Source organism: Tiliqua scincoides, chromosome 1 (genome assembly GCF_035046505.1).
Source record: "Tiliqua scincoides isolate rTilSci1 chromosome 1, rTilSci1.hap2, whole genome shotgun sequence".
NCBI lineage: Eukaryota > Metazoa > Chordata > Lepidosauria > Squamata > Scincidae > Tiliqua > Tiliqua scincoides.
Window position 1 is genome coordinate 17,582,165 of NC_089821.1, and position 64,726 is coordinate 17,646,890.

The 64,726-nt window shown below is 44.1% G+C and overlaps 1 protein-coding gene across 1 annotated transcript; it reads right to left on the minus strand.

The window, feature by feature from the left end:
• Positions 1–4,730: 4,730 nt before the first annotated feature.
• On the minus strand, positions 4,731–53,558 carry PAPLN (papilin, proteoglycan like sulfated glycoprotein). The gene is made up of 27 exons (XM_066622980.1): positions 53,463–53,558; positions 49,851–49,966; positions 47,862–47,922; positions 44,436–44,538; positions 42,913–43,043; positions 40,595–40,718; positions 40,082–40,162; positions 38,295–38,467; positions 36,661–36,784; positions 32,009–32,135; positions 30,923–30,982; positions 26,597–26,804; positions 23,912–24,088; positions 22,553–22,709; positions 21,213–21,299; positions 20,606–20,876; positions 20,370–20,487; positions 18,156–18,285; positions 15,921–16,614; positions 14,329–14,466; positions 12,989–13,113; positions 11,792–11,924; positions 9,113–9,250; positions 7,347–7,474; positions 6,369–6,477; positions 5,979–6,154; positions 4,731–4,900 (listed from the first exon to the last, which is right to left on the minus strand). The coding sequence occupies exons 1-27, from the start codon at positions 53,556–53,558 to the stop codon at positions 4,752–4,754; spliced, it is 4,134 nt and encodes a 1,377-aa protein (XP_066479077.1). The 3' UTR covers positions 4,731–4,751.
• Between the last annotated feature and the right edge of the window lie 11,168 nt (positions 53,559–64,726).

A 64,726-nucleotide genomic window follows, 5' to 3' on the forward strand; every position in this document is an offset into this window, starting at 1 on the left:
CAAAAGTTGGGGCAAGACCTCTGCAAGATATAATCTAATTACTGCGGGAATATAATGACCACCTTTAACATGAAAGAACTTGGTTATTGCACTTGCAGACTTCTGGCCAACCGCAGCCACAGATTTGTGATGAGCAGTTCTAGCTCCAGTGGAGTGCAGCATTACACCCAGATATTTATAGGAACTCACCTGCTCTATCTTATGGCCATTAATACTCCAGAGCCTGCACTTAGGTCTCTTGCCAAAGGATATAATCTTGGTTTTCTGGTAATTAATGACCAGCTGGTTTTCTTCACAGAAAAAACAAAAACTATTAAGGGCCCTTCTAAGTCCCACTGGGGTCCTTGAAAGGATAACTGTATCATCTGTGTACAGTAGGATAGATATCTTATGGGAGACTGAAGGTTGCCAACAACAACATGGTTATCTAAAGCTGGAGGATGGAAGTTGGGAGAGCTCAGGTGATCCACCAAGCCATTTATATAGATGTTAAATAAAAGGGGGGCAAGAACACAACCCTGCTTTACACCCTTATAAGTTGGAATAGCATTTGAGAGATGTCCATACCTGGAACATCTCACTTTAAGTGATGTGTTGGAATATAAAGCACAGGTTAGAAATAATAATCTGCGATCAATGGGCAAACCCTCCAGCTTCTCCCACAGTTTGACTCTAGAAGTAGGGTCAAAAGCAGATTTTAAATCAATAAATGCTGTATTTCTCCAGAGTATTTCTCCATCAGATGCTGCATGATGAGTGTGTCCATTTGTGACCCTGCCCTCCCTGAAACCAACCTGTTCCCCTGCAATTAGGTTTTCTTGATCAGCCCAACATTTAAGCTTCTCTAGAAGATGGCCAGTGTAAAGCTTGCTAATAATACTCAGCAAGCTTATTGGATGGTAGCTAGCAGGTTCCTCCTTCTTACCCTTTTTGAAAATCAGGACTATGACAGCCATCTGGAATGCATCCTGTGGAGTCAATTATGGTAAAGAGGCTAAAAATGGAGCCCACCAATCCACATAGTTTTTAATCAGTTTAGGAGGGATGTTATCAATGCCAAGGGCTTTGCCTCTTTTGAGTTGATTGATTAATGAAATAATTTCATCTATGGGAACTGGAGGCCATTCTGGTATGTCATTAAACTCATACGAAGTGGCTTTACAATAAGAATCAGCATACAGCTCATAAAAATAATGCTTCCAAGCACTAGCTGGAATAAGGAATCCAGAGGAGAGAATTCTTTGAAGGAAAAATTGGAAATCAATTTCCAGAAATGGGCTTGATTTTTCTCCTTAGCTGCATGAATGAGCTGCTCCCATGATGCCTGAACATCTGCTTCCCTCTTCTTGGTCACTATATTCTTATAGGATTTCTTAAGGGTCAAAATATGTTGGCGAAAAGGAGTATCAAAACCAGGGACAGTGCGATAAGTCTGGTAGGCAGAAGTAAATACCTGCTCAGCTTGAATACATTCTTCATCCAACCATCTTTTAGACTGCCTACGTGATTGGTAAACCTGTGAACCAATCACTGGCACAGTTATAGAATTCCATCCCTGTATGATTTGTTTACAAGGGAAGAGGAAATCATTACCCTCAAAGCTATTCATAACAGAACTCCAACATGTTATTGTACTCTTGTCAGCCAAAAAGGCACTTGCCTTATGTTCCAGTTGGGTAGACAATTTAATGCGACAGGTGTCCCTTTTCAGTGTCTTAATGGCTGTTCTATACTGACCATGAAAGTGTACTGACTGAGATGGTAGGGCCACTCAAAGGAGAAGAGGGAAATGATCGCTATCAAGCTCAGGAAGAACCTGCACCCTTTCAACCCAGGAAAGTAAACTGTTGCAGACCAAAAAATAATCAATGGTACTGCACCTTGCTCCTGCCATAAAAGTAAATTCCCTGGGATAGTCTCCTATCATGGCCCCATTTAAGATATGAAGGTTGAGATTTTGAGCCATAGCAAGCAATTGAGTATCAGCAAAATTTACCTTGCTAGCTTTTGAAAGACATGAAAGATATAAATAAGTGTGTTCATTGCCCTGGATTGCCAAGGGCATAGGCAATAGATGACTGTTCAATATCTTTTATTTTATTGCAAATTAACTTGCAACTATTTTAAGGTTGACAAAATGGAGACCTAACTTTCTTACAGCAGCCAACGGTTTTTCAGTAGTTGGCATTATGTATAAACTTGGTGGTTATGTTTTTCCACTGAATAAGCAGGTGATGATAAAGAGAGGGTATGAACTCTGAAAAAAATGCACTAAGCTTTATTCTGGGGATCCATGTTCTACTTTAGCTGGTTAAATTTCACAAATTAGCTAACTTTGATACCTACCCTGGAAGGACCTAATTTCCTGAGCTGTTCAGAAATCCAAGAATAGCCATGCCAGATCTGCAATCAATATGTTGCTGGTGTATATTTTCACAGTTGTTAATTACAGTGTTTCTGAAATGACATGTCTAGGTATTTTGAGAACTATTTGCGTAGTTCTGCCATACTTAAATGAGAAACACCCACACCCTGTTTCTGTGGAACAAGTGTCAGTTGTGGCATTAAATATCATTGCCAATATCAACTTAGGGGTTACTTAATTGGTTTTCAGTTACAGGCACCTGTGATTTAACTCACAGTGGATACTGGGGCAGCCAATTAAATGCTTTTATAATAGGAAAGAATGCACCAAAATCATATTTCTTACCTTTGTGCAGTGAAACTGGTTTCCTACTGGCTCAGGACTAAAAACACAAAAGATGCACTTCCAGGTCTTCCACAGTATAAAGGTACTGAATGGAGTAATTTCATTGCATTGCATTATATTCAGCACATCTAGTGGCTGACTGCAGTATATACCCCTGCTGGGAGGCCCAGAAGTGTGTCTTTTTGAGCTATTTTTAGCCCTGAGACACTAGGAAACCACCCAAAGATAAGAAATGTGATTTTGGTGCATTTTTTTTTATTTTTAAAAGATTTAATGGGTGACCCCAGGATCTGCAGAGGTTCCAAAATGTAACCACTGCAGATTCTGCAGTACCTGTAGTAATACCTCACATAAGGCACTCCACTGAATAAAATCACAGCAGAGGGGGTTTCTATTTTACCTCAACACTAGCTAGAGTGGGGTGTTCTAGAATCTGGCAAGACTCAGTTACCCTTCAGCTTTTGTTATGTGCATGTTTTCCAACCTATGTATTTTAGGCCAATGAGAATCTTAAGATTATTGTAGTATGTAGTATCACAGTGCCATCGAAGCCATTTCTGCTCAATGCTGCATATATGCAACATGGAGCAAATACACCTATGGGCTGGGCAAAAATGGGTTAAATGTAGACATTTCACTCCACTAATGCCTGAGTATAGAAGGCATATCTCCTTGATCTGTATGATCCTACTGCAAACATGGAAATACAATTTCTTTTGTAGGCTAATGAACTTGTAGTAAAAGCAGGATGGTCTTTTGTGGAAGAGAGTAGTTAAAGGTATAAGCAGTGGCATAGCTACATCATCTGGCACCTGGGGCCACAAGTTTTAACAACCCCCCCCCCCCCAAGGCATTAGAAAGGCACTTCTAGTTTTTGGCAAAAAGTGCCTTTGTAAGGCTTCTGGCAGTCCTGAACACTAGGAAGGCTCCACATGCCTTCCCTAGCCTCAGAAAGGCAGCCCCCGACATCTCAACCAGACATGGCAGCTGGGGCCATTGATCCTCCCAGCCAATCCCTTAGCTACACTACTGGGTATAAGGGCTGCACTTCTCTTGCTCCATTATCCCTGTTCTTTCCACACTCTTGGTCTGTAACTGTCTTACTTCAAAGCTTCTAGTGGTTACTTGCCTCAACACAGGATTCAACCATAGTTACTATGGGACATGGGTTGTGACCATTCTGTCTGCAGTTTTCCTTGGTTTGGAACTGTACTCTCCCCTAGTGCAAAAATGACATTATGGTAGTAAAGTATGTGCATTGTGGCCTATGATACAGAGCTGTCTTAACAAGCCTAAACTTTGACATCAATGGTTAGCTGTAGATGCCACCACATTCAAGTTAGAAGTCCAGGTCCAATGGTGCCAAACTGGGAATAAACATGAAGAAGCAGGCTTTGAGATTGAAAAATCCACATATACCCTATACAGTGGTCCTTGTTTATAAAAGAGTTAATAAACTGCAAAAGAGGTCCTATTAAGTCCTCAACATATCTGATGTAAAAGACCCAGCCAAGGTTTTGATGTAGTCTTCGAAGTTCCCTGTGGATTCAACAACTTCTAAACACTGTTGTCTTTATCTGCTGGGAAACAAATCTGCTTATAATTCCTGAAAAGCATTGTGTGGTTATAAAATACAAGGAGCCATTGGCAAGAGAGTTTCCAAAAACTGTGGCCAGCAATTTCCTTGACGCAAAGACTGTCGGGTTCTGTAGCTTTTCTTTAATCTAGTTTTGTTTGGTTCTACAGTTCAGTATGGTTTTGTGCACTGGTTTTAAGGGCTCACTCACTTCTAGCTTGTCCACTGTTGATTTTTTTTTTTAAGGAAGCAGATTAGGCAACTGGTAGAAGTGTGTGTTGCAGAACCCAAAAAACATCTTAAGGTGTAAATTGGTGCCATGTGTTTAATCCATTATCATTGGCTTCCCTCTGTGTCTGGTTGGAATAAACAATTCTGAGCTTGCTTCTTGAGAAATTGCCACTGTAAGTCATTGGTGTCCTCATTCTTCTAGAATAGGTCACATGGAGGGAAGAGAAGAGAGTTTTAGCCCCGGTAGCGAGCACAGCTGGCGCAGCAGAAACTGGAGTAATACTCATTATTGCAGAGCTGGGCCTGTAAGATCAGGTCACAGTTGGCAAGGTGTGGCTGGTCAACACACTCCCTGCTTGGGTCCACAGGGAGGGGTGCAGGTGCTGTGGAGCAGGAGATGGGATGAAGTGGTTAGAGAACACAGTTCATGAACAGGCCATTTCACCAAACATCATAAGAACACGTCTGAAGGGTCATAAATTATAATATAGCCAGTTAGCTGAAGCTAGGCAGTTGTAGGTTTGGTTTGTGCATAGATAGCAGCCAGGGAACCCCATGAAAGCTGCCTTGTTCCAAGATGGAAGAAAGAAAGGATATAAATTATCCTTTATCCAGTAATTAACTAGGACCCTCCTGGATAAGGCCCATCTTGGATAGCATCCTGTTTTCCACCTGTTGCCTCTACAGTTCTTGAAAAGTTGAAGGCTACTGAATAGAGCACATGTCTGATGCATGCTTCCTCAAAAGTAAGTAGTTTATTCTGAGGCAGCTCAGATCCTGTGGTCCCTCCTTTCTTATGTCATCAGGACCACAGTAGGGTTTGAGCCCTTCCCCAATCCCCTGTAAATTTCCAAACTTCCTCTTGCCTGTCTGCTTGCCTCTTGCATGGCACCAGCATGCAGCTTTGACAGGAGGAAGGTCTCTTCTCACCAGGAAACCTTCATTTATGGGCATGTCTGCTTTGCAGCTGGAGCAGCTTAGGGGGGGGGCACAGAAGAGATCTTCCTCCATTCTACTGCTTCCAGAGCAGTAAAGAATAAACATATGAAGTAGCAGACAGGAGAAGGGCAGCAAGAACTTTACTTCGGCAGCTCAGGTTAAAGTCCAAGCATAAGAACTTATCTGGTCCTAGTGCTTGCCTTGTACTTAGGATAAGGTTGTTTTCTGGCTCAGCACTATGAATTTCAGCATAAGACATTTTGGAGATATTTCTAGTTCCATATAAGCCATAACGGCTTCACCCCAGACTTCGCAGTGTGTGCTGGGGTCTTCAGAGATCACAAATATGTAAAAAAATAAGCTATCAATCTTAATGTTTGGTAAGTTTCATGCTGAACATTTTGTTACAGCTTTTCTTTTTGTTACTTTGGAGAGAAGACATATTTGTAGTTTGCAAGATGAAATCCTGAACCACTAGAGGCCAAGTGCTTGATGGAGAATGATGACCAAACACACACCCACCTTCTGGCCTCTTCCTGATCACTTTCAGTTCTGTATTGGCACTGACAGAGTTAGTGCCACTGTAGGCATTGCAGGTGTAGGATCCTTCATCACTTGGCTGCACACTGTTTATGAGCAGGCTTCCATCCTGAGTTGTCCTCATGTGATGGCCATCAGTTGTCACTGGAACCCCATTCCTGAGCAGAAAGAAAGTACTTTGGGGGAGGACTGTAACCATGTTAAGAAAACCACAACTTCTAAGCAACATTCGCAAACTGGCCATAGAGAAGAAAGGTAGCCCAATTTGCCAGTCTACTGGACAAGATTTGTGATCACTTGTTGTTAATGCTTCAGGGGCACTGACGATGCTTATTCTAGTAGAGAAAAGTAAATACAGTGACTTGATTTTACCTTGACCACCTTATATTCACGTTGTCACCTATCACAATGCACCAGAGCTGGGCATTCTCCCCCTCTGACACAGAATGGCTGGACAGGAGGCCAGTGATTCTTAGTTCCCCTGATACAAAAAGAGGGAAAAAGATCAGTACCAGGAAGGCCCTGCTGGAACAAGATGCTGAAAGGATTTCCTCAGAAATGATGCCCAAGGTTGGCCTCTCTTGTTGCACACTGCAGTATTGTGGAGTGCGGGAAAGGGCTCTCAAAGCCACTTCCACAGTAGGACCCTTTATCCAGTGATGTTATGATATAACCATCAACCTATAGTGAATGATTCTCTTTTCATAGACTTCCTCTAGCAACAAAAATATCAACTCTGTTGAGTCTTGCTGCGAAAGGGTCACACAGTTAATTCAGTAACAGGAGTAGCTCTCGTCAAAACCACCTTCTGCTGCTCATCTGAATCCATCTCTACTACAACCACACAGTCATACCCTCCCCCCACCCCCAAAAAAAGGTCTGGGAATTTTGTGCTGAGTGGTCCTTCCCTGTAAGAGCTACAGTCCCATGATCTTTGAAAGGAGGGTGAGAAGTCTTTTTATTTTAAACTGCAGCCCTGCCTATAGCATTAAATGTTGGTACTTGGTGGCCTTACTGATGAAACTGACTTGCTCTGATTTACATATACAGCCATCTATGTAGGTGGTTGCTTGTAACAGAACATAAGAGAGGGCTGTGTGAGCAGCTGAGTTTGGAGGATTTTCTTAACATTGCAACTCCTTTTTCTTTCCTCCAATCATTGTTGAAATAACTTGAACATAGGAATCCACTCAAACAATTCCCCCCCCCACCTGGACTCACTGCATGTGCAAATCAGTACTCCGCAACTTCCATTGACTTGATGCTTGGTTTGCAGAACCTTCTTCCCTCTCCCAGCAAGTTCACTCTGGCATCCCCTTATTATCAAACCAAGGACTGCCCCCTTAGTACCTTTAGGTCTGAGCTGGATACTTCTCTGATCCTGGTCCCGACCATTGGAAGCAATGCAGGTATAAATGCCAGCATCTTCAGCACTGAGACGGCCGATTACCAAGGCACCCTCAGGCTGCGGTCTGTATCTAGGAACCAACACCAAAATTTGTCATGACTTCTGTGGGAGAACAGATGAAAGGCTGTTCTCATTTATTGAGAAGTTAACTGCTCGTTAAGTCTGACTGCAATTGTCCTTCATATGCCCTCCCAATTTCACACATGCATTGAAAACATGACTTCTTGTTATGGCATGTCATCACCCTTGTCTGACTGCCATGGCTAAAGTCAGTGCAAAAGAGTATCGGCCTCTCTTCAAGCTCATCCCTGCTGAATATCTTGTAGGTTGCTGGTGAATTCAGACCCTTTTCTGTGGTGCTGATGTGTGGCTCTGCTGTCAAATGACCATTTAATGACTTAAGAATCAGTCCCTGATTTGTTCACCAAAACAGGTTGTTTTGTAGGTTGGAGTTTAAAATAGTTAGTCACATCCTTGTGTGGGTTTGATAACTGACTGGACATCCACCAAAATTGAGCATTGGGAGGGTTAGGACAGACAAAAGAAAGTATTTCTTTACTCAGCATGTGATCAGTCTGTGGAACTCCTTGTCACAGGATGTGGTGATGTTATCTTGCCTGGATGCCTTTAAAAGGGGATTGGACAAGTTTCCAGGAAAAATCCATTTTCCTGGAAAAATCCATTTTTCCATTATGGCTTACAAGCCATGATGTGTATGTGCAACCTCCTGATTTTAGAAATGGGCTATGTCAGAATGCCAGATGCAAGGGAGGGCACCAGGATGCAGGTCTCTTGTTATCTGGTGTGCTCCCTGGGGCATTTGGTGGGCTGCTGTGAGATACAGGAAGCTGGACTAGATGGGCCTATGGCCTGATCCAGTGGGGCTGTTCTTATGTTCTTATGGCTAACCAAAAATAGCCTGAATAAGTCATTAATGGTGTTGGGGCAGGAGGAAAGCAGGAAACAAGCCTGCACAGCATAAGGGAGGTTGTCGAGTCATTACTGCCTCTTCTTGCTGCCCTTTCTCACATTTATGTTTGAAGATGTAACGTCTGCCCAAAAGTGGCAGTGAAGATAGTTGAGCGATAGTGATGGTGAAGGTGTATCTCTGGGATGGCGAAACAGACAAATGGTGGTAAGAAAAGTGAGGCTGCAACAAGGAAGAGTGTGTGATAAGGAGGAAAGGAGCAAGAGAGAGGAGGTACTGTAATTTAGAAATCTGAGTCAAGAGCAGCAATTTTCAACCACTGTGCTGCAACACATCGGTGTGCTGCAAGTGGTCTACAGGAGTGTGTGAGAGTTTGGGGGTCATTTATCAATAGGGCCGATGGGGAATATAAGCCCCAACCACCAGCATGATATCCTTGTCAATTGTAAAAAAAAAAAAAAACTGATGGTGAGCCTTGACAATTTTAGCCCCTTGTCAGTGTGCCATGAGATGAAAAATATTGAAAATTACTGCTATAGAGAGATGGGAACAGAAAAAGTATGACAACTGTGTGATTAGGATGCAGACTCCTGGCATACAGACAGAAAAGAGGCGTTCACAAATAACTTATTTAAAAAGACACCATCGTAAAATTGTGACTAAAATTCTCTGAGGGTTAGTGTAATGACTGAGCTTCTTTGAGTTAGTAAAAATGACCCTTCAGGTGGTTTCTGTTGTGCATCCCTGACGAAGAAGCAGTACATCACAGCTGCAGCTTACCTGGGCGAGGAAATGGGCTGTCCGTCCTTCTGCCAGTCGATGGTTAGTGAAGGTGATGCCTCTACACGACAAGACAATCTGACTCGCTCACCAATGTTGGCATCAACCACAGAGGGCTCATTTTTATACATTTTTAACCTACAAAACAGAGGCATATGGTCTCAAAATAAGAACATACATAAGAACAACTCCACTGGATCAGGCCATACGCCCATCTAGTCCAGCTCCCTGTATCTCACGGCGGCCCACCAAATGCCCCAGGGAGCACAGCAGATAACAAGAGACCCGCATCCTGGTGCCCTCCCTTGCATCTGACATAGCCCATTTCATCTGACATAGCCCAAAATCAGGAGGTTGTACATGCACATCATGGCTTGTAACCCGTAATGGATTTTTCCTCCAGAAATTGTCCAATCCCCTTTTAAAGGCGTCCAGGCCAGACGCCATCACCACAACCTGTGGCAAGGAGTTCCACAGACCAACCACACGCTGAGTAAAGAAATATTTTCTTTTGTCTGTTCTAACTCTCCCAGCACTCAATTTTAGTGGATGTCCCCTGGTTCTGGTGTTACGCGAGAGTGTAAAGAGCATTTCTCTATCCACTCTGTCCATCCCCTGCATAATTTTGTATGTCTTAATCATGTCCCCCCTCAGGTGCCTCTTTTCTAGGCTGAAGAGGCTGCTATATAAAATAGCAGCTATATTGCAGCTTTGTACAGTATTTTAAATCTACATTAATGTGACAGAATGCTTTCTCTTGCCCTGTCCTCTGAAGTGCAACTGTGCACTGAGTCTGCAGTGGTTCCACATCATCATAAGTGGATTACTTCAGGGGCTTTGTTTCGACCAATGTGCAGCTTCTGACATAACACTTTACAAAGTGTAGCCTTGTGTAAGCATCTTTCCTAAGTGTTCATTTGGCCACAGGCCTAGAGCATGCCTCTTGCTGCAAGAATCCCATCTAATCAAATGTTCTTTTAAGTGCTGTTCTTAGAGACTGCCTGGCTCTATTTAATATGTTCTTTTAAAAAAAAAAAAAAAGGCTAGAGACATTTCAACAAAATGTCACAGTTTTATCATGTTGCTATTCGGGGACCTCCACTAGCTACCTGCCTCCCCAGCACATACATAGGGTGCAGCTGGGGTTCACTCAGGCAAATCAATGGTGAGTAACTTCAAGGCTTACTAGAAAATACTGAAGATTCCTATGTCTCCCGTTTCGCTCTCAAGCTCTCTGATTAGTACATATGAATGAATCTTGGATTCTCCATTTTTCCAAGGGTAGCAGCTGAGAGAGGGAGGTGATTGATTGGATTGGAAGAGGGAACCAAGTTTCTCACACCCTCTGGGGGTGGGCATAGATAGTAGATTCCAGCTCCCGATAAGTACTGCTGCAGTCAACATCACCACTCACTGCCTCAGTGAGTTCCCGAGTGCAAGCAGTGGTAAATAATCTCTTCATGTGCAAAAGGACCTGCCACACCCACCATCATTGGCATGAGATGCATGGACAGAAAATGAAGGAGGAGAGCTAAAAGTAGAGACTCTTTCCATGCTTCAACCTTGCTAAGCTCACTGCAAGCCTTACTCCCTACTAGGCACAACAGAACTTTTCAACTATTATATTCAACTATTCACAACACAACAGAACTTTTCAACTATTATATATGTGCTTTTCAACAAGTAGGAGCTCTCTCAGAGGCTGTGATCACCCCTGCCTATACAAAATATGGAATACTAGGCTGTTTCACTTATACTCTGGTGGTCTCTTAGCTTCTGAACAGGTCATTGCTGAATTGTGCACTCTACCCAAGAGCATCATAACAGTACTATTTAATAGCCCAGACCTGAGCTTCTTAGCAACCACTGGAGCAGCGGTGCTAAAGTGGCTACTGCTGTATCCAGCGGACACCAGGAAGCCCCAAGCTGTGCAATGGGGCTTCTCTACCCTGGCTATTTTACTGGCGCAGACTTGAGATACAGAGTTCAGGACCCCAAGGAGCAGAGCTCCACCAGTTCCCCCCTTTCCCACCCCAATTCCTCCCTGCTGCCCTGCCCTTCCCCACTTCCCCTGCCTTTACCATTGGCCAGCTCTCCTCATGGCACTGAGGCTCAGCACCAACTGGTGCTGGCCCAGTGACTGCAGCCCCTCCTCCCCGAATGCTGCAGATGTGCCTTAGGACACTTTTGTGACACCTAGTGCTGGCACTGAAAAGCTTTAGGACTGGGCCCTAAATCATCTGCATTTAGAGCCTTGATTTTAGCTTGGGTGGTGGGGGAAGGGAGAGGTGGGCCAACTCTTGCAAATTATGGTTTTATTTTTAGAATTACATACTTTTTGCCTTCTTCAGAAATGCTGCTCTGATGGCTACCACCTTCCAATCAGTCACTTTTCCACCAAACTGCTGAAAGTCCATGCCTGACTCTGGGAAGGGCACCAGGATGCAGGTTGTGTCTTGTGTACTCCCTGAAGAATTTGGTAGGCCACTGTGAGATACAGGAAGCTGGACTAGATGGGCCTTTGGCCTGAACCAGCTGGGCTCTTCTTATGAGCTAGATACACTATATGATGCAACTAGTTGCCCCACCACTGCCTTCTGGGAAACAGTTTTGTTCTCTAACAAGCCCACAGTGTTTACAATACTTCAAGTGTGGAGGACAGGAGGATGTTAGCATTACCTGTATGTGGTATGAGGATGTGCAGAAGAGATAAGTGACTGTCCCGTATTAACTCCTGTACCAAATACTCTGTGTTGTCGATTCTGACCATGAATAAGCTGGTGTCTGGTTTCCTGTGCAGGTCCAGGGATTTCTAGAGAGAGAAACAATTCTGAAAAACATTGTACTTTGTGGAGAGCGGGTTTAAGCTAGTGCAAATCATAACCAGCAAATCTCTGCCTGCTTCCTCTGAAAATATTCAAGTGACTTGTACCCCCAGGTGTCATTTAAAAATTCAAGGCATCTAGGAAATGCATGTGCAGTTAAATTAAACAAATATAGCCCCCAGATCTTGAAATTTACATTCTAAACTCTCCCAGGCCTTGTTCCCAGCACGCTGCTGTGCAAGTCATGGCTGTCCAGTCTCAGTGCAATATTTGAGCAGCTAAGCCAATGAGGGACTGACACACCACTGCCTATTAAGTGTCACTGCAGAGAGAGCAGAAATAGAAGTTGCAGGTAAGGGTAGGAAGAGCAAGAACAATGGAACAGGCTGGATGACAGTGCTGTGTACATAGTAAACCAATCTCTCTCATTGCTAGTGGGAAAGAAAATACTGTACCTATCTGGAAACTGTGATTGTTCCTGGGCCACAATGTACCTAATAATACACTATGATTGTTTGTTTGCAAGGATAATTGTAAGCATGCACACCACTAAAGCGCTATACCAGGAGAGGCCAAACTGTGGCTTGTGAGTGACATGAAGCTCTTTGATATATAAATGTGTGGCTTTCAGAAATACATTGGCTGAACTCCTTTTTTGCATCACAATTAATATAATAGGTAAACAAAACATTTTCAAGCTATATAGTTTACCAGCTATAAACTGAGATGTAACTGGCTTTAAAAAAGAGTTTGTGCACGATGAATAAATATATTTAAGAATTCAAATGCTTCTTAAATATTGCAAGTTTGGCCACACCTGATCTATACACTGCTCCATTTACAATGAATTGCAATTGCCAGGTCACTTCACCAAAGCCAACATCGCTGTTGTGATTATGACAAACGTTTTCTGGGATATTGCCAGAGAGAAGGGTCTGTTGGTTAGACTAAATGAAAACATAACAAGCTGAACTTTGTCTTATGCCTGTGTTGATTCTGGACAGAAGAGATAAGAGTTAGCTCAGGTCATAAGCGGGAAGTAATGAATGACCTTTGATCCTCAGCTGAATCTGTCTGCGTTCAGTTCTCCCGTTTGAAATTATGCACATGTAGGTCCCAGCATCCTCAGCCCTCAGCTGGCTGATCACCAAGGAACTGTCTGACTGATAGGTATGCCTGCAGGGAGAAACAAGAGTACCATCACATATTGCAGACTGGCTAGCATCTAATTTCCAAACTACAGGCTGTGATAAAGTTAGCTTGGCCTAAGGCTTTTCTTTTTACGGTGGGGGGGGGGCATCCAAAACATAAAAATACCCTAGTTGGGTGGTCCTTCTGCACCTTGTCTCTGCCACAGTTCCACAATTCCAAATGCATGCCCCTCATGCACTATTTTTAAACTTTAAAAAACCCCACATATATTGGCTTTCAGTTGAAGCTTTCTTTCTAATTAAAATGGGGGGATTAAAATCTGATACACAGCAGTGGCAAAGTGTTAAAGCCCCCCCCCCCCGCCAAGATTTGCAACATCATTTCAAGTGCTCTTCCTAGTACTGTTGTAAAAAGAGAAACCCCAGGCTAAACTAACACATTTACTGTTAATATGCAGTTTGCTCCTAAGCGCCTTCAAGTGTACTGTTGCCATCAGATGCATGTTAATTATAATTTATTGGCGTGAAAGTATGTGAGACAAGCCTGATGGAATCGTAAAAAATGGAGTAGGAGAATGCCGGAGCAAGCAAAAATACAGAAATGTATTCAAAATGTTCTATATACAGCTACACATTTGTCTCCGTTTTGCTCCCACTGCCTAGAATGACTTTGAAGGAGAGGGGCTGCTTGCACACCCTGGTGAGGCTCCCTGCAATACTTGGTGCTTTGCACCCCCTCAAGCTATGCCACTGTCTACGGGCATTCACCAAAATTAATGTAATCGTAATTTAAAGCCTTTTTTTAAGGTTAAGAATTTTAATTCAATGGGCTATATTCTCCCCCAAACCACCTGGATAGTATAGATGGACAGGAGGGGGCCTAAAGTGGTGGAGCCAGGATTAGACTCAGCCCAGCACTCCATGATGCTCTCTTCAGGATTCCAAATGCTGCCCCTACTTACTTGGCAATGTGCCTGCCTCAGTCCTCTCCCTGGGCTTGAAAAGGAAGAAAGGGATGGAGAAGAGAAAGCATGGAGGAAAGAAGATAGTGTGGTGATTAGAGCATTTCTAATGTGCAGTCACCCACTCTCCACACTTCCTCTTCTGCTCCATTCCGAGGATGAGGAGCAGCAGCAAAGGCAATTGAGAGGACTGAGGTGTACAGTACCCTACCAATCAGTTGCCTGAGACAATAGCCTCAGTTGACCTCATGGATGGACCAGCCTTGGGTCAGGCTCACCTGACAGATGACACTGGCCGCCCATCTTTCTGCCATTCAACTCTGGAGAAAGGGGAACTTCCTGCCTTGCAAAGAAGACGAATACTCTGTCCCAAGCCTGCCTCCACTGCGGAAGACTCTGATCCATCCAAGACAACCCTGAAAGACACAAAGTTCCCCCCCCCAAGTTTTTATCTCCAAGTTGCACAATCTTTATGGTTGCCTTAAAAGATCTCACAGCTGCAGGAAATAAGAAAGCATCTTTAACATTTGTCAACATATTATCTGCAAAGACAATGAAGTCTTGAGTAACTTATCTGACAGTTTGCCCAGCTTTATGGATTTAAGTCAATGTAGGTACATAAGAACATAAGAACAGCCCCACTGGATCAGGCCATAGGCCCATCTAGTCCAGCTTCCTGTAACTCACAGCGGCCCACCAAATGCCCCAGGGAGCACACCAGATCACAAGAGACCTGCAAGGCTTCCTGGGAATTGTAGTTAAGAACATAAGAACAGCCCCACTGGATCAGGCCATAGGCCCATCTAGTCCAGCTTCCTGTATCTCACAGCGGCCCACCAAATGCCCCAGGGAACACACCAGATCACAAGAGACCTGCAAGGCTTCCTGGGAATTGTAGTTAAGAACATAAGAACAGCCTCACTGGATCAGGCCATAGGCCCATCTAGTCCAGCTTCCTGTATCTCACAGCGGCCCACCAAATGCCCCAGGGAGCACACCAGTTAACAAGAGACCTGCATCCTTGTGCCCACCCTTGCATCTGGCATTCTGACATAACCCATTTCCAAAATCAGGAGGTTGCACATACACATCATGGCCTGTACCCCATAATGGATTTTTCCTCCAGAAACTTGTCCAATCCCCTTTTAAAGGCGTCTAGGCTAGACGCCAGCACCACATCCTGTGGCAAGGAGTTCCACAGACCGACCACACGCTGAGTAAAGAAATATTTTCTTTTGTCTGTCCTAACCCGCCCAACACTCAATTGTTGTTGAATTGTTGTTCAAACTGACCCAAGAAAACTTTGAGGTTAGCCACAAGTTTAGAGGACACAACTGTCCAGCATCTTTGGAGTTCAAAGATTTCTGCACAGGACTAGGGAACAATTCCAGTGGCTAAAGGCCTGTTCTTACGTTCATAATATAGTCATGTTTCCTTGTGTAATCAATGGGAACGCTAACACAAATGTCTCCTGATGTCTTCTCAGCTTTACTCCTTTCCCTTTTTGCCTGACTTGTGCCTCTTTTGAAGGACCAGGGCAACCACACTCTGCTACAAGTGCACCTCTGCCCCACTTGTGGTGGGGTCAGGCCAGGCAAAGCAGTGTCATGCAATCTCCACGACAATGGAGGCAACTGCCATTCATCCTTATGAACTGCTACCACTGGTTGAAAAAACACAAGATATAAAGACATATGCCTGGTTCCTTAAGAACAGAAAAGCAAGTCTTGGTAGTGAGTAGCTACAATCCAATGGGGAATACTACTGTGGCGAGCTTATAGCAGGCTCTTTGGTTGATAAATAGCAAGAAGTTCTCAAGTTGCAGAAGACAGCCCCTGTGTAGGACAGCATACTAATTCAAAAATATTACCTGTTCAGAGAACGCTGGAAGGGTGGGGCTTGCTGCCCAAATCCATTCACTATTGATGCATCTGCTCCAGACTGTCTTCCCCATCCTTCAGCCTCACGATGAACTGTATGACCATCGACAGTCAGCCGCCTCTCCGAGTGTCCAGAGACCACTGTTTCCCCCAACCTGCGCAGGTAGTTTTCTGGATCTACTCTCCTTTCCCCTTGAGCTACTGAGTGCTGAGAGACCTGCTGCCGGTTCTCAAGCGTACCAGTACCTTGCTCAGACTCTGGTTGTCCGTCTGTAACCACAGTTCTTCCCCAGCCCCTCTCCCTGTGATGCAGCGCTGAGTGAGTTTCTGAGCCATCCTGTGTATGGAAATCACCATGCCTTCCTCCTCCCCCATGGGCGTGACTGATGGTGCCTCTTGCAGAGTGCTGTTGTTGCCATTCCTGTACATTTCCCTCTCGCAAGTGAGAACTAGAGTGGATGTCAGGATCTGCACCATGGTGGGGATGCCTCACATTGCTTCTTTCTGCTGACCCATGGCACACTCTCATGCATTCCTCTTCTGAAGCAAAGTTGTTCTTATTACCATGGCAACCCCCATACCAAAATCGGTTGCACTTCCCCACATCAGCTACAAAGTACCAGCGAGTTGTCCAGTCAGTACAGGAGCCATGGGCACTGGGTAGCAGACAGTTGACAGGATAAGCTAACAGCAAATGTCAGAAGAGAAGCAGATCCAGATTTAGTACAAATACAAGTGTTCTGAAAATACAAGTTTTCTTTCATTACTGGCCCCCTTTAATTGCTATCAATACTGTGCTTTCCAGACTTCCTCTTGTTCCTTTTACCTTTACACCAAGTAGAAGGCATCGATTCTTTGACATTTCTCCTTCTCTTTTTTCACCCTGAACTGAAGATTGCTAATTGAGAGGATATCCACACTCCAAATTCATCTTCCTACTATTCAGAGAAACCTGGGAAGTATACTAACCCAGGGGTAGGGCTTTCAAATGGAGAATTCTGAGCAATGTCTCCAAACTATGCATCTCAGGATTCTTTGGGGCTGTCACAATTAAACACTTTTATAAAACAGATACAACTGCACAGTAATCATTATGTTGTCCAATAGGATATTGCCCAATCCATAATGGCCTGTATTTAAAAAAATAAATAAATGAGAACTAGTTTTAGAGCAAGGGTCTGCAAACTTTCAGCTGCCAGGGCCACATTGCTCTGTTTTGCTCACAGAGGGGGCTACAGTGAGTTGATCAGATGATAATATATACAGTTAGTACATAACTAAGAATTTTCACAACGGGGGAAAAATATTTGCAACATTTGCAGCTGCCAGAAGTGGTTCCTGCCTCTTTCTTTCACAGGTGGGCTCTCACTGAGACGGACCTAACCTAGCAGTCACTTCATCCAGGAGAGTACAAAAGTGCATGGTGATGGGAGAGGGTGTGAGGAGAAGAGAAAGGAGTGGGAGGAAGAGGAAGAGGAAGAGGAAGGAGTGGGAGGAAAATTATAATGATGCAGGGGTCAGCAGACCAGTCAAAATGTGATGGTGGACCAGATTTTTTTAGATCCCTATTTTTAGAGTCTGGTTAGATATTGCATCAAAGGCTTGACTGTTGTCCTGTTTATTTGGTTCAATCAGTATGAAATAGCATTGGCCATAAAGGCAGACATTGTACTCAGAACGTTGTATGTGAGAGATACTTCTGAGTTGGCCATGTGCCCTTGCTGCTGGCTTACAAAAGCCAAGTGGAAGAAACTGGCTGGAATGGAACTGCAGCTTGAAAAAGGCAGACAGGGTGATAGATGGCTTTGCATCTATGATCATTTGGTCCCTGCTGCCACTGTTCAACCTGATTTCCCCTTTCTGAGTAACTGCACTTGGCAGTCATGAGTTCTTCAGGGTGGCTGAACAGGAATCATCCAAGAATAGACACGCACCAGTGATGCCTTCTCACCAGGAGCACTGATTATAGAAGCCCTAAAAAACTTAACTGGAAGAACATGCAGAATTCTTGCCCACTTAATAAGCTTCTACAGGAATTTCTTATAATGCTTAGGCTGGGATCTTGATGGCTTCTTTCAGGTCATGATTGAATTCTGGCACAAGGGACGACTGTATTTTTTGGTTAATGTGGATTGAGTAGAAAACACCCTTGAAGAGGATGGAATTGTTCATGTCTGCTTTTGCATTGGGGGAAGCCCACCTTTCAAAACCAAAGCGTCACTTACATTGGCTGGGTCTGTTGAGGCATCCTTCTCCATGAGGCCCTGCAGCAGAAGCAACGTTGTCATAGCAACAACCATACATAGAACTTCGGCACTCCTCACTCGGTCTTTGCCGGGACACAACTCTGCTTGCCTTAAACAAATCCAGAGGTTTTGTGGATTGAAAACATGTATATCCTGCCTTTCTTATCCCAACAGGGAGGCTCATGGTGGCTGACAGAATTAACACAGTAATATATATATTAAGCTAATCGAAATGGGGAAAAAAGCAGACAGTGCAACCACAACCAAATGAAAATCAACAGCCATAGAAAATATAAAACCAAGGCTAGGTAGAACAAGAAGGTCTTCACTCTGGAACACCAGTGAAGAAGGAACAGTTCTAATCTCCAACGTTGGAGAGTTCCAGAAGCCAAATTCACAGCAGCAGAGATGGCCCTGTAACAGGTTACCACCAACCTGTAACTGTGATGACCATCTTGCATTTTCAGCAGAGGCGGAACCTGCCACAGGGCCTCTCAGGATGTTCTTAAAGAATGCAGAGATTCCCATGAAGAGAGATACCCCTTCAATATTTGTTAGTTTTTCTGCATGTCTTTCCTTCTGTACTTTCTCTTTACACAAGACGGGATACCTAACAGTCTGAACAGCCACGGGCAAACCAGTTATTTTTCCGGATGGCAAGTCTGCAGGGGCCGAGCAGTCAGATGCTAGGCCATGTTTCCACAACCTCTGTTTTCTAAAACTCTCTATCATCATTCCTGGGCTCTCAGCCCAATCACTTTGCAACGTATGACTGTGTTGCGGTAGATAATTAGGTGCTGGGAATACAATTGTCAGCCACTAGGGAGGCTCCTGTTTCTCTTGTACATAGCAGAACAGCTGGGCTGGGATTCAAGCATGTCCACCAGAGACAGCTGCATGCCCAGAAGCATCAGAAACACTGGATGAAGGAAGGTACAGAAGCAGGGAAAGAGTCTGTGGTCCCAGAATACATTTAGAAGTGAACCTTGTGTCCTCACAAGTCAGGAGGCTCAAAAGTTAGTGTCTTCCTTAAGTGTCCTGGGTGGGAAACTGGATGCTTAAACTCAGCAGACATCATCCAGGCAGGAAGCCAGTGACCGTGATTGATATTAAAATAGTGTTATTTAAATTTATAATCCACTTCTCAGACTCAAAGCAGAATACTTCAATACTAAAAATAAAACAACAATCACCGTAAAAAGGAGCAGCAAACAACAGTCAACCAAAGGAGAAAAGGAGTACGCTGAGCTCACATAGTTCACAAATAAAGGCCCACTTTATCAGGAAGGCCTTTACTCAGCTTCAAAAAGTTAGATGGGACAGGCCTCTAAAGCTTCTAGTACGCTACAAGGGGCCTGTTTCTTCTAGGCCAGTAGCTGCCAAACCATGCCCCACAGGCCAGATCCAGCACAATGGAAAAGCCGTGTGGGCAAAGCGCTTTCCATTCCGCACCACAGCCTTCTCTTTTTCCAGTCGATCTTCTCAGAAACTTGTGCTGGGCAGCCGTTTCCACTGCCTGTTGCTCCAGCAGGTTCTGCACCCTGATTACTGGGCGGAAGGGGCTGCCCAGTACAAGTTTCTGAGAAGATCAGCAGGAAAGATAGGAGTCTGCATGATGGAAAGTGCCATACTGTACCCAGATGGCTTTTCCAGCATGCAGTGGTTTGCAGTTTGGAGACGGCCGTTCTAGACTCTTACTTTTTGGTTAGACTATTCGGCATCACAGATCACCCTGAAAGTCTAAATTCCATCCATTAACTCAAGGGAAACAAGTACAAAGCTATCTACTCAGATAGCTTTCTCCCTTGCAATAAACACTAGGTGAATAACCTACTCCCCCTTACTCTACCACCTGCAATTTGGGGATATAACTGATTGTTGTAAAGATGACTGAGCTGATATAAGTAGATCTTGAGCACTGAACATGTATACTATAAAAATATTACTTAGTGGTATTTCTTCTGCCCTTTTTGAGACAACCAGAGTGTAGCTGTGATGCCTCAAAGTCACCATTTGTCAAGAAGGTATATCTTGAGATCTTTGGAACAAGAAGACTGCCCTGTGGTTTCACTGGATGCCTGCAGCCAGATCCAATACCTCTAATCTAGTGCACAGTTGGTGCAAAATAATATTTCAAAATTTCTATCAAGCTATTTCACCTGTAATTTTAGACCTTGAGTTTCCCACACTTACCGTTGGAGAGGCAGCAGCAGGTTCATTTCTGCTCATGTAAACATCACTGTAATACTGTGGGCACCCTTCTTTGTTTGGTCCTTGGGCAGGTGACATTCCATCAGGGCAGCACCCATACCTAAATCCCCCCACAAACAACCAATGGAAACAAGGTGTAGCATAAAATATTCAGAATTGAAACTAGCCCAATACATTTGCGTTTCTGGCAAATAAGTGACTTAACCAGTCTGTCCTACCTGCTTCGATGACAACTATCAGGTGGGCAGCCCTGCCCAAAGGCACCAGCTGCTGGAGTGCGACCATCTGAACAGCAACCGTGAGGACTCTGGCGGCAGTCCCGAACGTCAGATCTTGGGGCAACATCTTGATGGGAGCTGAAGTGGCGAGACACTGAGGAGCCCAAGTAAGACTCCTGTTGAAGGGGCAAGAAGTTGGAGCCATACTCTTCATGGGGCTGGAGTTGGTGATGCACAGAGCCTTCTTGGATTATCCTTTCACTTCTATAAACTGAAAATGTGACAGAGGAGTGTGGTGTTCATATTATTCTGCTGCATCCAAAGCAGAACTCAGTAGCATGTTCAAAGACTAGCAAAGTCTGATAGTACTAAAAGCTTGTGCTGGCAGCCTGGAATAGGCTTAACCTGGGGTAAGGGAACAAATATTCCCTTACCCCAAGGGGGCCTCCGGATTCTGAAACTTTCCTGCAGGGTTCAGTGTGTGCCTCATTGGCACTGCTGCACTGCCATGTGGGGAATTGAGTTGGATTGGGCTTCCCATTAAATTATTTAAAGGAAAAGCAGAACAACTTAAGTACTGGAGGGGAAAAGAACAGTGTTTCCAAACCTGTGGTGCTATTTTCAGGGTTGTAACGAGTCCATAAGGTCTGGCGGTTGACATCATAGCCTGTGGAATCCTGCATACTGGGAACCTCTGCAATGAAATTAACATTCCTAGTTTAGACACATTGAATTTAGCCAACAACTGGGAATACCTACAATCCTTGTATTTAGCCCAACCAGGGGAATGTGAGAAGGAGAGAGAATTGTTCTAAATTATTCCTGCTCCTTCGGAAATTGCTGAAAGGCAATCCTACTAACAAATTTTGTTATAGTGAATTTAAAAATGGTATGGAAAATCATGGTGTAAAAAAAAAAAGGCTTTGCTATGACACCTCTGGAGGCTCTCCTGTTAAGGACATGAGGTGTAACATTCAGATGTTATATCCCACTGATGAGGCACAAACTACAAAAATAAACAAAAAAAGAAAAAGGGAATTTTGTTTTACTTAAGAGCGGAGAAGCACTGAACTGACATTACATGAGTCAGTAGAACTTTATATTTGGGAAAATCTTTAGGGTCCCACCAAGCAAACCCAAGAAGCAACTGTTCAGCTTTGCCTTGGCTGGAATCATAGCATCACTAACTTTAAATAGGCTGTCTTTTGCTGCTGTGAGAGCATGTGTGTTCCTGGTATGTATGAACTGGCTGGGACGTCCAGACAACGCCTTGTTCTTTGCCAAGATTCTGCTTGTTTGACAGCTTCCAGAAGTTATGATCAGAGAATCCTGGGGAAAAGTCTGAGACTACAAGTATAACTATTTGGAACTCAGAAAATCAAAGTAGTGATTTTATTGAATTACCCAGCCCAGACTATGTATTAGGGAGGTATCTGGTCTTTTCGGCCCTATTTTATAACCTGTGCAAAGACTGTAGTCTCCAAAATGGATATGAAAAGGTTCTCAAAACTGCCAGACCTGGCTGCACTCTGGAGGCCATCTCAAATTCTCACACTCTTCTTTAGTGCTCAGGCAAGGCCCAATTTCTGCATGGGAGGGGAGAGGCACAGCAAACTTGGAGGCTTCCAGGTTAATGCTCTCTACTTAACTAATCCAGTATGAATCCGCAATCAATTTTTAATAGATAATTATGAATTGGCTACAAGGTGGACCAGGCGTTCACATATCATTAAGTAAAGATTTCTACAAATGGCTGGTATTTCAGAAAGGTGTAAATCACAATATAACTGTTCAGAGACAAAAAAAGATGAGATTCCCAACAATGAAACTGAATGGAGAAGGGTTAGCATGATTTAACTCACCAGCCCAGGTGATCCAGGAATGGGTAATGGGAATGTCATCTGAAGAGGAGGAAAGGAATCTGGACAGCTATCCATTATCACTTACGCTGTGGCAGGTGGCAAGGCTGAGTGTTGCAGTTTCCAATCCTGTCCGGTATCTGTGGCTCGATAGTCTTACACATCTCATGGTTGTAGAACTTGGAATCGCCATCAGCACAGATGACCTGGCGGGTTCGGACACCAGAGTCACAGCTTTTTGAACACTGGAACACACCAAATTAACAGAGAGCTTTCATTCCAGTTTCTTGCAACAGTAACTACCAGCACAATCCTATGCACGCCTATCCAGGAATAAGTCCCATTGAGTTCAGTGGGACTTACTCCCAGGTATGTGTGTATAGGATTGCAGCCCTAATCGGTTTCTGGTAGCGAAATCGGTTTCATTTTCGGATGGTGAGCAAAAGTCAACAAATAGATTGCAAGAGTTTTGTGGGGACACTGGCTAGCAGGGGTGACCAAAGGGATAAACGGAGGCACTGATTGGCAGTACCTGCCAGTTGACTGCAGATCACCCAGGATAGTTATCCTAGTACAAACCTTGGAAGGGAGCCAATGGATGACTAGGCAAGGCAAAAGCACATCCCCAAAAGTGGGGATGCGGCAAAAGCACAATTCGTATCGCTGAATGGCGGTCGGACAAGTGTGCCCCTATGTCTTTCCTCATGTTTAAAATGCTGCAGAACCAAAACAAAGTAAGGTCCTTTTTCAATGGGGAACATGGGCAAAGAGAGCGAAAATAAGCTTTCTGCATATTTCCTATTTCAAAGGAAAAGCCGTGCTGAAAGATACTCTAGTCCAAATGTTTACATAACCAAATATCTTAAAATAACTCATTGGGTGAATTAACACTTGAATGTGTTAAATTCTCCGCAGAAAGTTGTGAGTCAGTGGGTGGGCAAATTACTATTGTTGCCTGGTTTCAGTTTGGCAAATCCATCTAATACGCCAGCGACAAAAAATACCAGTGACAGGCATAGTATGCAATTTGCCAGTCCAATTTTGATACAGAAGTTCTTTTCCCATGTTCTGTTCTTTGACCAAGAAGGCGGGATTCTCCACAAGCCAACAGATTGCAAGTCACCCAAGATGACCTAGCTGAACAGAACCAGGGATGAAAGTCAGCAAGTTGACAGACAGGCTGGGAAGAGTTGCCGGATCCAAGCAATTTCTACTAAAAGGTTCAGAGACACTCTCTCTAGCTCCCTCAGCAGTGAGGGGTTGGATTAATCAGTGGCTCAATTAAACAGAAGTATTTTAATCCTAACTGGGGTACTGTAGCAGGTACAACAAATACTGTATTCATCCAAATTGGTCTTCCCAAGAATCCGGGGGGGGGGGGAGGGTGGCAGGCCAGGGATGGACAACAGCGAACTGGGAGATAGTGCATAGTATATGAGACACTCACCAACCCCCAGTCTCCAATGTGCCAACCAATCTTCTGGATGCAATTTTCCCCAACACAGGGCTGGGTATGTGAGGGCTTTCGTTCAGTCAAGCAGGCAACATCTAGAGTCTGAGAGCCCAGCTCTGTTCTGCAGGTTACCGTCCGGGTCTGAACACCTTCCCCACAGCTAGCTGAGCACTGTGAAACAGGAGCTGGAAGTCACTGCCCTTAAAACAAATTTACTGAGCACATGTCACATTCTGAATAACCAAGTTCACTTGCATGTTTACAACATTCTGTCATATTCATTGTATCTTGTAATATTTTTAGATGACACATGTAAATACGGTCATACTTTCCCCACTATTCCCAAGATATAAGAAGTCCCTGGGGCAGTGCTACAGGATTTAGTTTTCTTTAGATGAGACATTTGGTGAATTGGAGATATCAATATATATTGGAATATGCATAAAATATATAATAATGAATAAAGGCGTGCACCGCTTAACAGGCCACATAATGACCGGACCACATATATGACACATATATAGTCAAAGCACAACAAAGAGGATTTTAATGATGCAATCAGGTCTCCCATAGCCTGCAGCAGAGTGCCTGTTTACAAAACAAAGGCACTAGCTTGGGTGGAATATGTTGGCATCCTTCAGTCTCAGAAGACTATGGTGTCACGCTCTGAATAGTGGTTCTGGAACAGAGTATTCTCTCCAGTGCGCGAAGCCTGGGTAAAGTAGGTATGGAGGATAGGCTGTTACCCATGCAGCAAATCCCCCCTCTCCACGTCGCTGAAATGGTCCAATGGAAAGGCAGAGGCCAATACGGTTGGTTCCAGCGGCGTTGCAGGAGTTGCCAGAATGTGACTGTGTTCAGCCATGAACTGCCTCAGGGACTCCGGCTCTGGATTTTGCCTCGAGGTTGACTCCTGAAGCCTTTTCCATAACTGGATGTAGCCACAAGGCAGTGGAGGTTTGGGATCAGAGTTTTCCTTCTCTCAGATGAGCTGCCTTCCCAGGCTGACGAATCCCATCTACCCAGTGGCTGTTTAGTCGCCTCTTACGACAAGTACAGCCAAACTGGGTGGAATATTCGCTTAATAACCTACCTGCATAACAGGGATCGGAGAATGTATCCCCATCATTAAGAGGCACACACCTGCATTTAGTTACTGCTTCTCAACGATCTAATAGGTAAGCACTTAAAATATTATATAGTAATACACATTGAACATGGGGGAGAAGCAGGCATGCAGATGGTTAGTACAACTCTGTACAGCAGAATCAGTCCCCATCACTCCAAAAAACAGCATCTACATACTTCAAAATCCCACCTAAGGTCCCTTTCTCTAAGATCCTTCTTTCCAGCCACCATGCCTAGCTGTTAGGTAACAGCTCAAGTTTAATTTGTATCGAGGAAGCATTTTACAACCTTCTGGTGTTTTGAAATGTGTTTGTAAACCATAACTACTATAAAGAGGCACAAAACAATAACAACCCAACTCAGAGAGCCATCAAGTATGAACAGAACAGTAGCCTGGACAAATGGGGCAAGTGGAAGGAATCAAGCCACTGGAAACAGCAGTGTCACCCTCCAGTAGAAAACAGGCAGAGGAAATTTTGACAGCTATTATTCATGTGTAATTGGACAGACTAAAAACTACAGAATCATCTTAAGACAGGGAAGGAAATGATGGAAAACTGGTGGGCATTCAGACACTGGAACCGCTTGGAAAATGTAACACAGGAGGTAGAGATAGCCATATTAAAATAATTTTGATGACAAAGTAAACCGTTTTTGATTTATGACTGATTATTGTTAATGAAAGAAAAGGGCCTATTCTGGAACCACAGTGAATTGATGCTTTTTAGTATGTATATTTGTAACTTGTTCCAATAAAATATAAATAAAAACAAAGAGGGGCTCAGTAAGAACATTTTGACCTCCACATGCAATAAAGCACCTGCATGCAGACATCCAGTCTGTTATCCAAACTTCACTTAAATTAATTAATTGTGATTCTCCATCTACCCACTTATTTATTATGTGTACTTTTTCTGACTTCTAAGTATCACAACATCTTTAACTTCTTCCCTAAATTCTCATCTATGTAGCAAGAAAGTTGTACAAGGTGCTGTATGTGATACAACAGTAAAATGAACCATGTTCAAAGGGATATATAGTCAACACTGAACAAAAAGGGCAACAACATGGCAAATGAAAATAGGCTGCAATCTTACACAGGAGTAAATTCCACTGAATAGCAGGGGACTTACAGAGTGGTGTAGGTAGAGGGGGTGCAAAGCTAAGATTTGCAGGGAGCCTCACTGCAGTGTGCAAGCAGTCCCTCCCCTTTGGAGCAATTCTGGGTAGTGGGAGCAAAATGGAGGAATACACCTCCATTTTGCTCCCACTGTCCAGAATGGCTCCAAAGGGGAGGGGCTGCTTTCATGGCACATTCAGGCATCTGCAAAACTTAGTGCTTTGCACCCACTCTAGCTATGCCACAGGACTTAAATACATGTGCATACAGTTGCACTGCTAGGTTAAGAAAAGGCTGTGTTAAGGTGATATCAACACAGCAAAGTAGGGGTAAAGGAAGTGAGTTTGTATTTCCTTCTCTTACCCAGCCACTGAAGTGCCTGGGCAGTATATAGTCTCTCTCTCTATACACTGCATCTATAGGAAACTCACCTCCGACCAAGGCCCTGTGGCCCATGTTGCACACTGCCGCATGTTGCAAGGCTGTGTGCTGCGTGGCTTCTCTGTTAAGGATCCACACTCAGCATCATCCACGGCATCCTGAAAACTGTGTCCATTGTAGGAGACACAATAAACGGAGCGGATCTGAGTGCCTCCCCCACAGGTGGCTGAGCAAGCTCCCCAGTCCCCTGTTTTCCAGCTGTGGGTACAAAAACAACATCTCAGGAAACCAGAACACCAACACAATAGCAGCAATCAAGTCCCCAGGAACAAAGTGGGGAATTGGCCACTTCATACTTAGGGCACTCTGGCTAGCTTTAACTTTTTTTTTTTTTACGTTTTTTGATCACTACTCCTGATTCAGTATTGCCCCTAAATCCTATCCAGCTGGCAGGTGGAGGAAGTAAGAAGGTTATCCCAATAGTTCTCCTTCCAGGAATCTGTTTCTGTAATCAGAAACAGGATGCAGTGGTTCTTAAGAACATAAGAAGAGCCTTGCTGGATCTAATTCAGCATCCTATATCTCACAGTGACCCACCAAATACCTCTGAGAACACACCCTTACTGCCTCCTCTAGCACCACTGCTGTGATTTTGTGGCAGAGACACTTGGGGAGGAGGTAAGCCAGCCTACCCTGTCCTCCTCTCTCATGCTTTCAGTGGCTGGGTGGAGCAGCTGGGCAGATGGCAGGCCAGGGGAGATGGTGGAACTCTCCCCACCAGTCTGCTGCCTCCTCCTGCCCTTTGCTCCAAATGGTCATTCTAGTCAAACTCATGGATGGGCCCTCCCCAAGGGTAATCCAAATTCGGTTCCCTAGGAATTGTAATGGTGCGACCTTTATATATTATGCAGGTATTAAGCAAATTTTCATGTACACTCTAATTTAGGGGCAGGATATCTGGGGCTCAATCTGGCCCCCTGCCTGGTTGTCAAAAGCACCAGGATGGGGTTGAACTGGGGTTGATCTGGTGGGCCACTGTGGGACACAGGAAGCTGGACTAGATGGACCTTTGGTCTGATCCAGTGGGGTTATTCTTATGTTCTTATTCAGGCTATACAGCTGGTTTCACCCACTCACTTGCAGAAATGTTCCTGTAGGAATCAGTAACTTGGTGGGAATGGGGATAATGTCTTCCTAGTTCCTGATGAGGACACAAATAAAATGGCAGACATAAGATGTAACAATGCAAAATGGTAGCAAATCAGCGTGCCCCATCACCAAACAAAATCCTGCTACAATCAAACATCACTCATGGGGAAGAGAAGGGGGGGGAGAATATAAGTGTAACAAAATAAACCTGATGTGGCTTTGTAGTAGCTAAAGACTAAGCTCTCTCCAACAGTCACCAACTAGCTATGTATGCATTTGGTAAGAAAAGGCTACTAGAGTATTAAACTAGATGGAGGAGTAAACTAGGAGTAGAGATTCTATGGAAGAATACTTTTTGCTAAGAGACAGTCTGAACCATCATCAATAAATGACAGGAAATGTTTGTGATCAGCCTTCCAACAGCTTTTTAAGAACACTGAAATGCAAATCAAACTGAAGCTGTGACAGGTAGACCAGCCAGTACAGTATCTCTGTACCTTTGCTCCCAAGTGTGGGAAAATAGCTGGGGAACAGGTTTTCATTTTTTTTTTTTTAAAGTGGTCCAAGGACAAGGGCTAAGGATCCTCCCCACTGCTTCAGGGCCAATCCTATCCATTTTTCCAGTGCTGGAGCAGTTGTGCCAGTGAGGTGTGTGCTGCGGTGGAGGGGTAGTCACTGGTGCATCTCAAGGTATGGGAACATGTGATCCTTTACCATAGAGCAGCATTGTGGCTATACCGAGTTGGAAAGTTGGATAGGATTCTGTCCTCAGTAGGGTTTGCAGCAACCTACAAATGAACTTCTGGTTTGGGTTTCTTTTTTAAACCCTCAGGAGGTTCACTGTGCATCTTCTGGTGTAGCGTCTACTTTGGCCCTATGACTATGAATGATGATTGCAATAGCGAGACCTCCTAAAACAGTGACATGCTGTTCTCTCCACAAGGGTTGATACTTGGTTATCTCTTAAAGCTTTCCAATAGATCCAAGCTGAAGTTGCACCAAACAAACATAGGCGTGGCAACAGCAAGATCTATTCTTTTGAGACTGCACTCCTAATCAAAATTCTGGGTAGTCATCCTGCCTGACCAAAGCAACCTCAGACAGACAATTCACTCATCTAGGCTGCAAATTCCAACAGAAACTGCACATAGGCAGACCTGACTATCTTGGCATGGAAGACAATACGACAGAATGCTGTAGGCGAGCACCCTTGAGAATGGAGAACTCCTTCCCCGAAGAAGACTATTGCTAAAAATAATTCCACAGGCAGAAGACCAGCCTAGCAAACTCCTTTGCAGCATGTTTTTGTTCCTTATCGATCCATGACAAACCAGAAACAGCATCTCAGGAAGAACTTTGCCTGATGATACCCTGTGGCAAATGTATTAAATATAGGTGTGCCCCTGTATCCTCAAGGGATCTGTTCCAGGGACCCCCTCCAGCTATGGAAACCATGGATATGGGGAACCTTGACTCCACATCCCCTTGCACCACCACCCCTGTGCACTCCAATAACATTACTTAAACAACGTTACTTAAAGCACATTTGCAGCACCCTGTGAGTAAAAATCCAAATTGGATTCACCTGTCAAGAATAAAGACCCTATAGAAAATATTGTATAAGAAACCTGCGTTCGGGGGGGGGCAATCACTAGGCCATCTTAAGTGTTTATGTGGAAGAGCACCATTCATAGGGAGTGTGTGCAAGCACACATGAGCAGAGGTGGCCGTAGGCAGTGGATTCAGGAGGCACAGAGACATGCACTGCTCCTGAATACTTTATAATTCACTCAAAAGTTATAGTGTAAGCCTTCAAAACTTATAAATCCTAAAACTGATGAGAAATCACCCAGGAAGGTCCACCATGATGCAGCCTTCCTTTTATGCTTCGTTTGATAAGAATCTGCTGTTGAACCAAAATGCAACTATTGTCTTCATCTTCTTGTCATTACATGGCCAAAGAGGCATTCTGTGGCTTTACAAAATGCCTGCATGGAGTTCTGCTTCAGATCTGTACACAGCACCACAAAAATACTGACTCCTGTGCCAGTGGCCTACTCACTCATACCCTACACAGCAGCCTAGATGAATTTCAGGGTAGCATGTGTGGTAGGATCTGTGCAGAAGGTACTGTGTGACAAAGCTTCACACAAAATGGAATGTTTATGTCTGTTATGAATATAGATATATTCCTCATAATAATAACTAAGGCACCAAAAGAGGAATACAGCAATGGCGTAGCTAGAGGGGGTGCAAAGCACTAAGTTTTGCTTGGAGCCTCGCTGCAGCGTGCAAGGGACCCCTCCCCCTCCTGGCGTACACCTCCGTTTTGCTCCCACTGCCTGGAATGGCTCCAAAGGGGAGGGAGAGGGGCTCCATGCACACTGCGGTGCGGCTCGCTGCAAAACTTAGTGCTTAGCCCTCTAGCTGAGCCACTGGAATACAGGAAGCTCTAAGTTGTGAACTATTTGTGCCAGTGCTCCATTAGGAAGACAGACATTCTCTCTGTGCACATATGGTTCACGGAGCAAATGCATTTATCTGGTCAGAGGATTCTGGCAATCGATTCTGAAAAAATCTTAAGGATGCATTACTGAAAGCTGAAAACTATTCAGACCAGTGTGTCTTTTTAAAAAAAATAAGGTAATTCAGCTGCTTCCATCTGTATTTATTGCATGCATGTGTCCATCCCGATAGTAACCAAACAGGGAGGCAAAATCATCAGCACCAAGCGCTCCTGCTAAGCAGATCTCCCTCTCCCCCAGCAACTACCACACTCCACCATCAGCTGTGGAGGGAAGCCAAAGCTCTACAGTAAGCAGCAATCTAGGCCAGCCAGCACCAAGGAGGAAAGACTTTAAAGATTTACTAGACAATGTAATGTTCTAAACCAGTGGTTTCCAAACAGTGCTCTGGAGGGCCCTGGAGGTTCTTCATTAGCGCATTAGCAGGAAAGATAGCTTGATTCCCTCCAAGACAGCCTGTCCATCATTAGCAAGATGCTCCTGCAATGCACAGCCACAAGATCCATTCTGGAGTTTGCATGGGGAAGCAGTCGGGCCAACATGAAGCATGAATCCCAGAGCCCTCTGCAACATGTGTGGGGCCCCTCAATGGATAAGTCAATTTTCTTTTTAAGTTCCACGAGGCAAGGGAGTTTGAAAACCACTGTTACAGGCGAGGCGCAGGGAAAGAATAGACTCTGACAATCACTCTCTCCTTGTTACCTCTTGGTTTGCCATGCTGTGCTGCGGCTCCATGCTCCCGGCAGATAGAGGTAAGATATCCTTCATATACAGAACAAAGATTGTAAAGTCTTTAATATAGACATCTGAGGTTGCCTGCTACAGCGCGATTGCAAAAATGGCATTTTAAGAACTCTTGGCATCTGAACTGCTGGATGCTGCAGATGAGGCTGCTCCAATCTATTCACAAAGTCTCATAAAATGGCACGCTGGAGGTTAGGACTGGGTTCTGACACTTGCTATAAGAGGAAGTGTTCTATGGCTCAGGTTTGTATGTCAATGATATCATAGAGAGATCTGAAGGGATCTGCACATATCATGAATGCAGATATGATGAGTTTATTATAAGAAAAATTCCAGTGCCACAAGAGACACATCTGTGCAAAGCACTATAACCAAACAAGAGTATCCTCCTGGATACAATATAAAGGCTACTCCTCACCAATATCCACCATAATAGCTGCTCTCTGGCACAACTTCCACCTCATTCGCAGGAGGAGCTCTGTGGGCCTGCTTAGGGAGGATCTTGCCTGCCCTCCCATCCTAGAACAGATGCTAAAACCATGCTCTAGCGGGTTGTCAGCATCCATGCTCCTCCGTTTAGCTTCATGCTTAGTCTACTATTCTTGTGTCTTAAACCAAAAGAGTGCTGTTCATGGGAACAATGTGGGCAGGATAAACTTGCATGGCGAGGTGGAAGCAGGGTCACTGTGGCAAGATCTAGCCCACCCTTCATGCATTTTGACTGTTCATATGAGAACAGACTGTATGCATGTACAAAGTGTACACGTGTGGCTTGTCTGCACAATCAGGGACGCCACTTTTTACTGAATGAACGCACATGGAGTCCATTCACACGACCAAGTGAATGCACATGTGCGAGGGGGTTGGAACTTGCCACCACAGTCCAGTTCCCTGTCTGCCCAGTCTACCCAGACTGATAATATGAATAGCGCTACTTTTCCTCAAGCATATTTCCTAAAAGAGCATTAGAAATGGCAAAGAGGCAATGCCAGGGAAGTTCAAACTTGGCAAAAAATCAGGTAGAGAAGACAAATCAAGCCTCACCGTTTTGTTTGTGGGCATGTCTGAAGCCCACAGGTTCGATTATTTTCTGGCCGTGGTTTATCTCTGCACATATAATCTGGATAGGCTTCATTGTCAACCGTGCAAAAGACCATGCGAGCCTGATAACCTATGGGAGAAAAACAGCAAAGCCTTCTGGTCAAAGTCACTCATTCACAGCAACAATGCAGTGGGCTTACAAACAACATCTTTCCTGAGCAAAATGGAATCCCATCATCTACATTCCACCCTGGGAACAAAATCAGATGGACAGCCAGAGTTCTTTACAGGGAGTTTCTGATAAGAGACATAATAGAATAATAGAGTTGGAAGGGACCTACAAGAATAACGTCCCACCCACAGCCAGTGCAGCCAATCCACAACTACAACATCCACAATAGATAGCTATCCAGTCTCTGCTTAAAGGCCTCCAACAAGGAGAGTCTATCAGCATCAAAGGCAGGTTGTTCCACTGCTGAACAGCTCATATCACGCAACATCATGAGACAAGATGCAAAGGTTTAATGCAATCTCCAGGTAAGAAATATTTCCTTAGCACAAGTAATTAATGAAAGTACCATTATTTAATTCCTACTTATCATTCTACACCAGGGGTCTCCAAACATTTTGGCCAGAGGAATGCATCAAATGTCTGGCACGGTTCTGAGGGCCGAAAAAAAAACTTAAATATAAAATTTATATAAATAAGAGATGGAACTTAGATGTGTGAATAAATGAATGAATGGGCTCATTCATTCAACCTCTCTTGGCCTTAGAACACCATTCAGATGCAACCAGAGCACAGTTCCAGTCATGTTTGGCAAAGTGGGCCAGGGGCTTTCAGGGAACAAGAGGCTTGCTGCGGGCCACATCCGGCCCCCAGGCCGGGGTTTGGAGACACCTGTTCTACACCATATATACAGCACAGACTATACCACATACACTTTAACAGATGAATCTATAGCCCATAGAAATGATAGAGTTGCAAGGAACCCACGAAATCATCTAAGTCCAACCCCCTGCCTGTAGTAGGAAATCCTAAAACATCTCCAGGAGATGCTTATTGTAGCTCTGCTTGAAGGAAAATCCACCAGCTCCCTTGGTAACTGGTTCTACTGCTGAACTTCCTTTACCATTCTACCTTATACAATTTCTACAATTGTACAATTTCTACCCGATATCCAACCAGAACGTCCTCTCTTGCAGTTTGAACCCATCTGAACTAGTTCTACTCTCAGAGGCAGCTGAAGACAAATTTGTAGCTTCTTCCATATGACAGCCCTTCAGGTATTTGAAAACTGCTATCATATCCTCTCTCAGTCTTTCCTTATAGGGCTTGTTCTCTGACCTGATCTCTGATCATCCTTGTTGCTCTTTTCTGAGCCTGCTCCAATTTGGTTGCATCTTTCCTAAAGTGCAGTGCCCAGAACTGGACACAGTACTCCAGGTGAAGTCTGACCAATGCAAAGTAATGAGGAACCATTACTTCTCAAGACGTGGAAGCTATGGTGTTACGTGAAAATCCCCTTTTTGCCTTTAATGGTGATTTTTTCTATACAGTGGTGCCTCGCATAACGAAATTAATCCGTTCCGCGAGTCCTTTCGTTATGCGAGTTTTTCGTTTTGCGAAGCGCGTTTTCCCATAGGAATGCATTGAAATTTAATTAATGTGTTCCTATGGGCAAGAAAAGTCAGAACAAAGTCAAATTTGGATTACAAAGTGTTTATTAAGTGCTCTTTAAAGGCATACATACTGTACAGAGGATTTCAAAAATGGGGGGATGCTGAGTGGGGAGCTTGAAGGCTGTAATCCTGTGCACACTTTCCTGGGAGCAAGCACAATGAGACTTACTTCTGAGGAGACATGCACAGGATTGTGCTCTAAGCTGGGGAGGACAGAGCAGCTGCACTCAATTGCTTGCTTTTGCCATGATCATGGGGGGAAACGTGAAGGAAATGGGGCAGTGAGAGGGTGAATGAGCGATGGGGGGGATGCTGAGTGGGGAGTTTGAAGGCTGTAATCCTGTGCACACTTTCCTGGGAGCAAGCACAATGGGACTTACTTACATAAACTGACATGAAGATCCTCCCCTTACTAGGGTGAAAGGGATCATAAACTGACATGAAGATCCCCCCTTATTAGGGTGAACGGGATCATAAACTGGCAAAATGGCAGATGCGTTTCAGTGTAAGTAAGTGTAAAGTCATGCACATTGGGGCAAAAAATCAAAACTTCACATATAAGCTAATGGGTTCTTGGGGTGGTGGTGGGCAGGTCAATGAAAGTGTCAACCCAATGTGCGGCAGCAGTAAAGAAGGCCAATTCTATGCTGGGGATCATTAGAAAAGGTATTGAGAACAAAACAGCTTATATTATAATGCTGTTGTACAAATCTATGGTAAGGCCACACCTGGAGTATTGTGTCCAGTTCTGGTCGTCACATATCAAAAAGGACATAGCAGAAATGGAAAAGGTGCAAAAGACAGCGACTAAGATGATTACTGGGCTGGGGCACCTTCCTTATGAGGAAAGGCGTTTGGACCTCTTCAGCCTAGAAAAGAGGCACCTGAGGGGGGACATGATTGAGACATACAAAATTATGCATGGGAAGGATAAAGTAGATAGAGAGATGCTCTTTACACTCTCGCTTAACACCAGAACCAGGGGACATCCATTAAAATTGAGTGTTGGGCGGGTTAGGACAGACAAAAGAAAATATTTCTTTACTCAGCGTGTGGTCGGTCTGTGGAACTCCTTGCCACAGGATGTGGTGCTGGCGTCTAGCCTAGACGCCTTTAAAAGGGGATTGGACAAGTTTCTGGAGGAAAAATCCATTATGGGGTACAAGCCATGATGTGTATGCGCAACCTCCTGATTTTAGAAATGGGTTATGTCAGAATGCCAATGCAAGGGAGGGCACCAGGATGAGGTCTCTTGTTATCTGGTGTGCTCCCTGGGGCATTTGGTGGGCCGCTGTGAGATACAGGAAGCTGGATTAGATGGGCCTATGGCCTGATCCAGTGGGGCTGTTCTTATGTTCTTATGTTATGTTAACCCTTTTTAAGAGAGGGCTTCTGCTCACATTCTCTCTCTCTCTCTCTCTCTCTCTCTCTCTCTGGCTCTCCCTCCGTGTCAGAGGGTCCTCCACAGGACTCTTCCCCCCATCCAACTACTCTACAAGACAGGTAACTATCTGGCGTCTGAAACTCTCTCTTTCTCCCCCCCTTTTTTTCTCCCCTTCTCTCCCCATCTTTAGTTAGCAACTGGGTTTGGCAGACCAGGGACCCCTAAAATCCTTCCCTACAACCATTCCCTTTCTAATTTCTTCAGATGCACCAAATACTTTTCACATGCAACCACCATAAAGCTAGGTACCCTAGATGCAAGTACTAGGACCAAGACTCATCATTTTTCATGTGCATGATGTTTACCTGTGTGTTTTTTTTAATAAAAATATAATCTTTTATTAAAAGTTATCTTTCTTTCAGTCTCCTCCTTAAGCTAAAAGGAAATTTCTCTGCATTACGCCGTCTTGTTATCCAGCCTATGGTCCTGAAGAATAAGGATACTGTAATTATTCCCCTATACAAAACAGCCCTTTTTGGTAACAATGGTTCTCTTAATGCAGATTAAAATTGATTAATTGATAAATTGATAAATTAATTGATAAATTGATTAATAGATTAACAGATTAATAGAACAATGGTTCTATTAATGCAGATTAAAAGTGTGTTAGCCTTCTTTACAGCTGCATCACACTGGATCACTGCATCACACTTCTTGTGATACACTGCAACTCCATCGCCCTCACATGTTGTGCTACCAAGCCAGGTATCTCCCATTCTAAACGTATATCTTTGATTGTTTTTGCCTAAGTGCAGAACCCTGCATTTGTCCCTGTTGAACTTCACCTTGTTCAATTCAGCCCAGTATTCCATTCTGTCAAGGTCTGAATTTAACGTGCTGAATGCTTCTATTGTCTTCCACTGTGTTTGCTACTCCACCCAGCTTGGTGTCATCTGCAAATTTGATGAGACCTCCTTGTATCCCTTCATCCAAGTCATTGATGAAGATTTTAAAGAGAACCAGGCTCAAGACAGAGAAGCACTCCGCTTGAAACTGTCCTCCAGGCTGTCACAAAGCCACTGAAGAGCACTCTTGTATAAGGTTATCCAATCAGTTATGAATCCACTTAACAATTGTATCATCTAGCCCAGGATTTCCCAAACTGTGGGTTGCAAACCAATTTTTGGTGGGTTGTGAAATGCTTTTAAAATGTGATTTTTACATGCACCACCTTGCAAAAAAGAGAAAACCCAACAGAAAAGACCCCAGCTAAAAACAAAAAAGGTACATTTTGTCATAGTAAAGCTCCAATAGCTTTATCAGAGTGTAGGTCAACAAGTGATGAACACAGCCTTGAAGAATATAGTTTAACAAGCTTATTTCTCCTGTAGTAATGGTACCAACACTGGTACAGTTGTATAATTCTTGACTTTCAAGAGCTGGTTGGAAAGTTGTTCATTTCTGCTTGGGAAACCCCACAACAGGGAAATCTACTCAAACAAGGTTTTGTATCCTAGTATCTTATGCTGGGTATTTGCAAAACCATTTTTTCTGCAGATAGTTTGCCCATTTCGTTATCTCCTCTTACCTCCACCACATTCAGCACTGCATTCATCCCAGGAACCGTAGCCCCAGCTGAAGCCTGAGCTCGGTCTTTGGAAAGGAAGGTAGTATTCATAATGCACCCCTTGGTTTGGCTCCTGACTGATAAGCTGAAAAGGAAAGAGGCAGTTGTAATGAAAACCACGAACTTCTTCTTGTGGCAGTGCTTTCCCAGCATTGGTCTAATTCACACGAGCAGCAGAAGAGATAGTAAAGTCGGTCCTGGATAGCACCACTGTGCACATGTGCAGAATTGTATCAGTAAATTCCTTTCTAAAACAAGCTAACAAACAAGACCCATCCTGCACCTGAGAGCTGTAACCTGAGAGCCTTTTCCCTGTTACGTTCATTTTGGAAATTGCTTTGTAGTGATGGTACTTTAAACATGACCAATTTGACATGAGAAAAAAAGCACCCATTTATGTCAGATAATATCAAATGGAATGGATGGGGGCCCTGATACAAGGAGGACAAAGGGTTTAAGCCTTTCTCCCTCTACTGGGTCCCTAATCCCCATATTTGGTCCCTTTGCATGCACTATTTTTCCATTAAGGAAACAAGAACCCAATTACATAACATGCACTTAAAGGAACATGTCATTACCAAATGCACTCCCTTCTTATCCACTACTCATCTCCAGTTTGGACAGTTTGTTTCTGAAGTCTGGTTAATTCCTTCCCAATCTCCCACAGAAGCTCCTTAGAACACCCTCCTCTGCGTGAAAAAAACTAACAGTATTGGTGCGGCTGTATGATCCTGTTGTTCCTCTGCTAGAGGAACAAGCAGCGGTACAGATGGATCTTAACACAGAAACAAAAATTTGATGTCCTCTGTACTGTTCACCACTTGACAACTATATAAATCCATGTTCTTGAGGGAACATCAATGGCAGTTCTTTCTTCCTCTCTTACTAGTTAATCACAGGATGAAATGGTGGCCTAGCCAAGGAACAAGCGTCTTCCCTTCAATCTACTTGGCCTTTCACTTTTATTTATAGTCTCACTGTATCCCTCAGTTCTGGGAATACTTCAAGAACTACAAGCCCAGTTCTACCCTACCCCCCACCCCCACTGGTGCTCCAGCAAGGGAAAAGGATTTAAATCCCCTTACCCTTGTATAAGCCTCCCAACCCACAACAAGTCTCCTTGGACTGCACTAATAATTTCACTCTCTGAGACACAGGACGGGAGGCAGTGAAAATGGGGATCCAGTTTGTGCTATCACTGCTGGATATACCCCTATCCCGCATCCTTCCTACCCTTGTCATGCCCTCTCCCAGCCTGGTTTTGCCCCTCGCCACCACCATTCTGCCTTCCCCTGCCCCTCCCACCTCTCCCGCAGTGTTACCTGCTCTGGCAGGCGATGGGGCAGCCGGCGTCCTGGCAGCGAACTACTCAGCATACTGCCAGTAGGCACTTTAGCAGTCTTTTCAGCACTCTCTTTTCAAACTTTCAGACTTTTCAGCAGTCTCTGGCAGCAGAACACACGTTCCACTGTTGGCCAGAGCCCACAGGATTGTGCTATACTTCTAGCAAGTTTCTGGCAGCAATATCAATGCACAATCTAGGGGTGGGTGGTGGAAGGGAACACGAACAGCAGGAAAATGAGCTCAGTGCTTACCTCAATGATCAAGGGCTCAGTTGTGGGGCCCCTAGCATGAAGAAGCTCAGGGGCCAGATCACCCTCTGCACCCCTGTCATAATGCACAACTGTGCTAGCGACATGCAAGGCCCGGCTGAATTCAATTGTCCAGTGCCCATTCAGATAGTATTCTCCTCGCACATTCTTGATAGCTGAGAGAAAAACAAAATGGAGGTAGAAAAAGCATTAGTCTTACTTAAAACTAAAGGCCCCATATTGCAGGCCCATTGGAAACAGTTGATAGTACGTCGGAAGACTATTATGGTGTATTACTTACAAATGAGGAAATGGTAAAACCAATGGCAGATTTTTTATATGAGATTTTAACTAAACGTAAAATGGAGGGAAATTTTATTTGAACCTACATACATTTTTTGTTCTGATGAACTGCTTGAATGTAATCCTTTGTGTGAGTTGCTCAGGCAACTGCCAAGTTTTATGCCTAATAAAGGTCGTCTGTCTGTCTGACTATTATGGTGCACAGAACATGATGATCATCATTGCATTAGATCAGAGTGGGAGGTCAATAGCTTCAGAGATTATTGATATGTGCAGGCACTACAAAGGTTATTAGAAGTAGCATGCCAAATTCAACAAACGCCAAGTGAAATCAAATTCCTGTGGGAAACCAGTCTCCTGAGACAACTGATGTTCTTTGTTCCCTTGTAGAAGTCTTTTGTATTTGTAGCAGGCACAGACTATTGCCAGATTTTTGCTGCATGGCAAAAACTTGTTGTAACCTTGCATATCCCAGTCTCACCCACTCACCTAGTGAGCTCTGCCTGAATTCCGAAATGGAAAGGACCTAGCATGGCTGCTGTACCATACATTGCTTCTGAACATGTAATACCAGACTGTGCAGGATGAAATGAAAAATGGGAATTTGAATGATGCACATGAAGACCAGTTAAACAAAGCAGAAGCAAAATAGGCCACTTCCGCACTAGAGCCCTTAGCATGGCTGGTGTTTTCTCACAATAGCTGAAAATAAACAGAGCATTTGATGTAGTTCCTCATTGTTCAGCTGTGATGTTTCCAATAACCAAGATCCTTTTATAATACATACTCAGAAGCAGGTTCCACTTAATGGAGCTTAAGGTCCACTCCAGTGCTTATCGAAAGTCTTCTCTTTCAGGCTCAGTTAGTTTCATTACTTCTCTATTCAGTGTGGGTGGGAGATGACTGCTGAAAAGACCCCCGATATTCCCCAGTAGCCTCTCTGAATTGTCCTCATGTCAGTTTCTTTTCCCACATAATTAGGTTTTAATTACATCTTACTTTAATGGGGCTTTAAGTACTTGGTTCATCTAATTAATTTTCCTTTTCTTTAACAGCAAGAGGAAATAATTAAGCTCTCCACCCCCAGAAAAACTGACATGAGGGCAACTCAGAGAGTTTATTCAAGGGTCAAATCAGAAATTATTCAGCACTAATTTTCTAGTGCTGAATAGGGAAGTAATAAAACTGTCTAAGACTGCAGAGAGGAGGTGCTCTCTACAGAGTTCTGAAAAGAACAGAGTTCTGAAAAGCCTTAATTCCATTTTGTCTGTCCATACTACATGCTGAAGCGCAAACTGCAATTGCCTTTTGTTACAAAAACACACTGCAAGATCTAACAAAACTCATGGCGGCAATGGTGAAAACACTGGAAGGCAACAATTTGGGTACAACATCATGTGAAAACTCCACAAAAAGTGAGCAAAAGATAGTAATTTCAGAGAAAAGGGTTAATGTGGAAGCACCCACAATGAGCACACTGTACTTACCCAGGAAGTTCCTGGTGGGTGTTGCTTCCTTAATGTGGATACTCGTGGCTCCCATGGGAATGATGAAGATTTGATTGTAGCCTAAAGGAAGTGGAGTGAGTCAGCCACAATAAATTCAACTTGCTAAGACAGGTGGTAATAGAGGAAGACTACATGGTAAAGTCACCCTTGCCTGTGCAGAAGGTGCTTTTCAGAATGAACAGTAGCTGGACGGAAAGAGATATAAATCCAGTTGTAACTACTTCACTGATTTTGCATTGGCTGTGTCCAGATTCTTATTACCCATAAAACAGGCCATCCATGTAATTGATAAAATATGGCCTACAGCCATGTTAGTACATCAAGCACCAGAAATGATACAGTCAGTTTTCCCAGGCTTCTGTTATCCACTCTGGCTTTAAACATATAAAAGTTTTAACGGAGCACAATTAAATCTTTCTGCCAGCCCTGGTCCCTTGACTGGGTTAAGTTTAGCACATTTGCTATCTCATTCATAAATCTATCATTCTGTACCTTTAGGGAGGTTGGGTACATCAAAGAGGCCCTTCACTTCAAAGCAGGCTCTGCCATCTCCGCCACACTGCAGACACTTGTCTTCCTTCTTGGAAGAATCCAGCATATTATCACAGCCGACAGTCTGTAGAACAGAAGAGCGTAAACCACGTGCAAGTAAGGATTTCCAAAGACCATGCAAGGAAGTCCATAGAAAAAGAAAGGCTTACACTTATACAGAGGTCAAGGAGAAGACAAATTAGCCTAGAGGCCAGATGACAGTTTTTAAGAGAGGCAAAAGTGGTCAGAGAGAAGCATCATTTTCCCTGGTGTGATGGGAAAAACCAAGATCAAACAGGTTTGAAAAACATGCAAAACCATAAAAAAAAAAAACCCTGCTATGCTGCTTAGCAATTGCAAAAGTATAATGAGTGCATACCCCACAAGTAATAATCTCCCTTTCAGTGCACTGAAAAGACTGTTGCCTGTCTCCAGCCTTGCATAATACACAGGCACGGGAAGAGGCCTTATACTGAGTCAAACCATTGAACCGTTTGGCTCAGTACTGGCTACACTGACTGAAGGATTTCTGGGGGGTTTTCACAATTACAATTAAGTTTAAAAGATGGCTGTGGACCAAAGGCTAGTGCTCTCTGCAGTCTTCAACCATCCTTCCCATTTGCCAGGTCAGGCAATGGTGGCTGCAGCTCTGGTCCACTTACAGAGCCAGGAGTCAGGAATAAGAACATAAGAACATAAGAACAGTCCCACTGGATCAGGCCATAGACCCAGCTAGTCCAGCTTCCTGTATCTCACAGCGGCCCACCAAATGCCCCAGAGAACACACCAGATAACATGAGAACTGCATCCTGGTGCCCTCCCTTGCATCTGGCATTCTGACATAGCCCATTTCTAAAATCAGGAGTTTGCACATACACATCATGGCTTGTACCCCATAATGGATTTTTCCTCCAGAAACTTGTCCAAACCCCTTTTAAAGGCATCTAGGCCAGATGCTGTCACCACATCCTGCGGCAAGGAGTTCCACAGACTGACCACACACTGATATTTTCTGATAATATCTGATAAATATTTTCTTTTGTCTGTCATAACTCTCCCAACACTCAATTTTAGTGGATGTCCCCTGGTTCTGGTGTTAAGCGAGAGTGTAAAGAGCATCTCTCTATCCACTTTATCCTTCCCATGCATAATTTTGCATGTCTCAATCATGTCCTCCCTCAGGCGTCTCTTTTCTAGGCTGAAGAGGCCCAAACGCAGTAGCCTTTCCTCATAAGGAAGGTGCCCAGCCCAGTAATCATCTTAGTCGCTCTCTTTTGCACCTTTTCCATTTCCGCTATGTCCTTTTTGATATGTGACGACCAGAACTGGACACAATACTCCAGGTGTGGCCTTACCAAAGATTTGTACAACGGCATTATAATATAAGCTGTTTTGCTCTCAATACCTTTTCTAATGAACCCCAGCATAGAATTGGCCTTCTTTACTGCTGCCGCACATTGGGTCAACACTTTCATTGACCTGCCCACCACCACCCCAAGATCTCTCTCCTGATGTGTCACAGACAGCTCAGAACCCATTAGCTTATATGTGAAGTTTTGATTTTTTGCCCCAATGTGCATGACTTTACACTTACTTACACTGAAACACATCTGCCATTTTGCTGCCCATTCTGCCAGTTTGGAGAGATCCTTCTGGAGCTCCTCACAATCACTTCTGGTCTTCACCACTCGGAAAAGTTTGGTGTCATCTACAAACTTTGCCACCTCACTGCTCAACCCTGTCTCCAGGTCATTTATGATGATATTGAAAAGCACCAGTCCCAGGACAGATCCTTGGGGCACACTGCTTTTCACCTCTCTCCATTGTGAAAATTGCAATGTGAAAATTGTGAAAATTGAATGAGGTGATTCACTGTGGTCCAGAAAGCAAAAAACATTACAAGATCTCTCAGAGGTAGTCAATGCCGTGAAAAAGGAAATCAGAAGGACTCTAAGCCTCAAGGACCAATGCTTGATTTATTGGAGGATAGATGGAACAATGAAATTCACAAGCCCTTATTCCCTCCAGCCATATCATGGCTCCCTATGCATTATGGCTCCCAGCTGCTAAAATGGCTGGAACAAAAGGTAAGAAATCACATGATCACCATGGGCAACTAGTCACTATCTCTCAGCTTAGCCTACCTCACAAAACTTATAAGGAAAAATCTCAAATATGCCACCATAAGCTCCTTAGAGGAATGATAGGACACAAATGTTATTAATAAGATGATAGGAAGCTGCAATTAGAAGAGAGAAAAAATTGGTACAAATGCATACTTTACAGACTCCCTCCACACAGACATTGCGCTTCCCTGGCTCACAGGGTGTCCCATCAGCCACAGCCTCCTTGTGCCTGTAGTAGAAGTTCTCTCCCTTTGGGATACAGTTTAATTCACATTTATTGGGTGCTGTGAGGGAAGTTAAAAAAAAAAGTTACTTAACACCAATTATCCCCCACAAATGCACCTGAAAGCTCCTGCTGCTTTCTTATTGAAGTCTTCTGCCAAACTCAAATAAATTCTTATTAAGGTCCCATTTATACATAGCATAGCACACTTTCCCTTAACAAGCAATCCTTGTAAACATTAGAAGAATAATATATAGTGCCTGGAGCAAGGATAGAAAGGCTGGGTCACAAATTATTCCTGGCTTTGGGTATGTACAATCTCTTAAACTGGGATGTGTTGAATGAAGCAAAATCTTCTTGAAACAAACATTGATGCATTCTGTATGCTTGGCCTCTGGGTTCCTTAAATAAAGGGTGTTTTCACAAGTGACACTGCCTTTAAGCCTATTTTGTGCAACTCACACACAGGTGAAATACCATATTGCAGTGCAGAACTTGTAATATAATTTTGAAAACTAAAGACCACACCTGAAGGAAGATTTGCATTTCAACTTCCATGTACTTTTATGCCAGCTGTGAACAGAAGTAGTGCACCATTAGTTATCAATCCACAAACTTCAGTTATCAATCCTGAAGTGCACCATTAGTTATCAATCCACCATTATCTCCTGAACCAGCCATGTGGCCAGATGTCTTCTCTGGCCCCAACTCGAATGGAGGGTGGTGACTGTTATAGAGAGGAGCAGACCTCATTTGTGAAAAGAGGCTAAGTAAAGAAGGGGCAAGCAGGTGTGACTGAGCCTAGTTTATAAATATAATTAAAATTATTTTCAAGTCACTTCTTAATTAAGGCAGCCTACGAAATCTTGCAAATTTGGAGGACGACATGCTGCAGTGGCTTTGGTATCGCCAGATAGACCTTTCACAAACCCTGAAAGATTTATTCCAACATACTCTAGGACTGGTGGTTCTCAAACTGTGGGTCAGGACCCAATAGGTGGGTTGCAAACCAATTTCAGGTGGGTCCCCATTCACTTCAGAATTTTATTTTTAATTTATTAGACTTGATGCTCCCATGGTATATGACTGCATTTGGGAAAATATTACAGATCTGTACTTTTAATAGGCTACTCTGCATATGCTTTTAACAATGGTAGTCAATGGGGCTTGCTCCTGGGTACGTGTGGGTAGGGTTGCACCCTAGGATTGTTAAAAATTTTCTTGCTCGATGATGTAACTTCCTTTCATGACATAACTTCTGGTGGGTCCTGAGAGATTCTGCTTCTGAAAAGTGGGTCCCGGTGCAAAAAGTGTGAGAACCACTGCTCTAGACATTTTCCAGAACGTGACACTGTGGTCTCCATAGATTTTGTTTCTGGAATAAACCACTTCCTTTCACTCAAATTCCCCAGGTTGTCCAAGCTGAATCAGTAGGATTAAACTTTTTTATTACCTCCATAATAAGGAAGCCACTTGTATCTCTTTGCTTGAAAGGCTACCCCATCAAACTCAGCACATTGCTCTGCTCGAAAGTCTCTGGAGCCCTCAGGACAATTCTAGGAGGAGAGAAAAATTGAGAATGAGGTTCACAAGGAGGAATGTCTTGAATGTGTCTGTCATGAACAAGTCCTCTTTCCTGAGAAACACCCCCCGCCCAAATGCCAGGGCTTTGTATACCAAGGCTTTGTATACCAAGACAGAAACTATTCTGTCACATTCTCCATTCTGGTCACACATTCCACATACATTCCCCTCTCAAAAGTGCATTGGTGTCCCATGACTGTCTGGTCTCCCCAGAGAATAACAGCCTTGGCTGGACTCTTCCTAGTTAACTCACACCTACTCATTGGTTCAGTTTGCTCACCTGACTTGGGAGCAGAAAATCTCAATGTCCCTTATGTTGGTTTGAAATTATCAGAGCTTGGAGGCAACGGGGGTGGGGGAACTAGACAGTCTAAGGCAGGGGTCTCGAAACTTTTTGGCCAGAGGGTCGCATCAAATATCTGGCGTGGTGTGCAGGGCCGGAAAAAAAATTTAAATATAAAATTTAAATAAATCAATTAGAGATGGAACTTAGATGAGTGAATAAATGAATGAATGGGCTCATTCATTCAACCTCTCTGGACCTCAGAACACCCTCCAGACACCATCAGAGCACAGTTCTGGTCATGTTCAGTTGAGTGGGACAGGGGCTTTCAGGGGACATGCGGTTGGCCGCAGGCCGGAAAGAGGCTTGCTGTGGGTTGCATCTGGCCCCCGGGCTGGGGTTTGGAGACTCCTGCCTAAGGCTGAGGAAGACCTCTCCCTCCAGTGCCAAGAGGATGCTGAATTATTAAGAAGGTTCTTCACCAACCTAATCCTGTTTCCCGGTGCCCGCTGGATCAGTGGTGCCAAAGTGGCTACCACTATATCCTGCTGGTGCCAAGAAGTAGCCAGAGAGTTCCTCAAAGGAAGCCCCATGCTTGGCAATGGGGCTTTTCAAGTCTCACTGGCTATTTTGCTGGTGCAGAGTTGAGAGGCTCGGCATTGGCCCAGAAGGTCAGGATATGGCAGAGCAGAGACCCCCGTCTCCACAGAAATTTGTTTCATTGTTGAACTACTTTAACTATTTCTCCTAACGTTCAAACAGAATCTATTCTCCTTCAACTTAAGTCCATTCTTTCAAGTTCTGCCCTCAAGGGCAATATAAAGGAGGTCAAAGATTTATTCTATGTGACAGCCCTTCAAGTATTTGTGTCCCTCCCGAGTCTTCTCCAGGCTAAACACAGCAGTTCATTCAATCTTGCCTCATAAGCCTTCTTTCCAGACCTTGGCCATCTTCATTGCTCACATTTTTGTACTCCACATTGTCTAACATTAATCCTGAGAAAATTTCAACATCCAAATTCTATACCTTAACAGTGTGTTTCTCAAACTGTGGGTCTCAACCCAATGTCCTGTGGGTCCTGGGTTGGGCTCTCCCATCCACACTTACATGCAGTTGGCTCTGAACTGGAGCCCTATGGATGCAATCGGAGGCCACTCTGGCAGTGGCGTCACTAGGATTCGCGCCACCAGGTGCGGGACGCCTGCATGTCACCCTATGTAGTAGGCTGGGCAACACCCCAGGTGGGCGTGGTGATGTACCATCACCCCACCCCCACCAGTTTCTTGGCTGTACCTTTTGTTAGAACACAGATATTTCTATGTGGATTATTTCACTGCATTCTGCATGAAATTGTGCATTGATTGATATATAACACGATGGTATTATTCCTCCAAATTCTGATTTTAGTGATTTTGAAAACTTGTAGAGTCACACACACACACACCCATGTCAACTTACTAACAATTTATTGCAGCAGTTCTCAAACTTTTAACACCGGGACCCACTTTTTAGAATAACAATCTGTCCAGGACCCATTGGAAGTGATGTCATGGCCAGAAGTGACATCATCAAGCAATTAAAATAAATAATTATAAATAATTAAAATAAAATAATTAAATAAGGGGGAGCCAGTCCTGTTCCACCAAGTGAATCTACTCTGAAGTAAGTCCTATAGTGGTCAATGGGGCTCACCCTCAGGAAAGTGTGGGTAGAATTGCAGCCTGTGAGCCCAATCCTATACATGTCTACTCTGAAGTAAGTCCCATAGTGGTCTGCCTGCAATAACAACCCCCCAAAAGAATCAGTGAGATTTCCAGCCTCCCCAGTGCCCAGTTTAAAGTTCTTCTATTTCAGGCACATCAAGATAAAGACCACCTGGCTTTTTAAGTGCAAAATAGAAAACTTTCCTCTTACCATTCAAGCCTCTTTTTTGTTCTTTTTGTTCTTTTAGGCATTCCCCTTTGCCTGGCCTGACCACCAGCCAAGGCACCTCTGCCTCCTCACGAGTAAACGCGACTGTGAGGCTGCTTTGCTTTCCATAAGGCTCCATAGACTGGGAGGGAAAAACCTCCTTCTCCGGTGTTTTGGGGGGCTGCACTCATTGGATGAGGACCATTCCTTGGAGCCTCTCAGCCTGCCTCAACTAAGGAAAGTCTGCCTACTCATGACTAAACACAGCCACGTGGCTTCCTTTCCAGCTCAGACTCACAGCTGGGAGGGGGGAGCTTCTCACATGTTTTTAGGGGGGCTGCATTCATTGGATTGGGACCATTCTGGTGTCGTTCGATTCCTCTCAGCCTGCCCTTTCCGACAGACTATGGCAAGTATGCCTACTCATGAGTAAACGCGTGATACAGCTCACTTTCACTTTCCATAGGGCTCCATGCATTTTTCCTTCTGGTTTTTTGGCCATAACTTTTGAACGAAAGGAGCAATTTCAATTCCGTTTATTGTACTACACTCCGCTAGCCATTCCACATCCAACGGTGTAGGGCATGATGCGGTAGCTCCTAACCCCATGATGTTAGCATGTCCTCCCCCAGGGCATGTCACCATCACCCCCGGTGCGTCACCTGGTGTGGCCCGCACCCCCCACACCCCCCTAGCAACGCTAGTGCACACTGGGACTCCACAGATCTCAGAAGCCCTCCAGAATCAACAGTAAAGTCACTTCTGGTTGCTTCCAGAGGCCTGTGGAAGCCTGCAGAGGCCCAGTGCCAAAGAAGGAGGTGGGTCACGGTGCCCTCTACCACAGAACAGGGAGGTCATGGCAGTGGAAGTCTGAGAACCCCTAGATCAGCAGCCATATACCACTCATGAAAATACACTGAAAAGATGGTAACTGTCTTCGAACACTCACCTGTTTCTCTGTTTTTGTATACATTCATGATAATGGAGAAAAAATCAATGATAACTTTGAGTAGATGCTGGATGTGGCTACTGAGAGCGATGCAGCTCTTGAAGGGGAAGGACTAAGGAAAGTTGGAAAAGAAAGTTCACTCAGCAATTTACCTGAACATTGCAAGAACGATGGTTTCGAGATGGTCCTATACAACTGGACCCACGATCTGTCCTAAAAGGCAAAACAAGAATTTACAACAGCTCAGAAACTATTATAAATCATAATTAGTGGTTCATTCTTATGCTTCCTAACAAAGACACCAGTTGTCAGTGAAGTGTTTTGCAAACTCCGCTTCCCCAAACAAGTGGCAGTTTCAGGGCAGTGGATTGCAAGGTCAATTTACTTGTGAGAAGAGAATTCTAAGTACTACAGAATGTTGGTAATACCTGTAATATCTGGGTTTTATTTTTTTTACAAATGCAAAAGTTGATCAGAGACAGCAGGCGAATCCTTAAACACACAATACTTGAAGCAGCATCTTTTTTCAAATGCAAAAGTTTTACTAAAAATATTTATATACTTCGTTTCAACAACAGTAGTTCACAAAGCAATTTACATAGTAAAATAAAATCAATAAATGGCTCCCTGTCCCCAAAGGGCTCACAATGTAAACAATGGAGAAGAGACACCAGCAACAGCTGCTGGAAAAGATGCCATGCTGGGGAGACGAGGGCAGTTCATCTCCCCCACTCAATATAACAGGAAACCATTTTAAACAATGCCTCTTTGCCCAGTTAGCAGGACAAAAGTAGATACACACAGCTTCTCATCAGCCAGTTACAACAGTCAGGCCTTTCCCCCCCATCTTTGGCCAAATACACTGCTTTTTCTCCCTCTCCTGCTCCTCTCAACGAAAGAACAAAGACAGAGGCCAACACACTAGCAATAGATCTGAACTGCATTTCTAGCTAAACTGGGAACTCCTAAATTTTTATCTTACCTGTGTAGGACTCATTTTTCTCTAAAAGTTACAGCAAGGCTGCCTTCCACCACCATCTAGTGTAGTGGGAAAGGATGTAGCACTCCTGGCTTTGGAAAGAGAATGTGTAAATATAAAGCTAAAGAAAAGAAAACCGCTTAATTGTCTGAAGATCATAGTATCAACCCTACATTTAGGACACTTCTGGAAGATCCAAGGACAGGGTTGTGGAGACAGCACATGTTTTGAAATAGTATTACACAAAAAGAAAGGGCAATTTAATAGTTTCATATAGAACGCTATCTAAATGGATTCAGCTCTGCCTACCACAGCAAGCTTGGGCATTTTTATGGTCATGTGACATCTGGTTTTTTTGTCAAGATGACACCACACTAGTTTACAGTACTGCAGCTGTGTCTGTATGTTTTGCAAACAGAAAAGATCTGAATGGAGTGCCAGGTTTGAAGAATAAACCTGTCCTTTAAAGAAGAAGAGGTAGCATTTTATAGGTTAATCTCCCATCATGAGCTATTAGGCTCATCTAACCACTTTGCGAGATTGGACAATTGCACAAAACATAAAGAAGAAAAATGCAAGTCTTTTGAAGCAGGAAAAGTCAAGGAGGACATGACCGTCTGAAGTCTTAGGCAACCGATGCCCATTCTGGAACTGCTGCCTACACGTTTTTGAAGCTCAGCTAATAGGAATTATGTTCAAACTGCAGTAGTTTTCAGTACTATAACACTATGAAGCCATTCATTTTACAGCACAGACCATGCAAGTCAGCGGTGTGTAGTGCCTCAAATTGGCATTGACCTGTGTCAAAGCCTAATCCAGACAACAGTTTAGTGGGAGCAGTGGCATAGCTAGAGGGGGTGCAAAGCACTAAGTTTTGCAAGCGTTCCACCTCCATTTTGCTCCCACCACCCAAAGGGGAGGGCCGCATGCACAACGCATTCAGACGCCTGCAAAACTTAGTGCTTTGCACCCCCTCTAGCTATGCCACTAAGAGGGAGAATCCCAGCTTTTGTGGTATTTGCTTCCTGTGGAATTAGTATTCTGTCTTTCGTAACAGAGCAATAAAAAAAGCATAATCCCTTCAGAGTAACAGCACATCCAGGGAACATCCCACACCTTTCTTGAGAAGCAGGAAATAGGGATGGAAAGAAAAGGCTCTTACCTTTGCGAGTAGCAGCGTCGCTGCCGAACACTGACACCTCCACCACAGCTCCGGCTGCATTCACCCCATTCTCCCCAGCTTCCCCAGAGGTCATTTTGCCTCTTTACTTTGCGAGCCTGGAAGAACAATTCAGTTTTAGATAGTCAGCAAGGGGCCCAATATTTCTGAGCCTCAGTGCTACCAACAAACCACAAGACACAGTTCTGCCAACTGGTTCCAGTTTCTACCCCCATCAATACCACCCCCGCAACTGCTGCTTCTGTTTTCTGCATAAGCCATAGCCTCCTTGAAAAAGGCAAGTCTCTAGAGCAGGGGTGCCCAAACCCTGGCCCTGGGGCCACTTGCAGCCCTGAAGGACTCCCAATCTGGCCCTTTGGAGACTTGCTGAAGCCCATGCTAGCCCAACACAACTACTCTCAGTGTGACAGTCAACCATTTGACCTCTTGCATGAGCTGTGGGATGAGGGCTCCCTCCACTGCTCGCTGTTTCACATTTGTGATGCAACAGTAGCAGCAAAGGAAAGGCTGACCTTGCTTTGTGCAAGGCCTTGAGCTATTGCAAGACCTTCAATCATTCATACAGGTTCCATCTCTAATATATTCATTTATGTAAATTTATTCAAATTTGAAATGTAAATTAATTCAGCCGCCGACACAGTGTCAGAGAGATGATGTGGCCCTCTTGCCAAAAAGTTTTTTGTGTCGGCGGCTGAATTAATTTACATTTCAAATTTGAATAAATTTACATAAATGAATATATTAGAGATGGAACTTATATGAATGAATGAAGGACTTGCAATAGCTCAAGGCCTGTAAAGGTCCTTGCACAAAGCAAAGCCAGCCTTTACTTCACTGCCACTGCTGCATCACAGATGTGAAGCAGCAAGCAGTGGAGGGACTCCTTGTCCCACAGCTCATGTGAGAGGTCACATTTGTCATCTTCACACTGAGAGCAGTTGTGTCGGGCCAGCATGGGCTCCAGCAAGTCTGCAGAGGGCCAGATGCTCATTGAAGACTGAGGGCTCCCCGCAGGCTGGATTGTGAGTCCCTGAGGGCCACAAGTGGCCCCCGGGCGGGGGTTTGGGCACTCCTGCTCTAGAGCACCACACTAGGGCCTGGCCCATAGACTCTCTCACTCCGTTATCCTGCTATCTGGGATTCCTCTACTTGTTTCACCTTAGAGCAGGGGTGGGTAAACTTTCAGCTTTCGGGATCCTGGATCTTTAACAATTGTACAGAAGAGGGAATTTCAGCAAGTGCAGCTTGTCATCTCACAGCTGACAAGCTGCGCATGCTGAAATTCCCTCCTCTACACAATTATTAAAGTTCCAGGATACCTAAAGTTGAAAGTTTCTCCACCCCTGCCTTAGACAACTACCACCTGGTGGTAAAGGTATATAGGCTGCATGCCTATATATGCTGTAGTCTCATATGCACTTACCTTAAAGTAAGTTATACTTAAGTTAATGGGCTTACTTCTGAGTAAGCACGTCTAGGCTTGTACTATTAATCACAACCAGCAAAAAATGTTCAAGCCCACTTATAACTTCTATTTTTTATGTTTCTCTTCAAGGAGCCTGAAACACAGGTGAAGGATGCCAGAAAATTTGCATAACTGCTCTTGTGTCCTGGGGGCAATGTTGAATTCCACCCAATTTATAATTGAATTCCCACACAAGCTACTGGATCACACATCTACAAACTATCCCACGGTACACACAATTATCAAAGACTGCCTTTAAACAGTTTGAAGTTGGCCCAAGTTTGTACAATGTTTGTGTTACAACTCTTTTTGTGATTTTATTTTCTAATTGGATGCCAGATCCTGGACAAACATTTTGCAACAGAAAAAAAGCAACACACCTGGATATGGCCTAGGGATACATGCTTATACAATAGCAACAACTCCTTGCTCTTAGGGGGTATCTCACTCTCTGTTTTCTTCTAATTTGGCTCCTACTTAGCAGGACAGAGCAACAGAATCAACTAAACACACATTCTTATATACCCACTGAATGCCTTTCTTGTGTGTTGGCATCCTTCAGTCTCGGAAGACTATGGTGTCACGCTCTGAATGGTGGTTCTGGAACAGAGTGTCCTCTCCAGTGCGCGAAACCTGGGTAAAGTAGGTATGGAGGATAGGCTGTTACCCATGCAGCAAATCCCCCCTCTCCACGTCGCTGAAATGGTCCAATGGAAAAGCAGAGGCCAATACGGTTGGTTCCAGCGGCGTCGCAGGAGTTGCCAGAACGTGACTGTGTTCAGCCATGAACTGCCTCAGGGACTCCGGCTCCGGATTTTGCCTCAAGGTTGACTCCTGAAACCTTTTCCATAACTGGATGTAGCCACAAGGCAGTGGAGGTTTGGGATCAGAGTTTTCCTTCTCTCAGATGAGCTGCCTTCCCAGGCTATCGAGTCCCATCTACCCGGTGGCTGTTTAGTCGCCTCTTGCAACAAGTACAGCCAAACTGAGGGCCTCAATGCCTTTCTTAGGCTACTATCATCACTGCTGGTTTTATACTAGACAGCAGAAGCAAAATGTCAAACACCCACACTGGAGAAAGTGTTCTTATGACTTAAAAGATGGGGACACCATTCCCTTTAGAAATCTGTGCAGTAGCTGCAAGCAATTGCTTCATAGTAAAGTAAGCCCTGACTTTTATACCTAGTAAGTCTCCATTGTTCATGTGTAGAGACTGTAACTCCTGTGGCCCCCTAGAGGACAAAGACGAGATGGCACCGAAAGTCTTTTATAAGAATAAGTGTTTTAACTAAAAATACATTTCTATTCTAATAGAAACAGAATTATATTCTGTTTCAAAAGCCCTGGAAGTTAATGCAAAGACAACACTAAGTTGTGATTTTTGAAGGCAGGGAGAAATTTAGTCGAATTCTAAATGGCAATTTCACGCAATAGCCTTGAAAGCGCCTTCTCAAAAATGTTGATGAAGCTATAGTTAGTATTTGAAGTGGCTCAAACCAAAACATGCACAGTGACCAGGCTTGACTTTGCTCTGGTGCAAAGTTTGCTGTTCTGAGTCAATTTTATTGGGTGACTGGGTTCTAGTACTGCAAGAGAAAGAGAAAAACCTGTTCCACCTGAGATGACCATTGTTTGTTGAGGCACATTTTACCAGGAGGGGGAGGGGAGGTTACACATTGCTGCCATTCACACCCCACGGTTATCCCATACTCCCCATGGTTATCCCATACATCCCAGCTCTGTAATCTATCTATTAATTTCTCATGCAGCAAAAAATCCAATTTATTCAAGACGAACTAACCAGATGTGTAATTCATCACTGGTGTAGATGGACAATAGCACAACTGTTCCATGTTTGTGGAATGGTTGTCTGCATTTTGTGGGATGAATGGGATGCTCTGTCCCCGTCCAGTTCACTCCTCTCTTCCACACTCAGGGCTGGCCTAATGCTGGCCCTCCTTACCTGATGATGTGTCCATCTTTTGCTCCTCCCACTCTCCCATGCTCTTGTTCAGCACTCTCTTCCCCTGCACATTTCTTCTTCCTCCTTCCTTTTCCCAGTCAAAGGAATAGAAGGAGAAAGAGAGGCAATGGAGGTAAGTAGGTGAACAGAGATGAATGCCTCCCACCAACCTGCGGCTTGAGAGGACTGTTTCAGTTGGCCTCATGGGTGGGCTGGCTCGGTCCACACCTTTGTCCATATTTTTCAGTTTACTGCCATTCATGGTCTTTCTAAACCAAATTTTACCTTTCTCCACTTCCCCTGCAATTTTTTTTTACTCATTTCATGGTGATTAGCCAAGTTGGGTGCTTTGAGCCATGGTTACTTTTCTCTCAACATCTGGTGTGAATCAGCTAGATGTCCCTATTATTTCCTAGAGCCTTTGGCAAGGGACAAAAGAGTCTCTTTGCCTAGCTGAGCCCCTGGAGGACAGCAGGCTATCTGGGTGCTTTGTGGCAAGCTTCCACTCTTAGACTTAAGTAAACTGAGGGACTAGGAGAAAGCCTGGGTGAGCAGGATCAGTGACAGCAAAGAGGAGGAAACAAAGAGGAGCCAGCCAAAGCAGATGGCAAAACCCTGCCCTCTTATGCAACTGGGGGTGTGAAGCAGCCTGGTCTGTTTCTCCTGTTCTCAGCCCTGGATTCCCTCTCACATCCAATAAGGGATTGCCTGTTGCTTTGCCTCTCCTTGTTTTTGATTGCTATGCCCCATAGCAATAAAAAATGAATTACTGATTAGCACTGCTGTGTTGTTTGCAGTTGTGCTCACATAAAAGGAGCAATTGCACTGGCTGCAAAGGAGATGAGAACTGATGAGCTTGTGTGACTTGCAGCCCTACCTGCTGAGTTAGTGATCCACTTTAGAATTGCAGAAAATCTGATGGAGATGGGTCTCCTTGCAAAACCCCTCTCTCTCTCTTTCACTCCCCGCCCCATCTTCAAAGCCAGCGGGAGGGGAATGAAGAACTGAAACTTTTCCCATCACTTCATTTTGACCCCAGGAAAAGCATCACCTGCTAAACCTTTGCCTTTCATGCACCTGTTAGAAGTACAACCCTAACAGGAAGAAAAGCTGGCAGCCCTTGGAGGAGAGACATGGAAGCACATGGGGTGCTGAGTAACACAATAGACCTACTATTTTTATCAAGGTAAATGCAGATGGACACATACTCGCATACCAGGATATTAAAATAAAATCAATACATGAGTCCTGCATGGACAAGCCTGAAAATACACACCCTATGAAGAAACACATTTGTTATCATTTCTGTAAGTACTGATTCATGGCCTCTCTGAGACAGCTAGTTTGTTAAAAGCTTTCAAGGTGAAGTCTAATATACATAATGACCCTATAAGTTATCAAGCAATAAAATCGGAAACCTTTTGGGCAAAAGAAGACAAATAAGCTGCTGACAGAAGAAGATGAAACAGGAGATGGGACTGGAATATATAGCACAGTATTAAAGAGTAGTATTTTAATCTTTGAAAGTCAGAAGCAAAGTAGTCAACACCAAGAAAGTACAGGGAATCCAAGCTCATAATTGTTGGAGCTGCTATATGCTTGTGCCATGTCTTCCAATTGCTATGGCAGAAACAAGAGCTCAGTTCTTATCAGGTTTGGCCCGAGACCCAGCTAGAAACCAGATACTCTAGATAATGCAAACTGGATGTATTCAAAGGCAATTCTCCCCTTGCCCTGCCCCCAATTGCTGTACACTGATGCAAAGTATTTATTCTGGATAAGAATAAGGAAGAAGAGTCGCTGAAACTTGCCAGCCAAGATAAGAACATAAGAACAGCCCCACTGGATCAGGCCATAGGCCCATCTAGTCCAGCTTCCTGTATCTCACAGCAGCCCACCAAATGCCCCAGGGAACACACCAGATAACAAAAAACCTGCATCCTGGTTCCCCCCTTGCATCTGGCATTCTGACATAGCCCTATACCCCACCATTGGCACCTGTGCAGCCGTATGCCAAACGCCCCAGGGAGCACACCTGATAACAAGAGACCTGCATCCTGGTGCCCTCCCTTGCATCTGACATAGCCCATTTCTAAAATCAGGAGGTTGCACATACACACCATGGCTTGTAATCCGTAATGGATTTTTCCTCCAGAAACTTGTCCAATCCCCTTGTAAAGGCATCCAGGCCAGATGCCATCACCACATCCTGTGGCAAGGAGTTATACAGACCAACCACACGCTGAGTAAAGAAATATTTTCTTTTGTCTGTCATAACTCTCCCAACACTCAATTTTAGTGGCTGTCCCCTGGTTCTGTAATGTGAGAGTGTAAAGAGCATCTCTCTATCCACTTTATCCTTCCCATGCATAATTTTGCATGTCTCAATCATGTCCCCCCTAGACGTCTCTGTTCTAGACTGAAAAGGCCCAAACGCTGTAGCCTTTCCTCATAAGGAAGGTGCCGCAGCCCGGCAATCATCTTAGTTGCTCTCTTTTGCACCTTTTCCATTTCCACTATATCCTTTTTGAGATGTGGCGACCAGAACTGGACACAATACTCCAGGTATGGCCTTACCATCGATTTGTACAATGGCATTATAATACTAGCCGTTTTGTTCTCAATACCTTTTCTAATGATCCCAAGCATAGAATTGGCCTTCTTTACTGCCGCCGCACATTGGGTCAACACTTTCATTGACCTGCCCACCACCACCCCAAGATCTCTCTCCTGATGTGTCACAGACAGCTCAGAACCCATTAGCCTATATGTGCAGCTTTGATTTTTTGCCCCAATGTGCATGACTTTACACTTACTTACACTGAAACACATCTGCCATTTTGCTGCCCATTCTGCCAGTTTGGAGAGATCCTTCTTGAGCTCCTCACAATCACTTCTGGTCTTCACCACTCAGAAAAGTTTGGTGTCAACTGCAAACTTAGCAACCTCACTGCTCACCCCTGTCTAAAGGTCATTTATGAAGAGGTTGAAGAGCACCAGTCCCAGGACAGATCCTTGGGGCACACCACTTTTCACCTCTCTCCATTGTGAAAATTGCCCATTGACACCCACTCTCTGTTTCCTGCTCTTCAACCAGGTCTCAGTCCAGGAGAGGACCTGCCCTCTAATTCCCTGACTGTGGAGTCTTTTCAGTAGCCTTTGGTGAGGGATCGTGTTGAATGCCCTCTGAAAGTTCAGATATATAATGTCCACTGGTTCTCCCACATCTACATGCCTGTTGACCTTTTCAATGAATTCTAAAAGGTTTGTGAGGCAAGACTTACCCTTACAGAAGCCATGCTGATTCTCCCTCAGCAAGGCTTGTTCGTCTATGTGTTTTGAGATCCTATCTTTGATGAGGCATTCCACCATTTTACCCGGTATAGATGTTAGGCTGACCAGCCTATAGTTTCCTGGGTCCTCCCTTTCCCTTTTTAAAGATCGGTGTGACATTTGCTATCCTCCAATCCTCTGGCACCATGGCCGTTTTGAGGGACAAGTTGCATATTTTAGTCAAGAGATCAGCAACTTCATTCTTCAATTCCTTAATAACTCTTGGGTGGATGCCATCAGGGCCCAGTAACTTATTGATCTTTAATTTATCAATGAGGTCTGAAATATCTTCTCTTTTAACCTCTATCTGACTTAATTCCTTGGTCAGGAGGGGCCATTCGGGCAGCGGTATCTGCCTGAGGTCTTCTGCTGTGAAGACAGATGCAAAGAACTCATTCAATTTCTCTGCCATCTCTAAGTCTCCTTCTATTTCCCCTTTCCCTCCCTCACCATCCAGAGGGCCAACCGCTTCTCTGGCGGGTTTCCTGCTTCAAACGTATTTGAAGAAGCTTTTATTATTTCCCTCAGTGCTGCTGGCCATGTGTTTCTCATAGTCTCTTTTGGCCTCCTGTATCACCTTCTTACATTTCTTTTGCCACAGTTTATGTTCCTTTTTATTCTCCTCATTAGGGCAAGACATCCATTTATGGAAGGAAGCTTTCTTGCTCTTTACGACCTCTCTAACTTGACTTGATAGCCATTCGGGTACCCTCCTGGACTTAGTCAAGCCCTTCTTCCTTTGCGGTATACATTTACACTGGGCCTCTATTACTGTTGTTTTAAGCAGCCTCCATGCACTCTGGAGAAATTGGACTCTTTTTACCTTCCCTTTCAACCTCCTTCTAACCAGCCTCCTCATTTGAGGGAAGTCTGCTCGTCAGAAGTCAAGGGTTTTGTGAGTATTTGCCCGGTATTCTTCCCCTGACGTGCATGTCGAAACGGATTACAGCATGATCACTGTTCCCCAATGGCTCAGTAACATTTACCTCTCTAACCAGGTCCTGAGTACCGCACAATATTAAATCCAGAGTCACCTGTCCTCTGGTGGGCTCCATAACTAGCTGCTCTAAGGCACAGTCTAAGATGCACAGTGACATGTACAAGATGGGGGGGGGGGAAGGGTGCAGACAGATTGTACCACCAGTAAAAAGCAGTTCTTTTCATATCATTTCAGGCAAGGCAGATTTACAACGAGAAAATATTTGTAGCATTCCAGTGCCACATCTTCAGAAAAAAATCTTAAGGGGAGCGGGAAGAAGCACCTTCTTTCCTCAAACATCCCCCAAGAGTACATTACAGTAGGGCACAGGGGAAATGGTGGATGCGGTTACCTATTCAGGAATGGAATATTAAGGTTGTACCTCATTATCCACTGATTTGGCATCCACTGATTTGACTCACCACTAACACTGAGCTGCACCTTTAAATGCCTTGTAACAAGAGTAAAAAGTGCCAAAATCCCATTTCCCACCTTCGTGCTGTTAAACCACAACTGGTTGCAAGTTACTCAGGCTTAAAGATAGCTTTAAAGACCCACTTCCAGGTTTCTTGCTCCTCCATTGTGCATCAGTATAGACACTATAGAATGCATACCGTTATATATGCTATATATATATATATATATATATATATATATATATATATATAGTATATAGCACTATATATGCTATACCGTTATTAGTTGGCATCCTTCAGTCTCGGAAGACCATGGTGTCACGCTCTGAATGGTGGTTCTGGAACAGAGTGTCCTCTCCAGTGCGCGAAGCCTAGGTAAAGTAGGTATGGAGGATAGGCTGTTACCCATGCAGCAAATCCCCCCTCTCCACGTTGCTGAAATGGTCCAATGGAAAGGCAGAGGCCAATACGGTTGGTTTCAGCGACGTCGCAGGAGTTGCCAGAACGTGATTGTGTTCAGCCACGAACTGCCTCAGGGACTCTGGCTCCTGATTTTGCCTCGAGGTTGACTCCTGAAGCCTTTTCCATAACTGGATGTAGCCACAAGGCAGTGGAGGTTTGGGATCAGAGTTTTCCTTCTCTCAGATGAGCTGCCTTCCCAGGCTGACGAGTCCCATCTACCCGGTGGCTGTTTAGTCGCCTCTTATGACAAGTACAGCCAAACTGAGGGTCTATTCTTATCCCCAGCCCCCAGGGGCTATACCACATTCAGCCATAATTGGGTAAGAGGCACTTTTTCAAGTGGATGCTCCTCTTTTATTTAGCAGGGGGAGAGTAACTGGCCCTCCTCATTCCAGCAGTGTCTTTTCTAGTGACTTTTCTGCTAGTATTTCTTTTCTGCTGTTATTTTGCATCTTTTAGATTGTGAGCCCTTTTGGGACAGGGAGCCACTAGTTATTTGATTTTTCTCTGTAAACTGCTTTGTGAACTTTTGTTGAAAAGCAGTATATAAATACTGTTAATAATAATAACAACAACAACAACAACAAATTTCATTCTATTATTTACCCCATCTACTGGCTGAATGTGGTATACCGTCTATATCAATGCATTCTGGGGAATAGAATAGACCAGTGGTTTTCAAATTTTCAGCACCAGGACCCACTTTTTAGAATGAGAATCTGTCAGGATCCACCAGAAGTGATGCCATGACCAGAAGTGACATCATCAAGCAGGAAAAGTTTTAACAATCCTAAGCTGTAATCCTACCCACACTTACCCAGGAGTAAGTCCCAGTTACTATCGTTGTTAAAAGAATATACATATAGTAGCTTGTTAAAAGTATAGGTCTGTAACATTTCCGCAAATGCAGTCACATACCATGGTAGCATCAGGTCTAACAGATTAAAAATAAAATATTGAAATGAGTGGGGACCCACCTGAAATCGGTTCGTGACCCACCTAGTGGGTCCTGACGCACAGTTTGTGAAACACTGGAATAGACGATTTGCCCAGATGAGTCAGACAAAAGCAATCACTGACATTCCACCAATTTGAATTGGAGACGTAGTTTGGCTGGATCAGGTTCATTATCTCTTAAATGTCTAAACAAGCACCAGACACTGTACAGTATAATATAACACAGAGAACAAAAGAGAACAGAAACTTGCTTGGAAGCTTACAACTTAAATAGAAAAACAAGGAAAATACCCAGTTTTATCTGGGCACTGCTCATTTGGAAGGTTGCCTGAGTATCTTGTGTTATGAGTTCTTTGGGGAAGATAGGTGGAATGCAAGCATAACCAATATATAAGCTCTCAACAGAAAAAAGCATGCCTAGGCTGGCAGCAGCATAAAGCACACCTCATTTTTATTACTATCTACCACATTTTATTGTTTCAGCATCAACATGCTCCAGTCCCAGACAGACTGACTTTAAAGCAATGATGTCATCCCTTGACAATGGTCCCAGCCAGCTTAGACAGATGGCATGCACACCTCAGGGCATATATGTTTGTTACTGGGGAAACCTTCATCCACGCCTGTATTCCTCCCATTCTTTTTTTTCTCATCACATAAATACAAGAGGCATTAAAAAAAATTTATACCAGAGTCTCTCAACCAGTGGTACAGGGACTACCAGTGGTACTTGAGGTGGTATCTGGTGAGACTTGTGGGACTCCTGGAACCTGCCACCTGGCAGTGAGGCCAGGAATGTAACACCACAGTGGTAGGAGGCTTAGCTTGATGGGCAGAGCTCCAAAGCATGCTTTTTCACACTCCAAAAGGCCCTCCCGTCCACCCTGAGCCTCTTATTGATGTTTGTTTATCTCTTACAGATGATCACATCTGGCCTCCCAACCCAGAAGTAACTGCTGATGGTGCCATTGCTTGTTACTTCCAGTGGTGCTTCAAATAGGTGGACCATGTGAAGTGGTACAGTGGAGGACAACTGTTGAGAAACACTGGTTTATACCAACTTTTCACTGTGCACGACACTTTACTAAAGTAACATAAGAGATGTGGGTGGCACTAGGTGGAGAACTCTTAAGGAGGTGAAGGGCGTTTTCTCTCTTTCTAGCTTCAAAGAATTAGGCAGGTTCTTTATGCAAAAGAATGATAAGGTTTATTGAACCAAAAAGGGGGAAACGGAAAAACAAACAGCCAAATTTTCTACTTGAAATCAGATGCAAAGTTAAAAGAAAAATAAACAAGTTTCTAGCTAAATTTCTGGAGCTTGCAAGTTCACCTTCAAACAAAATGACTCCACTTGTAGCCCCTTCCCCTAGAAAGAGGGAAACACTTCAGGAATTAACCCTGTCCTTGCTGAACAGCACCAGCTTAGCTCATGACATCTCCCCCTCCAGCTGGTCAATCTCTTTTTGGGGAGGATAATATCCCAAGATCTGATTGACTCTTTTAAACTTAAACACCAAATTTCCTGCTGCCAAGTCAGGTAGGTTGACTTGAACCAACAGTTAGGTGTAAGCTAAACTCAGTAAGGGCTCAGGGAATTTCGACCAAGGTTTTTGTTCCCTTTGGCAAAACTAAACAGGCTACTAGGCTAGTGCTCTCTCCATACAAACATCTTTGGTGTTTGCAGCAGAGGACCAGCAGAATGGTGAAAGTGACAGGATAACCCCTAACTCAGCATCAGGCCGCCCCGTTTGGGATAGTTATTTAGGAGATGTATCTTTATCTTTTCTGTGGATCTTAGAAATGCACCAAATTCGAATCTCTTTGAGGTCAGTGGTGGACCTCCCACTGACTTCTCATGGATCAGGTCCAAGAAAATCACATTTGCCATTGATATCCACTTCACTCTGAAATTACTAGAATTTTCTACAACAGTTAAGGTTGCTGGAACAGAAAAACATTATTTACAACCAGCAAACTAACAGTCCAGTCCTAACTTGCACTGGAACAGGAAGGCCAGAAGGCCTGCCCTGTATCCAATACAAGTTTGGGGCTGAAAGCAGCTCAGCCCGGGGCAAGGGGAATTGGTTCCCCTTACTAAGTGTAGAGTCACAGCAGCCCCATTGGGGCAACTCGGATCTGCGCCACCTAAAGAGGTGGTGCAGTTCCAAGCAGTCCAGAGCTGCTCCGGGCTGCCCAGGAATAGGGTCAGGCTCCAGCATAACTGTTGGATCCTGGCCCCACCCCTGCCCCAGAATGCCTCTTCCCCGTTCTCCACATTCCACCTCCCCAGAGCCCGAGCTCAGCTGGCACGGACTTCCTCCATTGCTGCAGAGACTGGATGCAGCCTCCACGGGCCAGTGCACGTTCTTACAGCAGCCAGTTGATACCCAAAGAGGAGTAAAAGTGCTTTATGACATGTTTGCGACACTTCCCAGCCAGCACAAGGGACTTGCACTGGCCTGTCTCCCAGTTTGGATTGCACCCTAATTGGATTGGATTGCCCTTGTGGCAACTTCAAGAATTTTCATGGACTATAGTCTGCTTCCTCAGATTCACAATATGAAATCCTCAATAGGCAAGGTATATCAGGGTGACCAAACTTGTTTAATGTGTGAGCCACTTACAATAAACTTCAGATATTTTGAGAACCGCATGAGAGATATTTGAGGGCCACAATATTTAAGAAGCATTTAAATTCTTAAATATATTTACTCATCATGAATATTAAACTCATGTCTTAATCCAGTGGACTCTCAGCTTATGGCCAGTAAATAAAAATGAAGTTTGAAAACTTCTTACCTTTTATATTAATTGTGATGCAAAAAGGAGCTCAGCCAACATATTTCCGAGAGCTACACATTATATGTCAAAGAGCCGGGTGTGGCTTGTGATCCATGGTTTGGCCACCCTGATATATATAGTTATGGGTGGAAAAACATTTTAAAAAATTGAAAGTTGGTGAGTGAATTTGCAAGAAGAAACGAAAAATGACTGATCTCATAACAAGCCTAAAAGTATGCAGGATAATCACTGATGAGAACTACTTGGTCAGAGTCTTTGCTCCTTGATTTCACTCCCCCCTTGAAAGAGTCACTCAAAAGAAAACTCAGTACTTACTGCTGACACTGAGGGAGGCATCACTGTTAGCATAAGCAGCAGGAATAGAAACACCATCATGTACTGTGGAGGAACAAAAAAAGGTGCAGATTTATTATTATTACACACACACACACACACACAAAGCACTGAAGACCAAGATCATTGTAGCTGAAAACTCTTCCACCCTACCTTTCAAAGAAATATTGTCAAGGCTGCTTACAACATACAAAACAACATCTTAAACATATATTTTAAACAGCAATAAAAACAGCTGAACCAGTGGTTCTCACACATTTAACACCAGGACCCACTTTTTAGGATAAGAATTTGTCAGGACCCACCGGAAGTGATGTCATGACCGGAAGTGACATCATCAAGCAGGAATGCTTTTAACAATCCTAGGCCGCAATCCTACCCACACTTACCCAGGAGTAAGTCCCATTGACTATCATTGTTAAAAGAATATACATAGTAGCTTGTTAAAAGTATAGGTCTGTAATATTTTCCCATATGCAGTTGCATACCATGGTAGCATCAAATCTAATCTATTAAAAATAAAATATTGAAATGAATGGGGACCCACCTGAAATTGGCTCGCGACCCACCTAGTGGGTCCCAACCCACTGTTTGAGAAACGCTGAGCTAAACAAATAAAAGAATGCCATTTTTCAGCAGCAGGCAACTCAGGCAACTCTTCAAGAGCCTCAGAAAATTGCCCTGAGGGGGAGGGGTGGCAGATAGTGCAAACTCAAGCCACTTCAGATACAATCCAATACGTATTCACGAAAAAGAGTCACAGTTTTCGTTACTTTTTCTCTCTCAAAAGACCTCTCTCAAAAGAGTAGAGTAGCTGGGCCAGCCAGTGCCTGGGGCCAAGTGATGCTTCCTGTGCTACTGCAACACCCCCTACTCCATCACCCCTGCTCCACGCATGCTTTCAACATAAGCACATTCTTATGGCACAATTTGGAGCCATACAGGGACGAGGCCAGGCGAGAGGGCTGATTTTGCCATGTGCCTCAAGTAAGAGCTGTCACACACACAACCACCTCGGCTGAGATGGCATAAAACTGTCACTCCACCACGGGAGGTGGCTATGCATCCCGCCACCCTGGCCCAGTCACTCCACTGCTTACAAAAAAGATATGACTTTCAGAAAACTGCAAAGGAGGGAGGCCGATGTATTTCCCTGGTGAAAGAATTTCACACATGAGCCACGGCCACACAAAAGGCCCTGCCTCCATGTATCCCAGTTAAGGATGAACCAGGGAGCAGGGTCTGGTTTTGAATTCCTGGGGCACACAGGTGTTGTCAGTACCTCAGGATAACAAACCAGAGGCAGCAACTGTGAACACACCCTCAGTAGCACACTCTTGGAACAACCCTATCATCCACCTGGAATACAATTCCTGTATGCTTTGAACATATGATTTTGTTTGTTCATATCAACCTTCTTAGTGATACTTTCATACCAAGTGTTAATTCCAGGCTCTCAGAGAGAACAGATGTCAAATATTATTTAAAACATATCAAGGCTGTAACTCCTGGGGTAGGACAGCTACCAAGCCAGTCATGGAAATGACAGCCTCTCTGTCTCTTGGGTGCTCCAAGTCAGGGAATTTCACAGCTGCTGCAAAATGTCCTTGATTATTTGGTGTTGAGCCACCTCTTACATCTGGGCTGGGGTGTGTGTGAGGTGGGGGGGGGGTGGAAGGTTAGAAGGAAGAATCTCATTTCTCTCCCTGCACAGCAGATAATGTACTTATGTAACATTTCATAATCTGTGAAAGTGAGCTTATGGTATTGCCAGCAGATTACTAAGGAATAGCTGCCATTATTCATATTTCACATGGATTAGAAAAATCCTCTCTTCCATAGTGTTGCTGTACCGCCCTTCTACAGTCTTGTCAAGGTCCTTAGACCGTGAGGTGCTTGAAGGACAGGGACCTGTTTATTTCTTGTTTATTACACTTCAAAACAGTATAGTGTAGGTAGAATACCACACTAGGAAGAGGGAAAGCCCCAGGTTCAAATTCCTATCAGCCATGAAGCTTACTGTGTTTTTTGAGCAGTCACTATCTCTCATTCCAAACTAACGAACAGGATTGTTGTGAGGATAAAGTAGGGGGTGGGGGAACAGTGAAGGAACTAGTCACATTACCCAGAGCTCCCTGAAGGAGGAAG

Coding starts and splice junctions, on each gene's coding strand:
- PAPLN (XM_066622980.1), bottom strand. CDS start 53,558: ATGAATGGCAGTAAACTGAAAAATATGGACAAAGGTGTGGACCGAGCC. Junction 44,539..47,861: donor ATCGTTCTTGCAATGTTCAG/GTAAATTGCTGA, acceptor CTCTCCTCCTAG/AATTGTCCTGAGGGCTCCAG. Junction 36,785..38,294: donor CTGAGCCCTTGATCATTGAG/GTAAGCACTGAG, acceptor TTTCCTTTTCAG/CTTATCAGTCAGGAGCCAAA.